Source organism: Cryptomeria japonica, chromosome 5, assembly GCF_030272615.1.
Source record: "Cryptomeria japonica chromosome 5, Sugi_1.0, whole genome shotgun sequence".
Taxonomy (NCBI): Eukaryota; Viridiplantae; Streptophyta; class Pinopsida; order Cupressales; family Cupressaceae; genus Cryptomeria; species Cryptomeria japonica.
In genome coordinates this window covers 832,702,770-832,774,858 of record NC_081409.1, presented here as the reverse complement: position 1 = coordinate 832,774,858, position 72,089 = coordinate 832,702,770, and the positions used below count along the sequence as shown (strand labels likewise).

At 35.5% G+C, this 72,089-nt stretch overlaps 1 protein-coding gene across 4 annotated transcripts; it reads right to left on the bottom strand.

The window, feature by feature from the left end:
* Window positions 1-18,809: 18,809 nt before the first annotated feature.
* On the bottom strand, window positions 18,810-42,113 carry LOC131075512 (uncharacterized). 4 transcript variants are annotated; one of them, XR_009113214.2, is made up of 6 exons: window positions 41,534-42,113; window positions 35,520-35,752; window positions 35,267-35,410; window positions 34,774-35,174; window positions 34,258-34,665; window positions 33,460-34,152 (listed from the first exon to the last, which is right to left on the bottom strand). XR_009113214.2 is itself a non-coding variant. In XM_059221779.1 (5 exons), exons 4-5 carry the CDS (start codon window positions 34,265-34,267, stop codon window positions 33,602-33,604), a joined length of 561 nt encoding a protein of 186 aa, XP_059077762.1. In that variant the 5' UTR covers window positions 34,268-34,665; window positions 34,774-35,410; window positions 35,520-35,752; window positions 41,534-42,113; the 3' UTR covers window positions 33,460-33,601. The 4 variants fall into 4 exon arrangements, 2 of the variants coding, with proteins under 2 accessions (XP_057868348.2, XP_059077762.1); XR_009113215.2 differs by having other exon boundaries at window positions 34,774-35,170; XM_059221779.1 differs by having other exon boundaries at window positions 34,774-35,410.
* Between the last annotated feature and the right edge of the window lie 29,976 nt (window positions 42,114-72,089).

Here is a 72,089-nt window from a genome sequence, read left to right as displayed (position 1 = left end):
AGATCTTCCTCAATCACCTCAACCTTCAGTTAAGCAATTTAGTGATTACGATCTTATTGAGAAACTTCATGTTACTCCTGCTAAGATTTCACTTTGGGATTTGCTTTAGACTACTCCGGTTTATCAAGGTATGCTAGAGGAATCTCTTTAGAAGATCTCATTGCCTTCTTCTGCTAGGCCTTCGGATTTAAATGCATTGATGGATCATATTCATGCAGATTCGCTGAATATTACACTCTATCCACATGAGCTCCCACCTCTAGAAGTAAGAAATCAAGCAAATCCATTAATGATAATTATTTATGTTAACGGTGTCGGCATTAGATAATACTAGTAAAACCACTTTGGGAACTGTTATTTTTTCTTATAAAGGTTGGACCAGTTATTATTCCAACCCTGGTGCATGTTCTCCTAGGTAGGCCTTTATCATATAATATTCTCTTGGGTAGACCTTGGATTCATGCTTTAGGAGCGGTTAGTTCTACCCTTTATGGTTCTATTAAGTTTGTTGCTAACAATCAGTTAGTTACAATCAAGGTTGATCCTGAAGCTATGCACTTATGTCAAACTGCAGCAGTTGGTCATGTCTCGGTTACACCTACCTTTCAACCCATTGTTCATTCTTATCATGTCTCTATCTCTTACCCGTAGTGGTGACTATCTATCTCTCGCCTACTGTGGTGACTATCCTTTTATTGTTTTTTATGTTTTCCTAGGTGGGGGCCAAACCATTTGATCTATCACTTTTTCTTGCCTTTGTAGGGGCCAATCTACTACTTACCAAATCTATCTTTGATTGCCCAATCGCATGGTTATATAGTGTGTCGCTACTCATGCTAGAAAAATCTATCTATCCCATCACCCTATCGTATGGCTATCTAGCATAACACACCTTGCTATCCATACTAGTGTATCTCATATGATGGCGGTCGCTTATCATGTATCTTTTCGTAACAATAGGCTTTCCTCCAAAGACAGGCTTGTTTCTATTACGTTGTCTTGTCTATCTTTTATCTCTATCCTTTATCCTATCATCTGACATATTAGTCTGCAGCTAGCATGTTTGTGATGTATTAAGTAACAATATCCATTTCAAAACTCAGCTTCATTTCACTGGGGGCAACCTCGTCTGATCAACAAAAATCCACCTCCCTATCGTGACTATCTTATTTATCTTATATTTTGGTAGTGGCCTTACTTCATAGCGAGGTTGGTGCTACCTATCTTTGATCATCTGGCATAACACAATTTTCTAGATCTATCTTTTTTATTATCATCATGACCGCGAGTGATGCATCAAGCTAGTATCTAGTTCATGTATTATCTCTTCGACATCGATTGCTTCTCTGACTTTTGGGTGCATTCTTCCTTGAGGCAATTGATCATTGCATTCTTTTCTTCATTTTAAAATTCCTCTATTTGTTGTTTCTTGCTATTTGGGGGATGATGCATGTGTAGCATCGTAAATTGTACGCACTTGTTAGGGTGGTACAATTTCACACCTAGTTTAGCACCCGCCTTGGCGCATTTTGCATTTTGCATTGCATTTCCCCTTTAGCACTTAATTAATGAAATTAATTAGGTCTAAGGTTCTATTTCATCATCTTCCACATCATAAAGTTGGGCCCTTTCATTAAAGCATGCCCTTTTCATTTTATTCCTCCCATACATCATTCAACCAAAAACCCTAATTAGGTCCTATTTTGAACTTGGGGGCTTGATTTCGGGGGTCAAAACATCTTGAAGTCACCTGTAACTTCAGGATTCTCTCTAAAATCATCATATCCAACGGCCCTGAAAATTTGGTGAAAAGTTGTCGGGACCGTGGCACCCGGAGTGCACACGGTCCCGGACATTTTTCCCAAAATTTTGGGAGCACAATCCAATCATAAAATAAAGCTTAACCCCAAGAAATTGGTGGGAGATTCAATCTCTGGGTCAGCCAAAAGTCGAAATTATGACCTAGGGTTTCATATATAAGAGCTCTCTTTCTTCATTTGAAGGGATCCGAATTTTTGATTTCAGGACCTTATATACAGCGAAAGAGTAGATCTTTGAGGACTTCAACAACACTCAACATCCATCCATCAAGCATTCATCAATTTCATTCATCCATTTAGGGCTTTGAAGGCATTGAAGAGCAATAAGGGATCACCGACTGAAGATTGGCTTGTACCCCTCCCTTGGGGTTGGGTATGATTTCATGTTGTTTTCATGTCTTTGCATAAGCTTCAATATATCATTTATTCATGCTTTAGATCACTTTGCATCTTGATTTGGAGCATTTAAATTATCATTTACAAGCAATTAGGGTTTACTTTCTAGGTTGCTCTAGTTTGCTTATTTGCATTTTAGGATCTTGCACACACACAAGGTCTGCACACACAATACTTTTACAATACAACTTGGCTATTCGTGGAGGTGGAAATCACCGAAGCGGGGGTTTGACTAAGGCAAAACCCTTCCTGCCAGGACAGGGGCGCTGGGTGCCCTGGTCCCTGGGACAGAGGCACTGGGCGCCCTGGTCCTCCTAACAAACAGCAATTTTCAACATTTCCGATAGCTTTCCGGAGTGCAAAACAGTAGTTTCAGGAGCAGTTTCCGGAACAGTATCAGGACAGTGGCGCCCCCGTCTCGAACATTTTCATTCCGATTTTGACTCCGGGTACTTATCTGCATTCTTGTCTTGTCCTTGTGTTTTTAGCTTTTCATTGTTTAATCTCAATTCTGCAATCTTGTTGTTAGTTCATACTTACACTTTGGGGTTAGGAATTGAACTTGCATCATTTTATCTTTCAATTACAACAAAGGAATAGAAATCCTAATAGGTAACCCGTGGCTCTCTCTTTCACAAAAAGAAGTAGCCAATTGTGTGATACCTCTAGGCTCTTTCGTATTCCATAATGTGTGTCAAAAGGTAGGATTAGGGCATGTTAACCTAGTCTCGCTTTTTCCCCTACACAGCATGGTATTCAGACAAACTTTTACTTCAAGGTCCCTTTTACTTTGTTGACTCAAGATTGTAGTTTCTTTGTTTTGTGCTTTCACATGTGTCCTAATCTTGTTGTCTTGGGATTCCTTTATTCTCTAACCCTATTCTCTCGTGTAGGTTTTTCTATCTAATGCATCTATTTTGTAGCTCTTCAGCTTGGGGGCATGCTTCCTTGGCCTAGAGATTTATTTGCTTCCTCTACAGTAACCTTTTGGTATCATGATGTTATTTCTTGTTCAGTAGATTTCCTTTAGCATGCATATTCATGTTCATTCATAAGCCTGCTAAAGTGGGCAAAATGTAGTGTCAAAAATCGCATACCTTTTTGTAATTTGACCTAGATCTTTTGTAACCACTTTGGTGTCCATTCCCCTGGCACCTAAGAGGAAAAGATTTGAAATTAGGCATTCATGTTAGGTTCACCAAAATGTAGAGGAGGAAACTTGTCTCCAACAAGATGATAAATCTTAGAGGACAAATCAATCTGCTGCTACCTCTTTGAACAGACGCTAAGATGTTATAGGGGATAACAAGAACTAAAACAAAGACTATGTGAGAGTAAACAACAAATTTATAATGCTAGAACAATGAAATACAACAAGTGAGCTTTGTAGGACATAACAGAATTAAAAGAGGAATGTACCTCTAGATCTGAGAGCTCTCAGGTTCGGCACTTCAACGAGGGGGGGGGGGACTGTCAGTGCGGCGTGCATTCATCTATACGGACCACGAACAGAAAATCTGAGAAAAACTTTTGCGCGCACTACTCGATGCACAAGACATGTTCACCACCTACACACAGTAGGACTGGAAAAATGTTGGGAGTTGTAAAGGGGTCTGCCTCAGTCAGACCCCTGCTTAGGTGTTTCCACAAACAAATAGATAGATAGATTGGAAAAAGATAAATAAACTTGGAAACTTGGTAAATTGGAAAGAAATGCAAATAGAAACTATACTCCGCTTAATAGAAGCAAACCCCTATTGCATGTAATAAAAATATTGGTAAATTTAGAAATATGAATGCACCTAGATAATAGATACAATCAAAAATGCAAAGGACATATTGCATGTAAAGATAATAGATAAAGAGAAGAGAAGTCATGAAGCCAAACCCCTCTTGTCGGTGATACGAGTGTGACAAAGCCCAGCTTAGTGTTTGTTGGTAAGAGCCACCACAAGATAGTTGTAGTTTGACGTTGGTAGAAGTATGTCTAAGAGCATAGAGAGAGCAACATGATAGCGAGAGCACAATGAGAGAGCCAAGAGCCAAGAACCCAAGATTGGGAACCCTCCAAAATGAGCTACAAAGGAGTTTTAAACTCGGAAGAGATGCGGGGAGACGTTATGGCAAAACATCAGCCAAAAGACATGCGTCAACTTGTAATAGACTTTCTGCCAGATCCGAGATTCCGCCAGTTTTTCGAGATGTTAGCGCAATGTAGGGACATCTACGCATCGCGCTATCGTCCGACTAAAGATATGCCCAAAGGGGTTTTCAAGGCATTTTGAGGCACTTTGTCTTTTGAAACCATAATGCCAAAATAACACAATTTTGATCATGGATTCGTCATTAATGCACTAGGCGCCATGTGTAAGTGCCATAAATGCACTGGACGCAATTTAGGACACTACATTATGTAGTGTTTGAACTTTTCACGTGTGATATGGCTTAAGAGGGGATCTTATATTTCTTAAATGTTATATTGTTTAGTTAAATATGAAATTTGAATATTGCAATTTCATATGTGATCTATTCCAATTATACAGTAGTCAGACATGTGTTTAAAATGATTCAAACAAATTTAAATATCTTATGGGGATGTACAATTACCTGATGTATGTAAATTAAATGCATGTGTATGATATTTAAATTAGGATGTATGTAAATTATGTATGCAAATTAAGTGCATGTGCATGATATTTAAATTATGATGTATGTAAACTAGTATAGATATCTTAAATACATCTATCTAAAGAAATGTCAATAGATTTCAATTGAATCTATTTTATTTACCTTAAAATTATTTTTATTTTGAATTATATTTACTACTTACAAAAATATTTAAATTATATATTGTATACATTATTTATTATTTCTGTGATACAATTCTTTTATTCGATAATTTACATCTACTTTTTTATACTTTGATTTTTATTAGTTTTCAAAAAAATCTTTAAAAATAAAAAATTAATGAAATATAATATTTTAAAAGAATATTGTAATTATGAACATGGTGTTGATGAGTGTATATTTTATTTTATATGGTATTTATTTTAAAAATATTAAGTTTGTAATTAATATTAATAATTTGGCATGTAAATGGTTGTCAAATTTAAACTAAACGATAAAAGTTAACATTAACACACACACCATTTCACTCCACCCCTTGCTGCCATTGTAGAATATCTATCAACATTAATTAAATTAGGACATGTATTTGTAAATTTAAAATGTCTTAAGGGGATGTACAATTAGGATGTATGCAAATTAAATGCATGTGTATGATATTTAAATTAGGATGTATGTAAATTAAATTAAGACGTGTCTAAATTTTAAAATATCTTAAGGGGAGGTACAATTAGAATGTATGTAAATTAAATGCATGTGTGTATGATATCTAAATTAGGATGTACGTAATTAAATTATGATGTATGCAAATTAAATGCATGTGTATGATATATAAATTAGGAGGTATGTAAATTAAATTATGACGTGTATGTGTAAATTTTAAAATGCTTTAAGGGGATGTACAATTAGGATGTATGTAAATTAAATTAGGATGTATATAAATTAAATTGGGATGTATGCAAATTAATCAATTGAGTTTATAAAATAATGAATTGTATTTGTAATTGTTTGCAATTGAAGTAACAAGGGGATGTACAAATAAGGCATAGAGAGCTAGAAACATTTGGGGATATAATTGAATGGCTGAAACATAGATATAATTAAAATCTATATAAACATAGATATATAAATTTACATGTAATATATTTAAACATGAACCTAATCTCTAAGAGATATTTAAACATCTCATTTGTATAATTAAACAACTTTAGACATATATAAATAACTAACATAATTTTAAAACATGTCTATCTTTTGTTGGATATCATTGGCATATGATGAACCAGTATGTTGATATGATGATAATGTATGTTGTCATTGATGTCAATAAAGTTGGTGAACCGGTATGAAGAAGTATGAGGAGATGCAATGAACTGGTGTCAGGGTTTCACTTAGTGTGACTACCGGTTGGTGGTCTCAGATCTATGGTTATCGGTTTGGCAATCTAGCTTGTGTGATGAACCGATGATACTCTGTGATGAGTTAGCTAAGAGATGTGATCGAGGTGCCACGTCAGCTTTGTGCACGTGAAGGATTGAGGCATGAGAAGATCGATCGCATTTGAAGTCTACCTCGGGAATGATCATTCTTCTTGGCGGTATGCAAAGAGAGCGTGATGGGTTACGGATTCCCATGAGCAGTGATGAATGAACGATGCAGGTTGTCTTGTGATCTATTTGAAATTGTAATGCTCTATGCAATATGTTTGGACGGTCAGGATTCAACCACCTGTGTTGCAAACCTAAGATACTTAGGGTTTAGGGTTTATGTTACCGACCTATCTGTTGTCTATTTGAAAAGTTGTTGGCAAATGTTTTGTGTGTATATCTGTGTGAAGAGATACTTGATACTTGTCATACCAGTAAGAGGTAAACTGCAAAGTGTGATTGCAGAGTAGAGGATATGAAAAGGATCTGCCTTGGCATGTAGTGTTGTTATCAGATCGTAGTTTTTCTTGTTGTCTTCTAATCATTTCAACAAATGGAAAATCCCTTTACCAGGTAGCTTTAACAGGCTTATTGTAAAACCTATAACCAGGTGACTCAAGATCATTGAGTTCTTTAAATCCTCTAGCGAGGTAACCTTTAACAGGGTATATAGCCATCCCTTAACCAGGTGATCTCTAACATGATCGATTCCTAACAGAACCTTATTGTAGAGTCTTTAACCGGACTAGGCTCCTAACAAGGTGAGCTTCAAAAGAGTTCAAAACAAGCTTGTGAGTATTCATTCCCACCATGGTTTTTCCCATTTGGGTTCCACGTGAAAAATTTGTGTTATGTGTTATGCATTTTTCATGTGATGTTTATGAAGTAGTTGGTTGAAAGATTATGAATGTAGAGTTAATAGGTTATGGTATTACTAGCATACCACATGCATATGTTTATGGGTAAAGTTGATGTTGCATATTGATCGTATTTGAAGTAGTCAGACTTATCAGTTTATGGTGTCTGGTGTCTTACTGTGTTTAACTAGTATTGCCATGGTTAAGTTCAATAATGGTGATAACCAGTTGGTATTGCTTTAGCTAGATAAGTTGTGGAGAGTTTTTACCTGTATTGATTCATCCCCCCCCCCCCTCTCAGTACTGGTTGGGGTATTTGTTGTTCATCATTATTCATCAATTGGTATCAAAGTGCCTCCAAGTCCTCGATGATATAAGCTTAACCACTTGAGGTAAAAGATCCTACTGTAATGATGAAGAGGGAAGGTCCTAAGTTCAATAGAGATAAATTCAAGATATGGAAGGGCAGAATGAAGATTTACATCAAGACTATGGGTGCTCAACACTGGAGCTATGTTGAGAATGCATTCGTTACTCCCACTGGCACTTTGACTAATGATCAAAAGAGAGAAATCTAGGAAAATGGGCAAGTTATGGAAGCTCTTATCAGCAACCTGTCAGATATTGAGTTTATTGATGTTCAAGACAAGGACACTCCTAAGGAAGTATGGGAAGCACTGGAAACCATTTATAGTGGTGATGAGCATGTAAAGCAAGCTAAGGAAGAAAGCCTTAGAGGAAAATTTGAAGACATGAGGATGGTTGAAGGTGAGACCATTCAGCAGTATGGTATTAGGATTAAGATAGTAGTTGGAGATATCAAAAGCACTGGTGGAACTATTAAAGATGCCACTATTGTTAGTAAAGTTCTTAGATCATTGTTACCAGTCTATGCAATCAGAGTTGTTGTTATCCAGGAACTAAGGTCTATTGATAAAACCAAGGTATCCTTAGATTCTATCATTGCAAAGTTAACTGCATATGAGTTGAATAGCTATGATGGTAGTGTTCAGAAGACTGAGTCAACCTTTAAAGCATCTACTGTACCATCCAGAAAAGGAAAAGAAACTAGTACCAGTTATGAATCCAGACAATGCAGAGATATGGATGATGAAGATATTCTAATGGAGTTTGAAGCTCTTCTTGCTAAAAGACTTCTGAAGGGAACTAGAAAATATAGAGGTAAAACTTCCTTTGAAATGTTTTTCCTGCAACAAGATAGGACATATAGCTATTAACTGTCCTAACAATGACAATAAGGATAAACTGGAGAGGTTCAGAAAATATAAAACTGGCTATAGAAGAAATTGTCTAGTTGATGTGGATGAAGGTGTTACTGATGAAGAATCAGAGGATGAAGAAAATGAAGACAGTGTTTGTAGCAGTAAAGGAAGAAGTGTCTAACAAGAAATCTCTTGTCTCTTGCATTAACAACTCTAATGAGTGGATAATTGATAGTGGTTGTTCTCATCATATGACTAGCGACCGGAGAAAGTTTCTGTCTTTGGAGGAATATGATGGAGGTGTTATCAGATTTGGCAACGATGCACCATGCTTGGTGAAAGGTAAAGGATCCATCTCACTGAATGGAAAGAGCAGTGCAGATTATGTCTACTAGGTAGAAGGTCTTAAGCATAATCTGTTGAGTGTTGCTCAGCTGAATGACAAAGGATTAATTCTGGAATTCAAAGGTGGAGTCTGCAGTATAATTGGGAAGAGTGGTGAACTTATTACCACTGGTAAGCAGACCAGAGGTAACCTATTTCAGTTGAATGCCAAGATAAGTCGGTGTCTAATGGCTAAGTTTGATGACAATTGGATATGGCATAGGAGACTTTGTCATATGAACTTTGACAATATTGTTAAAGCTAGTAAGAACAAGGAAGTAAGAGGATTGTCGTTGCTGGACAAACTTGAGAATTCTTTGTGCAGAGAATGTCAATTTGGGAAGATGTCTTCCTCAACATTTAAAGGTAAGTCTTTTTCAGCAGAAAAATTACTTGATCTTGTGCATACTGATTTGTGTGGTCCTATGAAAACTAGAAGTATTCAGGAAGATAGGTATTTTATGATTCTTACTGATGACTGCTCAAGAATGATGTGGGTCACATTCTTGAAAGACAAGTCTAAAGCATTTGGAAAGTTCAAAGCTTTCAGAGCATTAGTAGAGAAGGAAAGTGGTAAAAAGATAAAATGCCTAAGAACTGATCAAGGAGGAGAATTCACTTCTAATGAATTCAATATATTGTGAAGATAACGGTATCAAGAGATAGTTGTCTACCCCAAGGACACCACAACAAAATGGCATAACAGAAAGAAATAACAGGACTGTAGTTGAAGCGGCTAGAACAATGTTGATCCAAGGAAAGGTTGCTCACACTTTTTGGAGAGAAATGGTGAGCACTGCAGTCTATACTATGAACCAGGTACTAATCAAGAAAGGTAAAGATAAAACCCCTTATGAGTATTGGACAGGGAAAACTCCCACTATGAGTTACTTTAAAGTGTTTGGTAGTAAGTGCTATATCAAGAGAGGTAAGCATTTGAGCAAATTTGATGCAAAATGTGATGAAGGAATATTTCTGGGATATTCCACTAAGAGCAAAGCTTTCAAGTGCTACAACAGTAGAACACGGAAGATTGTTGAAAGGATCAATGTTAGGGTTGATGAATCTCGTGAGGAACCTGAGGAAACATGCAACGAAGAAGTGGAAGATGAACCGAGTATAGCCTTCTGGGAACCGGTTAAGAAAGAAACTTGTAAAGATCTTAGTGTTCCTGTATTAGTAGAATCTGCAAAAGAAGAAGTTAGTGAAGAAGAAAAGCTAGCAGATCAGGCTAGAATCAGTCCTAGATATGTGAAGCTACATCATGATCCAAAGCAAATCATAGGAGATAAAGATGCAGGTATACTCACTAGAAGAAAAGTGAAGGAGAACTCTTGCATGATTTCTGAATTTGAACCCAAGACTTCAAGAGAAGCTCTTACAGATGAAGACTAGATTAAAGCAATGGAAGAGGAGCTAGATCAGATAGAAAAGAATGCAACATGGTCTTTGGTGCCCAGACCGGAACATAAAAATGTCATAAGTACCAAATGGGTCTTCGGGAATAAGGTGAGTGAAGAAGGCACAATTGTAAGGAACAAGGCTAGGCTTGTATGCAAAGGATATGCTCAGGAGGAAGAAGAAGACTATGGAGAAACTTTTGCTCTTGTGGCTAGATTAGAAGGTGTTCGAATGCTACTTGCATTTGCAGCATTTAAGGGATTTAAGGTTTATCAAATGAATGTGAAGCCTGCTTTTCTAAATGGAATCCTAGAAGAAGAAGTTTATATAGAGCAATCGGATGGGTTTGCCTTATCAAAAAATAGCGACATGGTGTGTAGATTACACGAAGCCTTGTATGGACTGAAACAGGCACCTAGGGCATGGTATGAAAGACTACACTCTAATCTTGTGAAGATTGGATTTCAGAGGACAAGTAAAGATAGCAACATCTACTTGAAATTAGAAGGTGATTAGATTATGATCTGTGAAGTGTTTGTGGATGACATAATTTTTGGAGGAGATGATAAAATGAGTCATGCGTTTGCAGATGAAATGAAGAAAGAGTTTGAGATGTCTTTGATAGGAGAAATAAAATTCTTCATTGGTTTACAGATTTAGCAAATGAAAGAGGGTATCTTTATTACCCAGTCCAAGTATGTCAAAGAGGTATTGAAGACTTTTGGCATGGAGGAAAGCAAACCGGTTGGTACACCGATGGTAACTGGCTGTAAACTGACTAAAGAAGATAATTCAGCACTAGTAAATGAAAAGGAGTATCGGTCAATGACCAAAAAACTGCACTATGTGGTACACAGCAAACCAAATATTGCTCATGCAGTGGGCATAGTAGCTCGTTTTCAGAAATATCCAAGTGGTGCAGGAGCACCTGAGCACCTGAATGCTCAAATCCTAGCAGGTATAGCATTTTTGTTGTAAATTAAGCATGTGTGTTTATTTTATGCTTCTAATAGGTTTAATAGGTTTGTTTTGTGGTGTAATAAGGTTTGGAACTCATTGTTGTTTAAGAGTTTCCAAGATTTTTGTTTTCTTGCTCAGTGGGCCAAAAATTGTCAATTTTGGGTCCAAATGAGCATTTTTGAATTTTTGATGTTGTAAAGCCTTGAAAGGCATTGGAGCATGTTTATTTAGTGTTTCTAATGATTTTGAGTCATTGGTTTGAGTGCCAAGTCACCGGGAGTCAAAATGCAACTTTTTGAGCAACAAAAGTTGTCAAAAAAGTTGTCAAAAAGTGCAAAAAAGTGACTTTTGGTGGTTTTGGTTAGTTCCAGCCTGTACCTGTCCGTACAAAGGCTTCAATAAGTTGGCACATGTATAAAAACCATGTTCCCATCATTGTGTGTACAGTTCATGTTGGAAAAATAAGAGAAATACTTGTTTGTGCTTGTATTTTGTGAGTTTTCACTAGTTTTCTGCACTTTTGAGAGTACAGTCCGTACCATGGCTCCATGAGTCCGTACTTCTCTTGTTTTTGATTGATCTGATCTCCTTTGATGTTTTAGTAGTGATTGGAACAAGTTTTATTTGAAGTGTTCTTGAGAAAAGCATTGTTTTGTGGTTCCAATGGAAGATCATTCATGGTCCAACTAATTGCTTCAAAGTCTATTCATCCATGGCTTTGAGGAAATCTGTTGGACCCTCTGTACATACTGTATTATACATTTATTTTCCTTCTCTAACTATGCACAGGTGTTTGTAAACCCATGGCAAGTATGTGGAGTGAGCAACTTGGCTTGGGTATCCTTAGATTTGTTTGAATGGTACTTTGTTGTTCATAGCACTGTACTTGATATGTTGAAGAAGAATTAAGTTGGCAAGAGTCTTAATTGTATTTGACCATCCTTGTCTCTCTCATGACTTGGTTGGTTGCAAGAAGCAAGGTGTAAACAGATTGTAAGACAGTGTGTCACTGTTTTTTTGTTAAAACCTCATTGCCAACCTTCCTAGAAGACAATATGGAATGATGGATTCTTTTTTTTCATGCATCATGGAATGTATTTGTAAATGTTTTCAATGTTAAGAAGGCAAGATACACACTTTGGTTGTAAAGGACCTAAATAAGGATCCTAGAAAGGTGTATTTTCTGTCATAGTCTCATAATGTTGTCATGCCTTATGGCATCTTTTAAGTGTCCAAATTTACAAGATCTTTGAAGAGGATAAATGCATTATTCTATCATACCTTTAACACCTTCTTGCAGGCCAGGGACAGAGTAAAGAAGTGCATCAAAACAAAGAAAGGAAGATAAAACCGTTTTAATAGTGTCAAAATGCAGTGAGGCGGTGAATGAGTAACAGTCATCAAAATTCCCTTCTTATCTGCTTTGCAGGGTGTTCCAACTTGTATCAAGGAATTGTTGCATCCCTAATTGACATACTTTAATTTTATTTGGTTTATCAATGGTCACAATGTATGTAAAATCTTAAAACCATTGTTGTCCCAGTCCTCTAGACTGTTTTTCTGTGTAAGGGCAGCAGTATGGCATTTGTTTGATATAATGACAATATTAGAAGATGAGGTTTGAATCCTTAGAAGTGTTTGGAATATGTTGTGGCAAGGTTTGAGGCATTTAAGCTGGCCTAGTATCATGAAGAAGACTTGTAAATTGCAAACCCTCACTAAAACCTTCAAAAACCCTTGAAAAATGCATATTTTGTGGGACAGTCCTCAAACAGTCCGTACAGTACTTGCCATAGCAAAAATCCTTGAGGTTTCATCATCACATGACCACATCTCCAAGGGTTTTTCATGAAGTTTAACAGGTTGAACAGGGTGAACAAATTTCACTATAAACTAGGGCTAATTCTAGTAGCCTTTTTGGAGCAAATTTGACAATTTCATGAAATCGGTAAGGAAGGAGGAGTAAGTGGTGGTTTCAAATCATCAAAACTGATAAGTTGAGACCTAAGACACCCTACTACAAGCTCCTCAGCATTGCATTAAGTCATTTGATCAAAATGACCATTTGAACCTAGAAGTTGCCTTGAGTAAACCAACGTTCTTTGCATCCAACTTGGAAATTTTCATTCTTGAAAGGTGAAGGACAGTCATCATACTTTGCAGACCTGTCCAGATGCTCAGTCAATACAGTAATATGATTGAGATTCTTAAAAGGTGCAAACAAGGTTAGGAAGACCATGGTTCTCTAACAGTTGCCCATTCCTGGAAGAGAGGAGATTCAGCCAGTTGGACAACCAAGCTTGTTCATTTTTGGTGACACACAAGAGGACCTCATTTCAGACTTGAATGCCTTAGCATGGAAGGTAAGGAGGAGTGATGTCCAATGCAATAGGGTGCAAGTAGTGTTGGATAGAGAGGAGGAGATAGGAGAAAGGTTTAGAAGAGTCCCATTTGTGCCTAGGGATTGATTTTGGAAAACACATTGAGAACAAAAGCCCACCAACCTCAAAAGAAGACCAACTTCTTTCTACCTCCTCATCACCAAGAGAATCCCACTTGGTAGCTGTGAAGAGGATTCTTAGATATCTGAAAGGAACAGTTGATTATGGATTGTGGTATCCATATAATGATGACTATAATCTCAAAGTATATACCGATGTCGATTGGGTAGGTAATATGGACGACCAGAAGAGCACAACCAGTGGAGTGTTCTTTCTCAGTGGAAGATTAGTATCGTGGACAAGTAAGAAGTAGAGTTGTATTTCCCAATCTACAGCTGAAGCAGAATATGTGGCAGTATTTATGAACTGCACTCAAGCAATTTGGATGAAGCATGTATTGGAAGGTTTCAACGTACCTGTATCTGAACTGGTGAACATATTTTGTGATAACACAAGTGCAATAAACATTTCCAAGAGTCTGGTATTGCATGCTAGAACTAAGCACATTGAGCTTAAATATCATTTCTTGAGAGAGAAAGTTCAGAATAAGGAGGTTGTATTACAACATGTTTCCAGTAAGGAGCAGCTAGCAGATATATTCACTAAGCCCTTACCGAAGACTACATTTACCTATTTGAGAGGTGAATTAGGGGTTCTGCCCCTTCATGAAGTCAATTAAAGTTGTGTTCTCTGCATCAGGCAAGTACTACAGTGACAAATCGTTCAGGATTGATGTGTTGAAGGATGCTACTCCTTAGGGGGAGCAGCATAGTAGATTTTGGAAGCTTATGCCTCCACTTTGGCATTGTTGTCAAAGGGGGAGAAGATACCTGACGTATGGGGGAGAAGATATATGATGTATGAGGAGAAGTTATCTGATGATGCAAATACATTGGTCTATGATATTTTCAGTTGCAATGCTACAATGAGTATTGCCATCAATACCAAAAGGGGAGATTGTTGGATATCATTGGCATATGATGAACCGGTATGTTGACATGATGATAATGTATCTTGTCATTGATGTCAATAAAGTTGGTGAAATGGTATGAAGAAGTATGAGGACATGCAGTGAACCAGTGTCAGGGTTTCACTTAGTGTGACTACTGGTTGGTAGTCTCAGCTCTATGGTTATCGGTTTGGCGATCCAGCTTGTGTGATGAACCGATGATACGTTGTCATGAGTTAGCTAAGAGATGTGATCAAGGTGCCATGCCAGCTTTGTGCATGTGAAGGATTGAGGCATGAGAAGATCAACCGCGTTTGAAGTCTACCTTGGGAATTATCATTCTTCTTGGTGGTATGCGAAGAGAGCGTGATGGGTCACTGATTCCCATGAGCGGTGATGAATGAATGATGCAGATTGTCTTGTGATCTATTTGAAATTGTAATGCTCTGTGCAATATGTTTGGACGGTCAGGATTCGACCACCTGTGTTGTAAACCTAAGATACTTAGGGTTTAGGGTTTATGTTACCGACCTATCTGTTGTCTATAAGGTCAATGATGTTTGTTATTGAAAAGTTGTTGGCAAATATTGTGTGTGTGTATTCGTGTGAAGAGATACTTGATACTTGCCAAACCAGTAAGAGGTAAACTGCAGGGTGTGATTGCAGAGTAGAGGATATAAAAAGGATATGCCTTGGCATGTAGTGTTTTTATCAGATCGTAGTTTTCCTGTTGTCTTCTAATCATTTCAACAGATGGAAAATCCCTTTACCAGGTAGCTTTAACAGGCTTATTGTAAAACCTGTAACCAGGTGACTCAAGATCATTGAGTTCTTTAAATTCTCTAGCGAGGTAACCTTTAACAGGGTATATAGCCATCCCTTAACTGGGTGATCTCTAACAGGATCGGTTCCTAACATAACCTTATTGTAAAGTCTTTAACCGGACTAGGCTCCTAACAGGGTGAGCTTCAAAAGAGTTCAAAACAAGCTTATGGGTATTCATTCCCACCGTGGTTTTTCCCATTTGGGTTTTCACGTGAAAAATATGTGTGTTATGTGTTATGCATTTTTCATGTGATGTTTATGAAGTAGTTGGTTGAAAGATTATGAATGCAGAGTTAATAGGTTATGGTATTACTAGCATACCACATGCATATGTTTATGGGTAAAGTTGATGTTGCATATTGATCGTATTTGAAGTAGTCAGACTTATCAGTTTATGGTGTCTGGTATCTTACTATGTTTAACCGGTATTGCCATGGTTAAGTTCAGTAATGGTGATAACCAGTTGGTATTGCTTTAGCTAGATAAGTTGTGGAAAGTTTTTACCTGTACTGATTCACCCCCGCCCCCCTCTCAGTACCAGTTGGGGTATCTGTTGTTCATCATTATTCATCATCTTTAAATGATTATCTATAAATGTATGTACATATATTTAAACATCTAACATATATATAAACATGTCTAATTTGTACGCATACAAGTATAAACATCTAATCTATATATAAACATGATATTGAAAGTAAACATCTGATCTATATATAAGTTCATGATATCAAATAAACTTCTAATCTACATGATCGCTCTCTATACATAAACAGATCTAGATATACATATATATATATATATAAACATCATCAAACCCCCTTACCAAACAACTTCCTTTAACCCCCTTACTGAACCACTCAATGTGCATCCGGCTCGGGTCCGCCTACCTAATCTTCTTCTTCGTTTTTGGGAGCACTCATGTTATGAGGCCATTGGTAACTCTATTGTTTGATTCTTGAACGTTGATGATGCCACGTCCTCTATGGGTCATTCTACCTTTGCCTGCATTTTAATCGAAATTGAAATTTCCAAGCCTCTCCCTCGAGATGTAGTTCTTATGGTTGGGGGCAAGCCTTGGAATCAATCATTGGACTATGAGAGCCTTCCCTTTCCTTGTCGAAGGTGCTTCTCTATGGGTCACTTGACTTCAGATTGTTCTCTCTCTCGACACAAAGGCTCTGATACTTGGTGGAACGACGCTATTGCTAGTCATTTGGTGGTCAATGTTGTTGATATTGATGACTCCTTTCAGGCGGATGATGACTCCTCCCAAGATGAGGTTGTGTCTCTTACTGTTGTTCAAGCTCTTGTTGAACCCCTCGATGCTACTGACTTGGCCTCCTTTGGCCCTATGACTACTGCTCTTGTTCTACATCATGGATCCACTCCTGTCGTATCTGCTCTTGCTGATGTTTTGTTGCAGTAGCATGTTGTCATTCTGTTATAGCGCAACCTGTTATCGATGTTGATTGTAACTCTGCAGGGCCCTCCCCATCCAATCCTTCCTATGATGGTCTTAATCATAGCATTGCCTAGACTGTGGTTCATCGTAGGAAGAAGGGAAAATCTTCCCCCCTCCCCCAAATTTGCCTTGGCTCGGATGATTTTCCCCATCTTTGAGTTGGGTTTTGGGATGTTGCAGGTTTGACCTTGGGTCCACTGTGTTCGTACCCCTATTTTTTGTTTCTTTTATTGTCTTTGGGCTATGTTTTTAAGGGTCTACACCCTTGTCTATTGTTTTTATAATGTTAATAGCCTTTGGCTATGTTAAGGGTCAACTCCCTAGTTAACGCTACTTTAATAATAAAAAACATCATCAAATAAACATGTCAATAGTTCTAAATCTCATAAAATGTATGTATGATGTCTTGTCAAACATGCATAAATGTCAAATATAAATTATATCAAATGTATATAAAGGTAAACAAACATGTTTGAGAAAGTCTATATAAAGGTAAACATGTGCAGTCTAGGGGCACATGCTCTAAGTGGTAGATTGACCATCATGTCGACTACGAACTGAGTGACCCTTTGAGTGAGTCCTGGTTCGATGGATATCCAATCGATCCCTATAAAAGTAGAACAAACTAAATATCAATGGATATTATCAAATAGATCATTAATTGTACACAAAAAAAATGTACATACATATATACAAAATCCAAAACCCACCAGTCCACTAGCAGGTGTCGCATTAAAAGAATCCCACCTACACACACTCTGAGTTCAAGCTAGAAGTAACGTGAGGTAACTGTTACATGTGTACATTTTAGAATTAGCTCAATAATTGATAGTTATAGAAATTATAATTCAAATATAAGCACAAATATTTTTATTTATCATTTATTATACATGTGCCTAGGTATCAAGAGCTGCAGTTTGATCATTTGCTACAATCATATATGTCAAAGCAACTACATCTGCATATCTCTCTTTGGAAAACTCAATTAATGAGGAGTGTAAGGGGCATTGATGAAGAGTCTGATTGTAGTAGCATATCCATAAACCCAATATGGCTCAAATCTTGTAGTTGCTTCTCAAATGAATCTAAGCCCTCTGGTGTGATATGAACTTGATCAACCTGTATCTCCTCCTTTGCAGCAACAAAGTGATCTGTAGGTGGGCCATGAGCATATGCAAAGCAATGAGAATGTTGTGAATATCTTGACGTATGAGAAGATTCTCTAGCCTGTGAGTCTCTACACACCTCTGTCTAAGCTTACCCAATGGTATATTTGAAGTCGGGATGAAATGCAATAGTACGCATGTAGGAGGTCCTTGGCTAAATACTAAGACATCTACATATGTTGAGAAACTCCTAAAATAGTTGCTATGTCCTATGGCATGGCAATGGCGACAACAAAATAATGATCATCGGCCTCACCATGACTAGATGATGCACCTATGGATGGTCTCGAATGTGGTTAACTCATCATATATCTGTCTAACCTATCAGAAGAAATGGTGGATGTCACAACTAAAATATCTCCAATGGTGTCAACTGCTTCTCTCTGAGAAGCAATCACTACCCGATCTGTTGTGGGGTCGAGGGTGTCATGTCCCCATCATGGACACTAGACTAAAACAGTAAACCAATGAGATATCCCAGTTAGATGTAATAGACATAGTAATTGAACATACCTAGAATAGTGAAATAATAAATGTTGACAATTCTTCATTAGATAATCTTGTTATGCAACAAACAATTCTAAGAAAGCTCCTTGTATTATCTTTAATGATGATACATGAACAATGCCATTTCAATGACATACTTCTTAACCAATAAAATGGTAGCCTTAATAACAAAATTCTAAGTAGTTAAGAGTCATCAAAATTAGACGTTTGGCAATAACCCCATCATGGACACTAGACTGAAACAATAAACCAATGAGATATCCTAGTTATAGACGCAGTAATTGAACATAGCTAGAATAGTGAAGTAATAGATGCTTACAATTCTTCATTAGATAATCTTGTTATGCAACAAACAATTATAAAAAAGCTCCTTGTTACACCGAAGGCGTATCTTATATGAGATGGACAAGCTCATTTTGTCCACCAACTATCCAGGGTTATAGATAGACAGTGCAAGACGATTCCACTGTCTACAACAGTTGATTAACTTCCTACTACGTCATTTATCTTGTGTAAGCGATGGGACAACAAAACCACTCACTCTACCTTGGAAACTGCATTTGTGGGTCCTCCATTTTCATTCTTCTAAAATCCATTCAAAGTGTGTGGGTATCGAACCCCTAACTTTCTATAGTCTGAGTGAGTGTGTCCCTGATAGCACTTGTAGGATTCCATGATGCAAGGATTTGTTCACCATCATGCCTACCACATTCTACTATAGTCATGCTCTGCAACAATAGAAACATTGTTAGCATCATATTCATGTTGTTTACCATGAGTTTGTCCATTGACTATAAGTTTTTGAACAACAATAAAATCTTGAACTTCAAGCTTCTTTTCTACAATCTCCATTTCTCTGAGAGGTTCTCACAACTTTACCAATCATTTATATAATCGCTTGACATGGTAACTGAAGAAATGATAATATTAGATTAACAACTGGTAGCAAAACACAACATAAATTAAGCATACCCCGGTCCAGTCTAACACTATAACTCCTCATAAACTGAAAGACCTCCACCACAAATGCAACTAAAATTGCAACGCTCTTCCCCCAACATGACATCTACTTCAACATTCAAGTTCTGAAATGCAATTCAACCAAGCAATTTAATCAAGACTCTGAAAACCATAGCAAGACAGACATACAAGTTATGTGTTATTGTGTTGCTCCATGATTGACAAGCATAGAAGGTGCTAGAAAATAAGATACATGAATTTCCCATTAGACCCCTTCGAAGGGAAACTATTCTTTATTTTTTCCCACACAGTGCTCATGATCCTGGTCTGATCCTCTTTGTTTACAAAATAGACCATACCTATCAAACATGCAGCTCTGCACATGGAAATCACCTGACGTGGTAATAGAATGGCAGTAGTTATCTGTCCTAAATCTAGATAATTTATGATATTTTAATAAATTTATGTTGACTCTACCATATATCATTTTGTTTAACAACATTTTAAGAAAAAACATAATTTTTAAAAAATTTGTTTTAATTGTAGATTTTTAAAATTTTGTTTTAATTGTAGATTTTAGTATTAGTTTTAAATTGTAATATAAACTTTTTATCTATTAATCATAAAGAGTAAGATTTTTGTTTTATTTATAAAGTTTTAAAGTATTTTTTTTTTGTTTTTCATTAATTAATCAAGAAAGGTATTTCAAAATGTTGTTATAGTTTATGAAAAAAAATAGTTTTTTTTAAATATTAATTTTAGTTTTAAATTATAATATAAAATTACATTTTATTTATTACTCATAAATAGCAATATTTTTGTTTTATTTATAAAGATTTATTTAGTTTCTTAATTATTTAAAACCATTTTTATTAATTTTTTTCAAATTTTGATTTCATAGTATTAATTAATCAAGAAAGATATTTTGAAATGTAATAAAAAATTACAACCAACTAGGAGCTATTATGCAAATCATAGATGTAAAACAATGCAACATGGCTCATAAAATCCAACATAATCAAACAACAAAATTAAATTCATGACAACATCTAACAAATTTCTACATAGAATAGATGCACTTTGGAATTTACAAACATGCACTATATGCAAAGAATGTTACCTAACATGTTTATCCACTCATCAAATAATAATTCTATTTGTAGAATATGTTTCAATGAGAAGCACATACATCAATTTTCATCATGTGCGTGAGCTAGAATTTATTCATCTCATTTCCTATAAATATATCTCAAAAGATGACACATTAGTGTTGTGTCTCGTATATAGTTTTATAGGGAATTCAACCAAAGACAAACATCGTATGAATTTGAATATTAAAAATAAGATATTGTTGTGTAAAGAAAGCATCTATATTGAGTAATATTTGTAGTAGTAAAGAAATGGCCCACCCTTGAACTAACCTATTAGTTAAAATTTATTAGCTAGTGTTGTGATTGTCATGTTTAATTCTTTTGCTAAAGATTAAGTGACTTAATAAAGTATTCTATATTAATTAATTTTTTGTAATTCAATTTGTTTCATCCCTAAGTTTATAGTTATTTGAAGTCTTCCATACTAACAAATTTAATTTTTAATTAGAAGTGTTTCAATAAAGGTGAGAGGCTAAAACATATTGATTGCATTATAGATGTTAAAGAAAACAACCTCAACTAAATTAGCACCAATTGTCACTTTAAAAAATATATCTATTATTAGAATGGTACAATATTTACCATACAAAGTCTAAAGTTCTATAGGAGTTTTATATAACAAGTCAATGAAAACCATGCTTAAAAAAAATGACCTAATTTTTCACCACCACTTCAACCATAATATTGCCATTTGAATAATTGTTGTCCCTTTGATCAATTAGACATTGTCACGTACTGAGTTATAAATATTTATGATAAAATACAAGAGATATTCTAGGCAAATCTCATGGGTATAGGAAGGATAACGAAGAAGCATAAATACATGAGCATATTCTTTATGTGATTTGCGTTTCTCCCTCTCCCTCTTCCAATACCTCTATATCTACATCTCTTTGTATATCTATCTCTATATCTCTATATTCCCTCTTCCACCTCTCTCTGTCTCTATCTCATTACCTCTACATCTCTCTCTACCCCTACATGCATCCTTCTCTCTATCTCTCTCTACATACCACTTCCCATGTCTCCCTATTTATATATTACTCTCCCATCTCTATCTATCCTATCTCCCCTCTCTCTACATTCCTCCCTCTCCTTCTCTCCATATCCCTCTCCTTCACCATGTCCATCTCCAATTCTATCTCCATCTTGATCCTATCTATATCTCCTCACTCCTCTCTCTCATTCTTCCCTCACTATCTATTTTATAAAGAACTACTCTGCAATAAAACATATAGTGTAATATTATCTGAAAATATATATATAGAAATAGTAATTTAAATGAACAAGTAAATGTGAGACTACAAATCTGATTGAATTATCAATTCAATATTAGGAAGAAGACTATGTTATTACTGATTGAATTCAGGTTAAGATGGTTTTGTCTCCTAATCAATGTAGTTTAAGTCATAAGTATGTTGAGATAAATTAATTATGGTTAAAACCAGCCTAAACCTAGTAGGGGACATTACATAGGGATGGTAATATTGCAAAAAATCTATAACCAACAAACCGTTTGTGTGCTAATGCATGTTTGTTAGCCCTACAATATAGATTTCAATCAGCCACTCTGCTTTGCGCGTGTCCAAAATAGCCGAGAAGGTCAAGGTAGTTGACCTTTATAACCAAGTGGACCTCAAGTACGCTTGTTGAGCAAAGCATAATGGTATTTTGTCGTTATTAGGATAACGACCATGAACAACTAAGAAACGAGGGTATATTTTCTTAGCCACTTCCTCATCTATGCATCGTGTCACCTAATATCCTCTAACCTTGTTCTTTTCCTGATATTGAGGAAATAGTTGTTGTTTAATTATTTCCTTAGGGACTGCCTTCTAAACATCCTTCAAGGAAACATCACCCGAGATCTCAAACCTCAACTGCCTAAATATGGCATCCACAACATGAGGGGCATAAGATGTATGGTTGCCTAGACTCTCTAAGGGTTTGTAAACTCATCAAAATGGTTTGGCATGTACTCAAGTGTACACACCATTAGTGCAAGGATCATCTATAACGGCTCTCAACTTCTATATTCCTAATCACTATGACAAGAAATGGCATCAATATCAAGAATTGCATCTTGATGTGCAAGTTGTGCATTTGGAGCCTAATCCTCCATCTATCTAGGTACATCACAAAGTTAGAAATTATGTAAGTGTACATGAACACACGAGAAAAGCACGAAAATTTACTATACATTAAATTAAAAAATTAAAAATACTAAACATTATTTATTTAAAAACAATAAATTCAATAGTTACTAAACAAATACGAGCATTTTAAATTTAAGCATTGAATTCAATAATTATTAAACATTAAAAATTTATGTTACGTTAAATTTAAATACTAAGTTACATTAAAATCTAAATACTAAAAATACTTGAGAGAGAGAGAGAGAGGGGGGGGGGGAGGGCGAGGGGGTCCTAAAACTTGAAATAAGGGCAGAGAGAGAGAGAGAGAGAGAGAGAGAGAGAGAGAGAGAGAGAGAGAGAGAGAGAGAGAGAGAGAGAGAGAGAGAGAGAGAGAGAGAGAGAGAGAGAGAGAGAGAGAGAGAGAGAGAGAGAGAGAGAGAGAGAGAGAGAGAGAGACTTGAATTAAGAGGAGAGAGAGAGAGGGGGGGGGTTCTAAAACTTGAATTAAGGGGAAAAAGAGAGAATGTGAGGTCCTAAAACTTGACTTAAGGGGAGGGAGAGAGAAAGTGAGGTCCTAAAACTTGACTTAAGGGGAGAGAAAGAGAGAGGTCCTAAAACTCAACAAACAAACAGACTAAATCAAAACATTAAATACTAAACATTTTTAAAAAGCAGTGTTAACCAAGGCCTTGACCCTTAACATAGTCAAAGACCATTAACAACACATAAACAAGATAGACCCAAAAAAACAAACCATGGGAGCAAGTCCCCAAACAAGAAGGTCAAGCAAGCAAACAAAAGCCTATCAAGCCACAAACAACCCAGACCCCACTCAAGGAGGGGAAGATACACCCAAACCTTAACAAAAAAGGGTTTGGGAGAGGGGGGAGGACTTCCCTTTCCGCCTGCGACAAACCACAATCCAATCAATACTATCATTAGGGCCATCAAGAGAGAGATCAAGCGGGGAGGACCCTGCAGAGTTACATTCACAAGCAACAGAGTGTTGTTGAAGGACCGTCGCAGGTTCCTGCAGAACAACATCAGGCTGCTACAGAGGGACAATATCAAGAGCAAGAGTAGAATGAGGTTGTGAATCCTCAAGGACAGTAGCAACTGCAGCATCAACAATAAGAGGCATTTCATCCCGAGAAGGGAGCTCATCATCAATCGAGTCAAAATCAGAAGCATAGATTGTCAAGTGGTCAATTGTAGCGTCTTCCCACCAAGTAGCATCACCCTTATGTCGCGAAGTGGAGCAATCTAAAGCGAAATGACCCATGGAGAAGCATTTTTGGCAACGAATGGGGATGCCCTCAAAATGACTATTAAAAATGACCAACTGTTGAAAATGACTACCCAACTGTTGTTTTCGACTTTATATATTGTTAGTTAAAAAAATGGTTAGAAGGGATTTTCTCAAAAGGGGGGTTTGAGCAAAACAAAAAATATTTTTAAAAAGGGGGTTGCAGCAAACCCCCGTGATGTCCCATGTACGAGCAAAGTGGGGGGTTCGCTCGAACATGCGTAGTACGAACAAACACCCTCAAATTGTTTTCCCTTCACCCACATTTTTCCTTCCAACGTGAAAGTGGGAACCATTATTGTGAGATGACCCATATAGACACCCCATTACAAAGCAACAACCCATATTGATTTAAGATCAATGGCCAAGACTAAAACATCAAATACTAAATAAGGAAAGCTAGCATGGTTATCCAAAATGGACCAATGAGAAATAAGCAACTATTAATCTAGCTTTCTTCTAGAAGTGGGTGCCCTGTATCCTTTTCTTTGGCAGCAAATTCAATGAACCTGGTCACTATGGAGTTGAGTTCTTCCATTGGGGCACTTGGCAAAATGTAAATCTTGTATTCCATCAAATCCATCTCATCTTGACATGTGGCAAAAGTGGCTATCCAATCTATTTCCAATTTTTGAAAACCATCCTCAATGGACAAGAATAAGGATGTCTTGCCAAAATGTTGCTTTTGGAGTGGATTTGCAAAAGTGAAGAAATTGCTTTGAACTTTGGCCTTCAGGTTCTCTACATCCAAGTCCCTATTGGACTATTTCTTGTTCAAGCACATCAAAAACTATGACAAAGACCTTGTCTTAGACAGCCTTAATTGTTTCCTCTATTATGGCACCATCAATCTTCATCTTCTTCAAGACTTCTCCTCTAGCTACCAAAGCATGATACCATGTGTTGAAGTCATGTGGTGTTTTGGCATCTATTACATTTCCATTAATTAAGTCATGTTCGAGGATTCCTTTCAGCACCTTAAAACATGGAATTGTCTTTACTTGAACAATTTGAAATCTTCCCAAAACTCAGCTATGCTCCAGATTCTATATATGAATGAAGAGATCTGACCATAGACCTGTGACAAATCAATTGCTCCAATAATCGATGTGTACATTGAACGATATACACATGTATATATAGAGTGTACAAGACGATGTTCTATAATTAGAAAAAATCATTAAAGTAAAAGACTAAAGAGCTAAACGCTAAATTAAGAGTACAAGCTAAATTAAGCTTAAAAGCAAATTACATAAAATAAAAATAAAAGTAAATGACCATTAAACAAGGAACTAAATATAGGTGACTAAAATATAATTAAAATATTCTAATACCCTCCCTTAATGGTCAATCTATCAACTAACTACCCTACAGAAGACACTGCAGGCCTTTTGATCACAAACACAAAGAACACTCTGCTGCGTCGGAGGCCCTCCTGGGATCTACAAACTGGTAATGACCAAGAATACCAGAATCCATCCAACGTGATGTTGGGTGACCAAACTAAAACCTGAAACCACGATTTTGAGGAAAAATCGACAAACCCTCCAAAACTGAAGACACAAATCATCATTTTGTGCAAAAAAAACGGTTAAAAACCCAGAAACATCGCATAGCAAGACCCAAAACATCACGTGGTAAGACACCAGAAATCACGCAGTAACACAACAGACATCACGCGGGAAAACACCAAATAACATCATGTGGTAGAATACCAAACATCACGTGGTAAAATATCACTCCTTGATTTTTTGGGACAAATCAAGCAAAACCCTCCCATGATTTTTTGTGGAGAAAAATCAGAAAACTCATCCGATGACAAAATCAAAAAGCATAAAAGGCTTACTCCTTCTCTTCAAAACGCTCTGCTACATGACCCTGCACTTGCTCCTAAGACCCTCCCTGGTTGGACTTATGATCAACCAACCTCTTTCTGTAGAACTTCATGATATGCCTAGGTCCACCACAATAGTGACATGTGAATCTCTACGTGAACCCCGCCTCAAAGTTGCACTGCCCTTTCTACTGAGTGTACTCGCCTTTGCCCTTGTCCTTGGCAGTAAACGCTTGTTCTACACTTACACTATTACTACCAAACTGATGCTTCCATCTACAAAAGTTTGGTGCAAAAATCAAGAAACTCTAGATCAACACTAGTAGAAGAGATATTAAGCATGTCAATGAAATGCTCGTAAGAGTTGGGAAGAGTTTTTAGTGTAATCACTACCATATCCTCTTCCACCATGGTTCGACCGATAGCTTCCAACTGGTCACAAATCACCTTGATCTTCGTAAGATGTGCCTGGATAGATGTATTTTCATCTATCATGATAGAAAACAACATATTCTTCATAAAGAAATCTTGGCTCTTGTCGAACGTTTCAAGAAGATCCTTCAAGAGATCCCAGATCTCTTTAGTTGTTTTACCTGAAGGCACCTGAGGGAGTTAATCATCTGTGACAGATAACTTGATAAGCATGACAACCTCTCGAATTTTCCCATCATGTTTGTGTTGGTCTTCACCTGTTGTTGTAGGACGAGGAGCCTTGCCCAAAACAATCTGATCAAGGCAACAATACTCAAAAATTGAGAGCATCCTCTGCTTCTAGGTATTACAGTTTTGGACATTGAACTTCTAATTGCTCTCCAACAGGATATTGGTCAAAGACGCCATTCTGGAAACTCACACGGAATTTGAGGCATGAATCCCAATGCAAATGTCAAAATTTGCTAAAGACCCAAAAAAAATTCGGAAACCCTAGACCACAGAAAAATAATCAACAAATGAGACTAGCACAATTCTCAAGGTTCAAAAATGTTTACACAAAACTCAAAGCGTGAAATATGAAAGACCCAAAAAATTATGTTGAGAACCCAAAACAATCTGCAAAACAAAAAAAAACGCTGATTTTTTTTTGATAAAAATCTGCACAAAAAAAAGGTTTTAATTTGCTGTAAATCGAGACCAAAAAAACCTGCAAAACAACAAAACCGCATTCAGAAAAGAATTACGATTTTTAGAAAAATGTCCCCCAAAAATCCAAAATATAGAAAAAATTATCGCCAAAAATGAAGCCCAAGCTTGAAAAAAGCGAATAAATCACACAGATGACGACATGGAAACGCAAATCATGCCCAAAAAAATGCGCCAAAGGAAACATGAAAATCATCAAAAAAAAATGTGAAAAGACACAAAATCTCGCTGCCACCACAAACACAGATCTGAAAAATAAATAGTTGTTGTCTGTGTAAAATAGAGTGGAAAATAAATGCGGAAAAAATGCGTCGCGGGAGAGCCACAAAAAAAATGCGATAAACTCGTGCAGAAAGAACAGAGTGTCAGGAAAAAGTCACGCCCAAATCTGCCAATTTCAAAAAAGACCTACAATTTTTAAAAAAAAACTTTCATTCAAATTTTTTTCATAAGAAAAATACTTCAAAATTTCTGGAAATTAAATCTAGGTAAACAGACACAAAAAAAAAAATGTATGGCTCATCACCCGCTCTGATACCATGAAAAATTAATTGCTCCAATAATCGATGTGTACATTGAACGATATACACACATATATATAGAGACTACAAGACGATGTTCTATAATTGGAACAAATCGTTAAAGTAAAAGACTAAAGAGCTAAACGCTAAATTAACCATGCTAAACGCTAAATTAAGCGTACAAGCTAAATTAAACTTAAAAGCTAATTACATAAAAAAAAAAAGTAATGACCATTAAACAAGGAACTAAATATAGATGATTAAAATAAAATTAAATATTCTAATAACCTGTGCCAATTTTTCCATGAATTTGATGATCTTGTTTGCAACTTCTGCAATCCATTCCTTGGCTTCTCAGGCTACCATCTTCATTCCTTCAAAATTCTCAACTGATTCTTACGAAAGAGACAAAGGTGGAGTGATTGTCGCCTCTTCTCTCCCAATATGATTTACCAAATGTTGGATATAATCCCTCAATTGGTCATTCTCTACTTTGAGTTTGTTCTTCTTTTCTTCCTCTTTCCTCAGTTTTTCCATGATGGCCTTGATTGAATCATCTAGCTCTTGGACTTCTTGTTACTTTATAGGACCCATGTACACAATTTTTAGCTCGTATTCTTCAAGATTGATGTCCTCTTTTGTTTTATTAGCCTTTCGAATGCCCACATACATTGAACAAGATCCTATGCTATCCTTATGGATTAAGGAATATTTCTTTGCCTTTTTCTTTTCCACAAGTCGGTTCAATCTAGCTAAGAATTTTGTTAAATCATCCATTGGTTGGACTTCTACAATAGCTTTCCTTGTCATTCTTGCTAGTAACCAATTTGGTTCCATTGGTTGTTCAATGCCAACATCTTCTTCATTTACCTAATTTCCTTCACTTCCTTAAATTCCCCTAAATGGGAATCATTCCCTCCTGAAAATCTCCTTCCAAAATATCAACTTCAATTTTCTCCAACTCCTCATCCATTATTGTCACTGGATTATCGGGGCCATCAAGAACAATTTGTTGCTAAACTAGTTCTTCACAAATTGGAAGAGTAATTTCCATCTCAATTTGTATATCTGCAACATGAGCTTTGTCCCTATTTGTGGATGAGCTAACTTCTTCAGCCAAAAAAGTGTTGGTAGAGGAATATGCATTTTTTGTTCTCTGCTTCTTGTGAACAATCTTCTCATTTGAAGTCCTCTTTCTTCTTGGCCTTAGTGAGCTCTCTGTTGTATCTTTCCTTCTCCTAGAATTTCCAATTTCCGGTTTCTCAACATCATGAGTCACTTCGTCCTCATCGAAAGAACAAGAATCCATGCTTCCCATTAAATCATAGGTTAAGGCAGTATTCTTCTCTTTCAATTTGTGAGTTTGCTAATCCACCCATCACTTAGTGAATTTCATCACTGGCCTCATTAATGCATCCAAATCTAACACCTCGGGTAAAGACCGATATGTTGCAAGAAGAGGTTTATCTTTTTCTTCTTCATAACATGGTTGGGTGAAATTTACATCATCCTTTAGTTGATCCAGTATGGGGAAAAGGTCAATTGTTCTAATCATGCTTATTGATATCCTCGACCACATTCTCCTGCTTATCTCATACTCATCAACCACATTGGGTCTCTAAATCCTCAAGATCAACTCTGTCTATACTTCATTTTGTTATCATCCCAATGTGATGATGGGGATCAAAGTTGGACCCTGGTCGATAAAAGGAGAATGGGTATCATTGCATTTCCACATCTGCTTTATCAACTACCTGTGTTGATGGACATGATTCTAACATATTTCCAATGAAAAGGGGAAAAGAAATTTCAGCCTTCTTCTTGCCTCTTTGGATTTTCTCATGTGTTGAGATGTCTGATGACCTCTAGTAGTACCATTTTATTTGTAAGATGTCTTGGAAGTTTGTATGGGCATCCTGTAAATCATTTGACTCTCAGGTAAGTGAATATGGAGAATTGAATGTACCATGATCCAATAATGCTTGTAACATCGTTGGCCTCTTGTGTCAATTGTCAATGAGTGTCTCCTTGAAGTATCCTAGTGAGTTACATTAGGAATGCATCATTGACTCTTTGGAAATGGAATATCTCTTGTACATGCAATTGCAGATAGCAATCATATGCTTTGAATTGACCATCCTTGTTTCCCACAACACTTTTGCAAATCAATCTCTTATATCAGTAACATCTTGCCAGCATGTACATGATGTAAGAACTCATTTAAAAAGCCTTTGAATGCTCCATGTTTCTTAGTTGCTCATCTATGCTATCACAAATCATTTTTGCCCAATATATCATCTTGACACCAAAAGTGACCTCTTCAATGAAGTAAAACATTCAAGGCTTGAATGAGGAGGCTTGAGGACTTCCTATGATCCTATTTAGCAGTAGTATGAGATCTCCATACACCGCCGTGAAATCTAACATGAGAAGTTTCTTAGGCATGTTAGTATAATGAGCCCTTGGCTTTTGCAGCCAGTGCTTGTTGATTATTTCAGCATAGGAGCCAAGTTGTGCTTCAAAAATTCTTAAGGCCTCCTCCTTGGTCTTATATATGGTAGAATGGTAATTTGGAACGTCGAATGCCTCTTTGATAGCCATCTCTCTAAGGTAGGCCAACACTCTGCCATCAAGTACCACAACTTGTCTCTCTTGGATGTTGTAATGTTTGGCACATTCTACTATTAGTTTGTTGCACTGCATAGCTAGAGGAAATCTAGCTGCTTGAACAATTCCATTTCTCATCATCTTGCGTGCTAATGGTGAAGAAGAGCAATCATTAAGCAATACATTATTTTCTTGAAGTCATTGAAGTTCGGGTGGCCAAGGTTGGTATCTCCAACCTTCTTCCACTTTGTCACGATGTTGGACTCGAGTTGTGGTCCTTTGTTGTTGAACTTCATCAATGTCTTTTTGGAAATCACTCAAACTAACATCTACCACTTGAAAATCATGAAAAAATCATAAGTTAGAAAAAGCACAAGAGGGTTTGATGTTTGCTTGAAGGAAATTTCGAAAGACGATTCTAATTTAACTTATGAAATTCTTGAAATCAAACTAGTGAAATTTTGGAAATTGTGAAATAAAGTATGATTATGAAATTGTAACTAAAAATCAGACTTACTGAAATTTTGAAAATTAAAATAGAACTCTGATTATGAAATTTTCCACCTCCAAAACTGTAAAAAGCACAAAAAGCGATATTGATCTTGAGTGAAATTCGAAGAATTTGAGATGAAAAGTTCTTGTGCAAGTCTTAAAAAATAGAAACTCAAACTAAAAGGACATCTTGAAGTATGAAAGAACTTGAAATTCTGAAAAACCTACCTTCAATCTTTTGTAAACCTAAAAATTTTGACAAAATTCCTTAAATTGCTTTAAGGAATTGTTTCCAACTTCATCTCCCAATGTAGAAATTAACCTGAATCCCCCTAAGGATTACCTTCCACCTGCAATTTACTTAGAATTTTGAAGTTTGAAAGAGATTCTTTCATGAGCTTCAACTTCAAACTTGAGCAACAATTTGTGAGTTGAATGAATGCCAATGCTCATGTTTATAGAGAAGTTGAACTCTTGCTATGCTTTGTTTTTTTTTGTTGTGTTTTATTTGGAAATGAATCCAATCTTGCTTTGAGCACCAAGTTGAACCTTCCCTTTCTTTTTGCATTTAATGACCTCAATGGCAATCTCTTGCTTTCTTCTAGAAAATTCTTCTTATGGCGAACTTCATCTTGATTTTTAACTTCAACACTTGGCCAAATATCCCCTTATGGCAAACTTCATCTTGATTTTAACTTTTTGCTTAAATCCGCCAATACTTACCTGAAGTTTCCCTTATCCTCTTTGGCGAACTTGCTTCTTATTTGAGGAATTTTCCTATCCATCATACTTAGCCAAATTTTCTCATCCTCGCCTTGGGTGGACTTTGTACGAGGTTGAGGAATTTCCATAATGCAAAGAGTGCAGACTTCACACCAACTCGTAAGGATTTCCTCATATTGGAGCAAACTTCATGGTGAAACAAGGATTCTTTTACGTTTCCTAGGCGGACTTGGTATGCATTCAAGGAATTTCCTCATTAGGAAGGCAGACTTTGCATGAGAACAAGGATTTTTCACCATCATTCTGAGGTGGACTTGGGCTAGGATTAAGAATTTTCTCTTACCTTGGAGAGAACTTCATCACAACTAAAGGATTTTCCTAAGCATTCCTAGGGCGATCTTCACAATCAATAAAGGAATTTCCTACCATGCTAGTGGTGGACTTGGTGCTAATACAAAGATTTTCCATCATGAAAGAGAAAACTTCATGTTTGGACAAGTAATTTCTTCCTTTGAAGGGCGAACTTCATTGTTGGCTAAGGAATTTCTTCCTTTAGAACAGATTTCAAGGCATTCTCCCATACTTAGCCATTTCCATTAAAATTCCTAACTACGAACTTTCTTGGCCTAATAAAATTCCTAACAATGAAACAATGAACTTTCCTACCCTAATAAAATTCCTTTCGACTCAAAAACTACCCATGACCCCGAAAAAAGCAAAAAGCAACTTTCTATAAAAAAAAAGCAAGCTCCTAGATTGGCCCCAAAACACTAAAAATAAAACTTTTCAACAAAGCCAAAAAAAAAAAAAAGTTTTCCTAAAAATAGGAATATCAAAAAACTATGTTTTTACTCCTTCACCTGTCTGAGCACATCTATAACATCATAATACTCGTTTGCCCATTCTTTCTCCTTATTGATTTTGATGACTCCTCCAATTTGTGAAAACCTTGGCTCACTTGTGAGCAAGAGACTGGAGACAAAACCCTAAGACACCAAAATACTACTCAAAAAAAGAAAAAACAAGGGAATCCTCAAAACTGAAGATAAAAGTCTAGCACAATAAATTAGAGTGCCCATTAGAATGCCCCGAAACTATTATAAGTGCGATATGCATTTATGAAGCCTTACCATATCCTATTTATTGCCCTCCTTGGTTTCAATACAAAGGTCTGCTAGTTTGAAATCAATGTTAACCACTGTGTGACTCCACGAAAAGTGATTATCGCATTAGTCCAACATTGCTCGCTGCATTGAAATTCATGGAGCACAGTACAGGAGCCCTTTCGAAATTGGAACAACAAGACTCTGTGCATATGTACTAATGTCATGTGTGTACTTCGTGGGTAGGTGGGAGGATGTAGCTGAAATAAAAAATCAATGTAAGCTAGGGAAGGTGATGAACATGGTGCATGGCTTTACAGTGGAAAACAAAATCACATCCTCAAACCGAGAAGATTTATGCAATTTTGGAAGAGTTAAACCTACAAATGAATGTGGTTAAGGATGTGCCAAGCATGAACTTTGGAGCAATTATGACACTTAACATAGTGAGAAGCTGGCAAGTGCTTTTGAATTCATCAATGCATTTCATGATACATATATTCTAATCATCAAGAGCATTAGTGTGTTTGCAGACTGCCACCTCGCCTGATATATCTAAATTAGTTGGTAGAAAACATTTTCAGTGACTAATTGCTACCATCAAATGGTGTACTCGTGAAGAGATTATTAGTGATACTTAGCCAAAATAAACTAGTGAAAGTGAGGATTTATATGAAAATTACTTTGTCTGCATAATCAAAATTACTTTGTCTAGGTAATCAGTCTTAAGATTTTAGAAATTTTGTTGTCAACTTGTAACACTTAATGAAAGAGGAAATACTTGTTTGAGAAGACAAAACATTCCAATCAAGATTTTTTATGTGTTGGAATCAAAGAAACGGGACTCGGACTCAGCAAGGCCGAATTGGACTCGGACTCGGGACTCCGAGTTAGACTCGACTTCAAACTCGGCTAAACTCAAGAAAGTTAAAAACTCGAGAAATTTGATTACATACACAAGTATACATCAATCAAACTCAGCTCATTTGATTACATAAACAAGAATACATCAATCACATAAGCATAAACACAAATTGTAGCTGAAGGAAATAACAAACACAAATATATAAATATTGTCAAATTTATACAATATTACAAAACTCATGGAATAAAAAAACTATGTCATCATATGATCATCATCAAATGTTCCACACAAATACCAAAGGTACATACAACTACAAGCCTATGGCTCGGAGGAGCGTGCACCCTCTCGCCTCGGCCCCTTGCGAAGGCGTTTAAGGTAGATCCTGGATGATTCGGCAACCATAGTCGCTCCCCGTGACACCATGCCATGCTCACCAACATCAAGAACATCTGTGTCACTATCAGTATCTCTTGTCTTTGCTCGTGCTCTTTGCTCCTCCTCTGCCATGGCTACAACCTCAACCTCCATATCTACCTGGTCAATCCAATCAGTGTCATCATCATTAAAGACAATCACAAGATCTATCTCACTCTCATTGGCCCACTCTGCTTTAGCATCAACCTCATCTAGAATGATAGGAGAGATGTCAACTAATGCATTCTTTCTCATTCTCAGGCGGAGGTTGTAGTGAACAAAGACGAGATCATTCATCTTCTCCACAGATAATCTATTGCACCTCTTGGAGTGTATGTGCTCAAACATACTCTCATTGCGCTCACAACCAAATGCGTTGCATGGTTGGCTCAAGATGCGAATGGTCAATTTCTGAATATTTGGTGTCATTGGGCCAAAAAAGCTCCACCAATGATCTGAGTTTGAAATGAGAAAAATAAATAAAATCGGTCTCACTCATGAAATCATTTAACAATATACAATAAAAAATAAAAAAATTAAGCCTTACAATTTATTTTTACCTGTCATCATAGTTGTCCTATCGTCTTTGGCAACAAGACAAGAGAAGGTCTCCCCTTGTGCATCTGAGAACAACTATAGCTCTTGAATAAGCTCTATCTGAGTAGTACCGGTAGGTACCATCCTCTCCATGATCGAGTATAGCCCATTAAGGACCTCTACATCAGACTTGAAAGAAGGGATTAAATGGAATGTCGGATTCAGATAATAGGCTACTGCATGGATGGGCCTATGAAGCTGATGATGCCATCTCCTATCATCATTTCCCAAATGGGACCATACTTTCTCTCATCTCCTCCATAGACGGATTTGATGCCCTCTTTCGCCCTATCCATGCCCTCATATATGTAACACATTGTGGGTTTTTCTCCATCCGCAACTCGCAACAAAACCACCAAGGGTTTAACAAACTGCAAAATTGAAAATATTGTGTAATTTAAAAAAATGAGCAAATAAAAGAATATATATAACAAATTATTAAACAAGAAGTCAAATTGTAGAATTTATAAAAAAATTACCTTCACTATCTTATCGCAAGGGACCCAAAAGTCTCATTCATCAAAAATGCAATCTGTCATATCTTTCTTTGCAGGGGTGGCAGCATAGGATGAGGAAGACCACTCCTCACCAACAATCATACGTCTCAAGGCTGACTTAGAGCTAAGCATGGACTGCAATCTGATGAAGTTTGTGGTAAATCTTGTGATTCCTAGACAAGCCAACTCCTTCTGCTCTGTGTATTGTCTCATAAGAGCCAATGCCCATGAATGATTATTTACAAATTTGCACACATTTCTCGCCCTTTCTACACATCTCTTGACCCGTGGGAGTTTTCCAATATCCTCCAACATGAGGTCAATGAAATGGGCAGCACATGGAGTCCAAACTATAGATGGGTGTCTCTCCATCAATAGTCTACCTTCAGCAACATAATTTGTAGCATTGTAATTAATGGAGGTACAAAATAGTAATTAATTTGCAAACAAAATTAGTTTGCAATCAAAAGTTTACCCGCATCAACATAATTTGTTGCATTATCGGTTACCACTTGTACCACGTTCTCCTCATCAATCACCTCCTCTATCTGCTCACATAGGTAAGTGGCATTCTTGCAATGGGTGGAAACATCAATGGACTTGATGAAAACGATGCCCCCTGAAATTTTTTTTAAAAAAACTAGATCAATGATCAATCAATAAACCATTAAATAAAAAATAAAAAATAAAAAAGTAAAGACTAAATGAAACTAAAATTAATCAATCACCTGCATAAGAAACAAGAAAATTAAGGAGAGTTCTATTTCTCCTATCCGTCCAACCATCAGTCATGATGGTGCAACCTTTAGTGCTCCATATATGGTGTTGTTCATCTAATTCTTTCTTCACATCATTCACCAATTGAGACAAAATGGGTCCCCTCAAATCACACTCAGTAGGGGCTTTGAACCCTGTCTCGCATATGGTAAGGGCATCAACCATTTCTTGCCAATAAGGAGACCTGTCACAAATAAATTCAATGAGATAAGTTAAATATGTTTTATGTACTATATAGTATGTACGAGAAAAAATAAAACGAAAAAAATCAAAGTATAAAAATTAAAACAATCAAACATAAAAGTTATAAAACTTTCACTTGGCTATAAAGAATGGAACGTTGTTGTAGACCCAAAACCTGCCAACTATCATTTTAGCGGCATCATAGACCTCCTTGTTCCAACCCATGCCCTTAAGTGACTGTTGGGACCCAGGGGTAGTGTGAGGCACAAAGAAGGTATCCAACCTAGATTTACGAATCTTAAGTCCAATGCTAACACTCCCACAACAACTACTAGTGCTAGAAGCATGAGAAGTGGCGGTGGCACTACCACTTACAGAAGTAAAAGCGGAAGCACCAACACTAGTAGTAACAAACTGAGTGGGACGATATGGAGGTAAGGAAGAAAGGCCTCCAACACAACCTAACTATGTCCCTCTTCCTGAAGTTGCCTCTCTCCCAATGGCCGCTCAATCCTCCTTTTGTTTCTTTTTCCTTTCAATTTCCTCAACCATTACATAACAATCACGTACGACCTCAGGGAGTGTTTTTAGGCATGGTTCGGCATCATGTCTACGCACACTATAAATATGGTATTTTAGTCTATATATTCCTCCATAGAATATTGTTTTGCAAAATGTACATTTTGTTTGCCCCTTTCCTTGCCTTGGAAAATCCTCATGATATTTCAAAGCAGGGTCTTTTCTAATGGAGGGTCTAGAAGCTGAAGTAGACATCGTAGGATAGTTTTGTGAAACTTGAAATTGAGGCAAATAATAAAGTGAAATTTGCTGCAATAAAACATAATAAATTTACAGACATACAAAAGATTTTGGAAGAAAATATAAAACTTTCAAAATAAATGAATAGAAAATGAAATTTTTGCATACAAAAAACAAAAAAATCTTTAAAAAAACAATCTTACAACAAGCTTGAAATAAGCTACAAACTCAATGCACCCTTGTTTTTCTTTACAACCCACTTTTCTCCTCCTGTTTTTTCAAATGAATGAAATGAAGTTCACTTTTAGGGTTGAGGATAAATAACATAAAAAAAAAAGTTTAAAAATCTTTTAAAAATGCTTTTTTTTTTGGCCTTTTTGGGTCTTGCCGTCGACCGAGTCCCAAGCACGAGACCCGCAGACTTTGGCGAGTTTATGCCAAACTCGCCAACTCGGCGACTCTGGCGAGTTCGCCAAACTCGGGGGGCATGTATCGTACTTGGACTCACCGAGTTTGACGAGTCCTTGGTGATTTTCTGATCTCTGGTTGGAATAGGTTGAAGAATGCTTGTTTAAGATGATAACATAGATGTAGTCCTCGAATAATAAATAAGTTGGGAAGCGAAAGATGATCTAAACACATATAACTGTAGATCAAAAAGTAACTTCTATGCTGAATGATGCTCATCTTTTTACTTGTAAATGCTACTAGGTAGGCAAACATCATAAGTTGTTGTGCTTGACAAACACTCATTCACATGTTTTCTTTGGATTTCTTAAGGTTTAAGAAGATGATGTGGGCACTTGCCATTTGAAGAAATTTTTATATATGTTCATTGAATGTGAAATATTTTTTAGCATTCTGACCAGGCTGATCACTGTGAAGGCCATCTCAGCCTGCTCTGCTTTTGTTGATTGAGAAGGGTATATCAGGACTCTATTGTAACTGATATATCCTTCCTCATGAATTCATTTTTCCAGGTCATTTGCATATTTTTCTTGTGACACAGATTTATCATGTATAGAACGTCAATTCACCGAGTAAGAAGATTTCATCCATCTTACTTTTCTTCGCCTTTCTTCCTCAGCTTGCTGTCTTGCAACATTTCTATTCATTGCAAATGCATCAATCTTCAACAATTCAAGCTTGTTCTAAATGAGTGAGTGATTGTGTGACATTCATAAGACCAGTGGAACCCAAGTTAACTGTTCAGAAACAAACAAAAGTTCTATCTAACAAATCATAACCCGTCTCTGTAAAAGTTTTTAATGATATCCATAAGACCAGTGAGAATCTATGGAACCCAAGTTAAACTGTTCAGAAACAAACAAAAGCGCTATCCAACAAATCATAACTCCTATTTCTGTAATGACATCCATAAAACCAGTGAATCTATGGAACCCAAGTTAAACTTTTCAGAAACAAACAAAAGTCTATCCAAAAATCATAACCCCTATTTCTTTGTTGATACTTTGTCGAGAATTTAGTTCCACCTTAATATCTACATATGACATGCATTACTATTACTTATGATAATAAAAAGATATCGAAAAGCTGTTTCAATAATTTTCATGTATTTAGCAACATTGGCCTTCTTATTGAAAACCGATATAATAACCGTAGTTTCAGAAGCTTTAGCCTTTAGGTCAACATGATTTCTTATAAACTATTAGATCCATTGATACAACTCACCAATACTTACAAATATATGGAGAATTTTCCATTCTTCGCCTATATACACCTCTTTTTGTTCTTTACGATCAGATGTGAAGCCTCTAAGATTGGGCCATACAATATTGCACGAAATCAATTTCTTTATGGTCTGTGACAACAGTCCTTGATTATCTTTACTCCTATAAGGCCCTATATCAAGTTCTTTACAGATATACTTTCCCATCCAGAAGAGCTTTGGGCTCATGATAGTCATTTATATGAATATCACTGATTGTGTTGGCACCATTCACATTTAAAAAAAAATTAGGCGTTTATGGTTGGCTTGGCTTCACTAAACATTCTCACTTACAATTATAAACTCTAACAGCAACCTTTAAACTGGAAAAAATAAAAATCGACAGGAACGTTAAAGCAAAATAATTATAAAGAGCAGAATATCTAAAATACCAAATATGGTCAATCTGACGAATTTCAAGCAAAGGCTCAAAATCAAAAAAATAAATGGTTTCCCCTAAATATTACAAATACAATACCAGCAACCTATGAATCCAAATTTTTATATCTCCATATGATGGAGATACTAAAATCCTTTCAACTTTGCGGTGCTTATTGTATTCTGCAGTTTCAGACATCAACATTAGTCCTCTTCAGATGATTCAGATGTGCAAAACTTCCCATCTCTTAAATCTCCAGACACGTATCCAAATTTATAAGATTTGCCATATCAAAGTCCCGATAAGATTTGCCATATCAAAGTCCCGTGATACAGATTTCTATTTTTGACAATTTCTATTTTTTACAAGACCTTAACTGAAGACAATTCAATGCTGTTAACACTGTTAAAACCACTTCAGTTATATTTTCTATGTGCTCAAGGTGGGTGAGGTGATTCAAGACTGGGACAATGCTCTTTACGAATTGAGATCTTATTTGCAAGATTCATATCATCTTTGTGGTCTCAATTATGCTGCAGGCTCAAAACAATTTCCTCCACCATTGTCAATTAACATGAAATTATTTTTAAGATTGGTGAATTTTTTCACTCTTATTAATTGATAATCCAATGCATACTTCTTTTAGTATTGTATTTTCAAACACTTTAATATTTGTTTTTTTTTGTTTCTTGCAATGACATCTCATGAAGCACTAGCTTTCAACTGGAACTAAGCTCAAAATCCACAGTGAAATTCCTTATTTTAAGAAATTTACAATAATAAAGCATTCTTACTCAAAGTAATATACCAAAATGCATAATCTAACATCCTTCATATTAAGGGAGAAAAATAATATTTTCTCCAAACATCCATTCAAATTCTTAAACACTGCGAATTTTGCAGACTCTATGAAGGGATGCTATTGTGTTGACAGCCATTCAAGTCAAACTCCTTGAACGACGGCAAGACATTTGATGTCTCTGCACAATCATTTGAGTTTCTTATAAAAGGTGTAATTTAAGTACCAATTGAAAAATTTAAGTACCAATTGAATTTCTTATAAAAGGTGTAATTTAAGTACCAATTGAAAAATTTAAGTACCAATTGAATTAAAAGCCTGAATCTACAGGACATTAGTACTGAAGCGGTTCAAATTTATGCCGCAGTTAGAAAAAAATTGCATCAAGCTACAGAAGGCTTCCAACAAATTGTAAAATGTTGAAAATCATCAAAGAGAGCAGAAATGTAGAGAACGAGACGTATCAAAGATTTTATAAAATTAGGCGTGCCATAACCAACAAGGTTGGAATAAATTTATTTTAATTATTATTCCATTTCTTTTCACACATCTTGAAGACGTTTATGAAGTTTGAAGCAAAATCAAAACTCACAATTCATGAAATCTTCAACAAGCGCTTGCTCAGCAGACCATCCCGATTCCTCTCCAGTTCCATTTCGTTACAGTCAGGTTCTTCAGCTCTCTGAGAAAATATCTTTTGGTTCACCAACCAAGTCAACAAGACGCAAATTTTTTAGGGCCTGAAGTGCATATTCAACACTTTCATCTGAATTTCCATCAGTACAGCTACTCACTTTAGTTCTCTGTAAAAAACTGCAATGCTCATGAAGATCTGTTTTTGCTTTTGGCTTAGTCATAATCTTGAGTCCCTGATTTAACATGCCATGTCAATGCAAATTATTTTTGCTTACTCTGCAGCTCAATAACAAACTTATCTTTTAATGGCTTGAAGAGCATGCTCAGCGATTCATTTTGATCTCGGCCATATCCTTAGTCATGATGTTCTGGTATTTGATGTAAAAATATTTGTTTTTGCTGGCCATCTAGTTTATCTTTTCATTTCAAATGATTTTTCTACATTTCATCTAAATCCCTCCCATATGCTTACAGTGAGATACTGCTGTTTTCTGAAAAAACAAGCAATGTCTATTTTTCCCCTTCTCTAATGCCTCATAGCTTATTTTAAGGGTATTTCCAATTGATCCAAATCCCCACACTTTTTTATAAAGTTTTTAATCAAACCTTTGTATCCACTATTTTGTGATTGGTGAAATGCATGCCAACAAAAATGTTTTTTGGCATGATCAAAATAAATGCAATAGAGAGATAACTCTGCCACATTATAAAACCCTTTCATTATGGGTTGTGACAATTACCAAACTATCGGAATGCACTTTTGATAGCATATTTTAGGAGCTTACTTTGCAAAGAAGGTAATTCATCTTTGGGAGATGTTCTACATGAATCAAACAGAAAGCATGAAATACTGAATTCTGAATGTTTGTGTTTGAACAACTCTTTGACCAGAGTTGTCTTAACAGAGCTCCATTCCAAAGATGCCAACCATATTAACTTTAATATCTTTTCATAATCCGTAAGCACTTTCAACATCTCTCAAAGATCACCAAGCACCACCCGATATATTTAAAGATACAAAGATTTTTTCTTTTCTATGTATTTAATTCTGTGGGCTTTGCTGCTTACCAGGACCACTGAAAATTAAAAGCCAAAACAAAAGTTCAATCAGAAAGACATTAAAAACCAAATTTGAAAAGGACTAAACCCTAACAGCACTGGAACCATAGTTATAAGATAATATATCCAAATACATATATAAACATTTCAAAGCCAAAACAAGAATTCAATCACAAAGGCATTAAAAATAAAATTTGGAAGAAAAACTAAACCCTAACAGCACTAGAGCAATAGATATAAGGTGATCCATCCAAATACAAACATAAAGCCTAAGCCTAACTTTGGCTTAAAGGAAAAGCAGAACCACGGATCTAAGATAATCTATCTAAAACACGCACAAACCCTTACTCTATCCCTTACTTTACTCTTAAAGAAAAAAAACACATATCTTTGACAATCTATACAACACATTAAAACTTACCGATCTTATGCTTGCTGGGTTCGTAGCCTGAGGTGAAGTAAGAGCTTCTTTCCACTCCTCAAGCTTGCCGGGACACCTGCACTTCTTTGAATGCACTAGTTTTGAGGCACAAGTGGGATCGGATAGCATCACGTCATAAAATGCAGAAATACTCGTAACCTTAGCATTCCAAATAGAAGCTAACCCTTCTAAACGCCAAGGAGGGTTTACATATCTATTTGTGAAGATGGCAATTTGATCTGAAAATAAAAACAAATCTCCCAAATCCATCTCTTCTGATTCGAGATGGGCTGTGACCCCCAAATTCGTAAAATGAATGTTAAGATGGAAAGTCGGATCTTCCCTCTCTACCCAAAATATTCAACAGAAGCAACAATGTTTGTAACTGTGGAAAATCAAAAAGAAGCTAGAGATTTCGATGGTTTCTTTCTTGGCAGGGAGGATTTACTTATAAATAGATACAAATGCGTGCAGAACAAGCTGTGCTCCACTTCAATCTAAATGACGGGAAACAGCAAGGAAAATGGTCACAAATATGATGCCTGCAACACACTGGGCCCTATCCCATGTCCTTTTACAAACCAAAATGATTTTTTTATTAAAACTTTGCTTAATTTGCTTTTTAATGTTCTGATTTTCATGTTTGTTTTTTAGGGTTTTGGACACAAAACAAACAGAGTCACCACCGATATATAAAATATAAGTTATTTTAAAATTATTTTATATATTATATATAGACATATAATTTTTATTTATTTAAAAATTATTTAATTTTAATATTTAAGAATAGTAAGATAACATTGAATTTAATAAAAAATATTTTTTTAATAAAAATTATAAATAAAATATGAAGACAAATAAATCATAATTTCAATAAATTAATTTTTAAAAATAACTTTTTTATTGAAATCAAATGTTTAAATATTTCATTTTATTTTATTATCCTTAAAATTCTCTTCAAAATTTTTATTGGGTTTCATATTTTTGAAAAAATTTAAGAATAAAATCAATTTAATTATCAAAAGTTAATATCTAATCTTAATTTGCACGTATGGATATTAAATTACTAAAATACTTCTAATTGATAGTGGGAGAATTAATGAATTTATTCTAAATATTTTACTCATAATTAGAGTTCTTGTTCTTTTTAAAAATAAAAAATGAAATATCATACTATAGTAACAAAAATCATAATGATTTCTTTTCACCTATATCTACTAGATTACATTTCAAATATTGATGTTGTTTCCATGGAATAATTCTTATTATTTCTTTTTTAATTTGTGTTTAATAGTCTCTATGGTTGTTTATCATGAAATTAATTTTTTTAAGATTATATACTTATTTGTTTTCAATTTTATCTATCTAATTTTGAGATTATATACTTGTTTTGTAAGTTCTTAGAATTTAGTTGTATACTTTGAAACTTTTTTAATTAATAAATCATAGTCTTGGAATCATTTTTTTAGATTTTTTGTGATTTCAAGTTAAGATAAAATTAAAAAGTTTATTTTATGAATAGGTATATTAAATTTTATTAAATATTAATTAAAGTACATATATTCACAAAAAAAGATTGACTACATATAAGATCACACTCCAAAGTCTTAGACAAACAATGCCCCAAAAATATATAATAATATAAAAAATTGTTTTAAGTAGTGAGAGCAACTTCAGTTGATAATAGACTAATTATCAACTATTTACACTTCGTATGATAATGGACTACTAATCAACTTCATTTTTAGAACTATCAAATATGAGCAAGCTCAACTAGTTAATACCTTCAATCAACTTACCTGCTTTAAGGATTGTGTTTTCTTAATTTTTTTTAATTTTTTAACACCTTCTTGCCTCTTTTTATGCTTGTTACAATGAAAACTCTTCATGTATCCCAATATTAGCAATTTCTCATCCAAAGGAGAAAGCTCCGCTATGTAAACCACAAGGACATCATTCATCCCCTAAGGAACTAACTCTTGATCAACTTTTTAGCCATTATTTTACCAACTACCTTCTCTTTTTTAAGGTCTAGAAGAACTACTATTAACATCAATGAAATGTAAGTATTTAACTTATATTGGTGACTAGTTAGCACAAATTATTCTCCCAAAACCCATTGTGTTACATGGACAAATAGACCATTGTGAGTTTTAAGAAATTTCTTCAAAATCATTTGTGAAATTCCACAAAAATGTTAATTTTCTTTAGCTACCCACGAGAGATATTCATTGAAAATCTTAAAGTTAATTGTGATGTAATTGCTATAAAAATGAGCTTCACAATAAAAGGGTGGGGACATCATTATGTTTACCTTTATTTAATTTCTTTAATATACCATGCTTATTAGGAATTAAAGTTTGGCATGAACGAATACTTATTGTAGGCATCTAAAAATGGTTAACGCTTGTGGTGTCATATTTTAACATGTCCATGTGACCTTATTTCAAGGTTTTCGCATTTATTAGCATTTCTTCTATGCCACGCACTTGATCTTTATTATTTATCGACATCTTGTCATTCTTTTGCACTTCTTTCCTCTACAATTGTGTTCTTTTGCATTTGCAATTAGGTGTTGTCAATATCATTTTTGAATTGCAATCTTCGATCATGATAATCTTATCATGTCAATTGGACATCGTCAATCCTAATTTGTGTTGAATTAGGGTTTTGTCCTAGGTTTCAATCAATTTTCAACCATTTTTAATCAATTTCGATCATTTTGGATCCTCTTTCAATTGTCAATTATCAGTCAACCTTGTCAATTTGTGATCGATTCATCATCGATCTTTGTCAATCTCAATATCAAGTCAACCTTCATCAAATCGACCTTTTATCAATCTTTGATTTATTCGTCATCGATCTCAATCAATCATCAATTTCTCATCAATTTTGGATTGATTAGTCATTGATCCTTTATCATTTGTCATTTATCAATTTGGTTCTTTTATCAATTTTTGATCAATTTGTCATTGATCTTTGTCAATCAAGATCGGGTCTTTATCAATTATCAAATCTTTATCAATTAATCATGATTGATCGTATATCAATTGTTTCAATCTTGTCATTACCTAATTGACATCCTTTCATTTCTAATTTTTATTTTAGGGTTTTATGATTTAATCATTTAATCCTATTAACTTTTCCTTCTAGGTTAAATAAATGTATTTATTTATCCTAGGTCTCTCTTGCCACAATTAAATATTTTATTTAATTGGCTAATCGTGTCCCATTTGTGAGTTAATTAATAAATATGAATTTATTAATTAATCACCTAGAATTTTCCTATTTTCCCTTTTTCCTGATTTCCCTAATTTCCCTTTTTCCACCTATTTTATTAATTTTCATATTTCAAAATCCCACTAATTTCTCCCCTTTTAATGCTCAATCATGTCATAATTTATGAAGCTATTTTCATGGCCAATTTGAAGCTATTTTCTCGCAAATTTTGTCATAAATCATGAAGCAAAATTTGTGGCCAATTTATCATAACTTGGAGGCTTAAATCTCTCTCAATTTGTCATTGATTTTGCATAGAATTTATCATATCTTGTCAATCAATTTGTCATAATTTGTCATTCAATCATACCAATTTGTGAATCACTTGCCCTTTTTTGAATTTGGAGACTTTTTGCCTATAAATTGGTCTCTTTTCTCATCACAAACTAACCACTCTTTGAATACCCTTACGTTGTTGTTTTCATCTCACAATCTTGCTTCCAACTTGCTTTTTGCTTGCAATTGCACTTGTAGGTGAAATCCACAAAAATGACATTTGAAGGTGAAAGAAGGACAATAAAATCACATGGAGTAGGTTCAGTGTTATAGTTTGCATTTGGTTTATTTTGAATCTTGTCTTCATGTTTTCATTGATTGGATTGGGAGTATTTTTCATAGCTTGTTAGCTTTCGTGGTTGGCTAATGTTAGGCTTTGAATCCTTTATTCGAATTCCTAGTTACACTTATGAATATTGATGGAAAGATTATATCCATAGTTTTTCCAACTCTATTAAGCATGATGTCTATAATTAATGTTTCATATTGTCATCTCAATTTTTTTTAAATTCAAGATTTTATTTTAGTTTTGGTCATGAATAAGTTTTAGAGTTTATCATAATTTTTTCAACCATGTCAGTTGTACAATTAACACATATATCTGCTTCATCATTAATTTAACTTAAGTATATGTTGAATGGAATATCTATCTAATGAATTTAGGAGTGGTCAAATTTGTTGGAGGAGATTATTAAGTTTTCAATTTAATGTCTTTTTTTTTTCAATTGTATTGACAAATTATCATATAATCTCCTTCAATTCTACCTTTTTGCAGCAGAAAATATTGCATTTATAAACATAGGATAAGGGTTTGGACCTTTGCTTCATTGGCGGTTCCTTCTATAACTCTCTAGAAGTTGCTCCAATTGATATTCCTTCTTCATTTCTTATATGCAACTAACTCTTGAAGCTCCCAAATTTCCTTTGGATGCTTCATCAAAAATTAACTTATACCAACCCTTAGGGGATTTCTATCAAATTTCTTTACTAAACTTTGAAGCATAACTCTTCCATCCCCATTAATAGGGGCAAGTTTTAATGTAATTTTTAATATATAATCTTTTTATCAAGAGTAAAATGTCATCACCTAAATAAGAGGGTTCCCTTTGACAACTCCCTTTCATCTATATCTAAAGTAAACAAATAACATAAGCAATCAAAATCTATCTTCAAAATGTAAAAACTTATTGGGGTGACTATTGAAGCATTGTGTTGTCACTGATTTCAAAGGTGCGATGTCAAAATCGGCAGATTGGTGAGTATCTACTTTTTTGTGTGTTTATGCTTGAGGCATTGCTAGAAACATGTAAAAATTACTCTGAAGGAAATCCAAAGCTGTGCAAAGGGGGTGGACTAATCAGAGGTGAGAAAAAACAAAAACCCATATTTTTTATATTTTTCTATGTTTTAGTATTTTGCATTTTCAAAAGCCTTCGGAGCGAAATTTGGGGTCGAAACTATCGTTGGTCATTTAACTCAATAACCAAAGGCATTGCGTTAAGGGACTGAAATTAGATCTTTTGAAGACCTTTCCAACAGTGTAAGTGGTTTCAGATTTCGAGCACTGAGTGAAAAGTTATGATCCCACCAAGTTGGGACACATACTTGTTGCTACTAGTGGAGAAGAGGCACGAGCATGCCACATGTCAACATGGAACGCCTTTTGGAAAGTCCATGGCTTCTTACTCTCTTAGGGGCACGCCACGTGTCGACAAAGAGAAAGGTCGAGCATGTTTTGGGCTCAAAGATGGTATAAAAGTGCAAAAGGTCGCGAGAGATGCCACATGGAGAAACCAGAGGGCACAAATGATGGAAAATAAAAATCTTGCATGATCAAGAGGTTGCAATAGAAAAAGGGGGCTTTACAGGTGGCATCCATGCCACGCGCATGGAAGGAAAATAATGATGCAAAGATCATTATGATCTGGACAACTGCAACAACCTCCATGATGATGGTGGAAACGTGGTGGATATTCAAAAAATTGTTCAATCTTAATCATCATTTCATATCAAAAGGGGTTTTCCTTATATAATCCTGAGGGCGCATTATAAATGGGGTTCCCAATTTGTTTACTAGTTTTGAGAAGAATAACACTTAGAAAATAGCTACAAATTCAATTCAGACCTTAGCATTGTAATTCAGTCAATTGATAGAAAGAAAAACATATCAGGTTATGCCCAGTTTGCCTCTAGTGTATGCTTATTTTTGTTTTATGGATAAACTTACAACTTTGTGTCATATCAAATGAATGCAACTATTAATTGTTATGGTTTCAGGCTTTTTTAATTTCATCACAAATGCATAGATTGTTGAATCATGTTTTTACTCTTTCAATCATCTTTAATAATTTGTGATTTGGGGTTATATTATGTCGTTTGGTAAGAAAAATTCATAGGGAATAATTTTTTTAGCAAGATAATAGGAACTCCCCTTGCGAGCCTTAGCAAGTGCTTCTCACAGAAAGATTTGAATATCTTACCCTATGTATGTGTCACTTTGTGCATTCCATTCTTTTTCCAACAATGAAGAGTCTGTGATGCTCTGTGCTCAATCTTTTAGGGTCATATGTTCCTGGTTTTTTTAAAGAGGATTTAAAGTGTTGTACAAGCTTTGGTGCTTTGCCTTAGATTATTTTTGCTTACGTTTTTTTCCTCTTTCCCTTTCCAAACCCTCTGAAATCCAAAGAGCTAACTTCTAAAATCTTGGAGGTTGTTTCATAGGTCACATCTCGTCCCACACCTATGAACTTCCTAAACTGCCCTGGAAAATTGGTGAAAGCTGAAATTCGGGGTCAACAGTTAGAACTAAATGTAATTGCTTTTGATATGGCATGATTGAGCATTTGAGTTTTGAATTGATAAGATATATTGGTTAGTTCTCTCAATGTTATCATTATACTTTAGTTTGAGGTTTTTCTAATTGTATACCTTCTATTATGTTGTATGGAAGTATCTACAATATGCTTTTGAGATTTGTTGCTCAAGAAGAAAACATGCATTCAGTTGCATTATCATGAAGTTTGGTCTGGATCATGCCACAATTGAGAGTTGTGGCCTACATTTTGAAAGTCAAGTAAGAATACTTATGTCACACCATATTCTAAAGTTTTAGTGGCTAAGCTTTAATAGACAAAAAGTTAGAAGTGACAAAGTGGTTTTTATGGTGGTAAGTCAAGTGGGTTGATGTTTTAGTGTGATGCATCAGAGGATTATAAATTTTCCTAGTTGGAAGTATTGTGTAGATGAACTTTGGGGCCAATAGAGCATGTGTTTGGTGATGCATAGTGTGTCCCTTCTTTTGGAGTAACATGTGGGCTTTTGGACCAAGCCTATTACATATTTGGTGTAAGGTTTATTCTCGTGGCCAACTTGCATATGTAATATTCTTATTCTAAGATGACATGCAAATGAAAGTATCATTGTAATTCATATATATAGTTGCTCTAAGTTCATTCATAATGTGTTGTTTGATGTGCATATCCAGAAGGTATTGTTGATGTGTGAGTATGTGGGCACTAATATTGTGTGAGTAGCATCACAATCATTGTGTGGTTACATTTGGAGATCAATTGGACTATAAGAAGAAGTACAGAAGTTAATTTGGTTAGAAGGAAGTTGTGTATTCATCCTTGGAGGTCCACATTTAATGGCCTAAGCCACCTTTTTCATGTCAAATAATCCCTCAATTAAAGATACTTCTTATATTCATTGAGTCCCAAAACATCCAATGATTGGTTGTAAGAACTCACCAAGCCTTTGAGAACCTTGAATATTTACATTTTTTATCCAACTACATGAATCTTGTTAGTTTAAAGGTGTCATCTACCTTGTGAATCCCATGGCATGGTTCCAACTATAGACACCTAAAAGTTGCACAATGAATTAAGTGAATTTTATTCATTTAATTATTCCTAATTCTTCCTATTAATTAAATTAAAATTTAATTAATATCCCTATTCTTATAATTAGCCTATTAATCAAATTAAAGAGTTGATTAAATTCATTTCCTCTAGCCTAACCTATTAATTAAACTAAGGTTTGGTTAAGTACCCCTAACCATTTAATTGAATAAATCTTATTTATTTAATTAAAATCCCCGTTTCCCCTTTTTGATTAAATTCAAATTTAATTAAAATCCCCTTAGCATTTAAATAAATCAAAATTTATTTAAAAATCCCCCCACTTGCAAAATCTTACAAATGCAAGTTGCATCCCCTTTTTGGCTAAATTAAATCATTTTAATTTACCAAAATTACCTATTTTCCCTCACCCACTTGCAAAATCCTACATCCCCTTAATCACAATGAATCAAGTGAATTTTATTCCTTTAATTATTCCTAATTCTTCTAATTAATTAAATTAATATCCCTATTCTTCTAATTAGCCTATTCATCAAATTAAATATTTGGTTAAATCCAATTTCTCTAGCTTAACCTATTAATTAAACTAAGGTTTGATTAAGTACCCTTAGCCATTTAGTTAAATAAATCTTATTTATTTAATTAAAATCTCCTTTTCCCCTTTTTGATTAAATTCACATTTAATTAAAATCCCCTTTGCATTTAAATAAATCAAAATTTATTTAAAAATCCCCCCACTTGCAAAATCCTACAAATGAAAGTTGCATCCCCTTTTTGGCTAAATTAAATCATTTTAATTTACCAAAATTACCTATTTTCCCTCACCCACTTGCAAAATTCTTCATCCCCTTAATCATTCTTCTAGAAGCCTTCTAATCCTATCCTAATCATGTCTAATCTCCTAATCATGTCCTTTCCCTAAATTTGACGAGGTCACTTCTCAAATTTGGAAGAAAGTCTTCTAAATGCATTAAAGGTTTTATTTCTTCAACAAGTTAACTTGTTGAGTTCCCCAAATTTAGAAGGACTCTTACAAATTTGTCCCCCAAAGTCCTATTAACCATTAATGGTTAATTCAACCTCCCTTCATGGTTAGAGACTTTCTCTCTAACTTAACCCTCATCTAACCCAAAGGTCTCATCAAGCACTCATGGCTTTGACCCTAGTTATCCTATTAACCCTTGTGCAAGACTTTACCCTTTGTATAAAGGCTTTATCCATTGGTTATCCACTAACCCAACCATAACCTTACCTCCTAAGGTAACCACCATGTCTCCTTAGGCATTTAATGCCTCTTACATCTCCTCTCGAGCCCTCTCAAGGTGACATTTGTCAACTAGAGATTGGTTTGAATCCCTCACATGGATTGATAACTTTCAATCCTAGCCCTTATTGAGATTACTCAATCTCAACCATCCATTCCTCTATTTTGCCTATAAATAGAGCCCACCCCTTCTTCAATTCATCAAGTCTTGTGTGCATCAAAATTATAGTCGCATTGCAAGTTAAAAGCTCTCTTTGTCATCTTCAAGCATCAAGCATGCCTCTCATAGCATTTTAGCTTTATTTTAGCATGTTTTAGGATACATCTAGCTTAATTGCATATTTTTTCATAGCTTAATTAACTTATCTAATATCATTTAATCTTCAATTTGGAATCAATCTAGTTTCATCACCTTGAGCATTTAGTTTTGCATCTTGCATCCTAGCTCTCATCCATCATCTTAGCATTCACTAGGATCTTAGTTTCATCCATTTTGATCCTAGAATCATTTAAATCTCGTTCTCTAGGTTTTCATCCAAGAGATCAAGTGATCTTCCAAGTGAGGGCCACCTTGAATCTTGAGGATCTTTAGAGATAGAGGAGCATGGAACGATTTTAAAGAGTTTAGATTCACTAACTTGTTTTGTTGATTTCTAACCTCTAATGCAATGTTTCATGTGTGTGTTTGAGTTGTTTTCCTTGCAATGCAGGTTGATCCCACATTTCCAGCACACACCAACATCCTTGGAAAAGTGTCTTAAGACACTTAGGATTTATTGGGAAAACAATTTATAATATTTAATTCTCATCATTATTTGTAATGTATTCATAAGGGGTGATGGGTTCCACTAGCAGTGGTAAAAGCGGATTATGAACACAATTATTCAATGTGGTTTTCCCCATTTATGAACATCTAGAATAAGATATTTAATGGCTTAAGGAAGTAGAAAAAGAGTGACGGGTGGGCTTCTCCAAGTGGGAGAATGGAAGAGGCAACAAGTTTCTCTTGGTATCCGGTCATTTATTACATTTAATATAATGTTCATCTTGCAAATATGGGTGCCTAAGTTGGAGGGAAAGTATTGGAAGATAAATTGGTGTCTTTTAGAGTTCCATGGAGGCATTCTAAGGGTTTTGGTCATGCAGAATGAAGAGGCTCCTTTGGGAACCTTTAATGGTGCTTTTGGAGCTCTTTATATTCTATAATTTAGCATTTGGGTGTAGATTTTATATAGAATAATTGAATGTAGATTTATCTATAGGAACAAAGGACGAATGGGAGGCATAAGGAGTTCGTTCACATGTACATGGGTGTTTCTATAGTAGAGGAAAAAAGGAGAATGAAAGTGATTGTATTGTAAACACTTTTATTGTTGATAATGCAAGCTTGTCCTCTCTTCTTGGAGGTAAAATTTTCATGCAAAGATTTCTCCACACAAATCCTATGTTATGTTGTTGATTTATGCATTATTGCTACTATCTTATGTTGGTGTTTATATTTATTTAATGTTGTTACAAATCCACATAAGATTGGTTGATTAAGCATGATAAACAGACTATTTTTGGCATCATAAAGAAGGAGCCAATCTTGATTTTCCATAATTAAGGCAACTTAATTTTCAAATTTGCATATGTGTTTTCAGATTTCCATGTTGTAGTCATCCAAGCCTTGTATCTTATCCTTTGATTAGTTTATTGGATAGAGATTGATCTTCATAATCTTTGGTATTGAACTTGTAATTTTCCAACAAATATAGTTTCAATGCTACAAATAATACCAAGGGAAGAAAACCCATAGCATTTGAGTCCTTTGAGAGGGAGAGTACTCACACATTCAAAAGAAATATTTTTAAGAATTGCTTCTATGCCTTTCATGTTCTTATTCCAAATGTAATATTGTCCCATGGCCTTAGTAAGTTCCTTGTCACTAATGAGGGTATAGATATCACACACAAACATGGAAGAGATGTCATGTTGATATTGTGTCAAATAAATATTTTGATCAGATTCATGCCAAGCACTCCTAAAATAACAGCCATGGTATCACTGCCTTAGAAAAATTTTACGTTTTTTAGATATAGCGTCATTGATCTCCACAAGGCTATTATGTTTGGTAGTTGTGCTTTTTGTTGTTATATCTCTAGCTATGTTTGATAGTATGATATTATGTTTTTGAGTTCAGGTACTAGAAATAGTTCATATTAATATTGCCCCACTAAGATAATATTGTAATAATATAATAAAGAAACACCCTACATTTAAGTAGTGTGCATGGGAACACTATAAAATTCACATAATGTGGTAGCTTTCGACTATTGTGTGTTACTATTGATAAATTTCCATGGCTTGATATTTTTTTGCAATTTAAGTATTTATTCTTTCGATGGTCTATAATTTAATGACCACCATGACAATCAAGCATCAATATTAGAAGGAAAGGGATCCTTTAAGAAGAGACCAACTCATTGATAAGAGATTTCTTTAAACCTTCATTTGTAATGAAATAGTTTTCTTGGGATTTTTCAAGTTAGTTTTGGGTGACACTAGTTTGGATAATCATGTCACCTACATTATTAGGCTTGTATAAGGGAGGATTCATACTGACTGGTAGTAGCAATTCCCAATGTGTCTTATAGTGTATAGATTGTATTCTTTCTATTTCATACATATTTCAAGGATAGGGAGGTGTTTTAGTTTAAGGGAGAGGTGGTGGTAAACATGGAAGAAAACTAAATTAGTGATGATATTAAAAATATTCATTCAATTCCTTTATGATTTATACATATGGATAATGAATAATTGAAGTTAGTTTATTTTAAGTTTCTATTTCATCATGATTTTTGTCCAGATGGAGTGCAGGTGTTGACAAATTTCATGGTGATTTAGATAAGTGTCACCTAGAGATCTCTAACAACTTCACAATTCCAATATTTTGGACAAATAAGATCCACGAAGATTAGCATAGGAAGAATTTATTTCATGAAATAGGTTTGCATCACTTGATCCCATAATTAGTAGTTTCCCGAGGGATGTAAAGTAGAGCACTAATGCAATAGAGCTTGATTACCTAGTGCATCATAATTTGGTAGAGAATTCAAGATTTGGCATTAGGAAGTTTGTTGTTTCCCTTTCTATTTATGATTTTTTTTTGTTTTGTTTTTTGTATTAATTGTAGAGTAAAATATTAGTACATAATATCCATGATAGGCGACATAGTCACTGTTTAAGACTAATCCTACATACAGGACCAAAAGACATAAGCTAGATATTAGTTCAAACTATACAAAACTATATCAGACTAATACAAGCTACATGACATCTTTCAGGAAAAAATACAAAGACTCAAAGTAAACAACATCTATAATGCTCAATGGTCCACCCAAGCTGTCCACCCTAGGGGACCTTCCATCCATATTACAGTCTTGTTGTTGTACACTGGAATTGCTCCACGGGTTGCAAGTTGGTTCCGATACTCTCTTTCCAAATTTCTCTCTTCATTAATTTCATGCATGAACATTGCCAACGCATCCACAAAGGGGGTCATCTCCACGTTAAATCTTCTCTAGGAATATACATGAGAGATTTCTGACGTGAAGACTCTAGTTGTTCCATCCTCAAGGAATCTCTCAAAATTCTTCTTGGCTATCCTCATAACAATGGTCACTTGCACATTAACATGGTGAAGAATGAGTCTCCTCATAGACTTGATAAGCATCCTAACCTTACCCTGATATTTATCTTCATTCCTCAATTTTTAGATATACCATAGAATTTCACAAGGTAACACGAGCCAAAATAAGTTACAGTCTTTCTTTAAACCATGAATATAATCAGTAACAACATCTAGATGATTAACATTGTTATTAAAATAAATGCCAAATAGAAACCAAATTTCCTTCGCAATAATGCAATCAAAGAAGATATGATTGTTAGTTTTAGCCACCCTGTAAATACTACGAATATCAATCACATGTTGATTATTTTTTAAAAGAAGCCTATTCAAGATAAGCAACCACTTAAAGCACTTCTTTTTAGGAGCAATGTCACTGCTCCACAATCTGCCAAAGATCTTCTACCAATCATTGTTAGAAAAATCAATATTCCATATAGAATTAATATGAGTTTAATAAGATCGATATTGCAACAAAGAGCATTATAGACCATCTTAGCCTTGGTCCTCATAAGTGGAGTGTCATTCATTCAGGTGTAAGTGAGAAATTTGTCTATGTCCTTTGTGCAAGATTTAGGGAGTTGGAGAAGGCTACAACAATGATAACTTTAAGAAACCCCCTTTCAAAAAATTGTATAAACTCTTGGCGTATATTTAGTTTTAAAAAATAATAATATTTTTATTGGCGAATCTTTCCTTCTTTTAAAGAAAAATATAAATTTTATTGGTCCGAATTTTTTTATATCAATTTTTTTTGGTAGCAAATATTGGCGAATCTTGGAAAGAATAAGAGTATGCATTAATTACTAATGCAAATCCTTTCATTTAAAAAAAATAGTTTTTAATAGACAAGTAGAAGGTTGAAGGTGGAAATCATTAATGAGTTTAAGGGGTAGACTCTACTCTATTTAGTTTCTAACATTAAATTAAAATAATTTGATAGCCCTCTTTGTATTTTGTGAGATAAAATGTACCAACAATTTTTAGTACTCATGGGGCCAAAAATTGCTTTTAGACCATTGGTTTTCATTGAGGTCAACAATTCAAAAGCAATTTCAACCCCCACAAGCATTACAGCTTGTAGATACAATTTACCTCATGGAATACAATGAAGCTCATTAGATTATATTTTAAATCAATGGTGGCAATTAAAGATTGTTGATATAACCCTAAAGTAACTGATAATTATGATATATTATCAACAAATTAATAAAGATTTCTACAATAAATTTTAAAATGTTGGTGAATCCAATCCAATCATGTGTCGAATATTGTGGTGAATCTTTGAGTTAAAAAAATTAATAAAATAAATTGTTTGGTGATTTAAATAATACTAAAATAAATAAATAAATGTAAAAATGTGGTAATTTGGGTCATCTTAAAATTTGAACTTATTAGCCAAATTTTGATTCCCAAATTTCAAAAAAGGGTTAATTGGTGAATATTCGCCACTAAAAAAATCATTAGGCTACAGGCCTCCCTTAATATATAGTAAGTCCTCCAATTACATGCAGAAAGCTGAAATTTCTAAGACAACTCAGTCCAGAAGATTAGATGATCATTAGTAACTGCATCCTTAAAGCAACATATGCCTTTAAAATCTCAACTCTTAGTGGAGCATCCTTATATGAAAGTGAGGGGTCTACCTTTGTGAAATAAATTCAACCAAATAGACCTCTCCCCACACACATTACTATTATTATTGTTGATCCTAATATTAGAGATCCAACACCTAACATGTTCCCAGGCCTTCCAAATTGCCTTGAACACATTAGAAGTGGATGTGGAAACAAGGAAGTTTCCAACAATTAGATCATTAAATAGGAGTCAAGCCTTGGCTTGCTTTGGGACAACCAACCTAATATTGTTTATGATAAAGACCTTCCAGGGCTCATCTCCTTCTAGAGAGTGAAAAATCCATTTAGCAGCTAGAGTAATTCCTTGGAGCTTCAAATCCTCCAACCCCAGACCTCTTATCCTCTTGTCTAAGCAACACCAACTCCACTTAACAGAAAATATTTTTTTGTTCCCTCTCCCATCCGACCATAGAAAATTCCTAATGGCTTTCTGAATTTCATTAATTTGATAATTGTTGAACATCCAAACTTAAGAATAGTACAAACCATAGAAAGAGAGGATATTTTAGCAAGCCTGTATTCTACTAGCAAGTGACAGATATTGCTTGTCCCATTTCCTGATCTTGGAGTCCAATTTGCCCTTGATCTGGAGCCACATCTCCTTCAGACAAGGAAAAACAAAAAAGGGAATTCCCATGTATCAAACTTGTTTGAAGGGCCCTCCCCATTAGTAGTCATACTTACACAACCGATTTGGAGGGTCATCAAACCATCCCAAGAGTGTAGACTTAGAAGAGGATATTCAGACTTCAGAGGCTTTTCAAAATAGATTGATCTTAAACATAAGAGACTCTATATTGTCCTCATTTAATTCAATAAATAAGGTCATATCATCTACAAAATGTATATTAATTAGATCAATCTTATTTGGAAGAGAAATACCTCAGATATTAGGGGAAAGAGATGAACCTCTTAATAGATAGTAATTTTCTTATGAGGAAATAACAAATAGAGCGGGTGCCTAGGGGCAACCCTATCTAATAGACCTTTCCAAATTGACAGTTTAAGTCTAAGACCCATTGATCTCCAACTGGGCTGAAGCATCCTTGAGTAGAACCCTAACCATTTGACATAATTCTTTGGGGAACTCGAATGCTTCTAGCATCATATTGAGAAAATGCCAATCCACACGATCATATGCATTCTCAAAATCAAGAAGAAACATGGCCACATTTTGATTTGTAGATCTTTCCCAACTCATGGCTTGCCATCTTGTTATAAGATTCTCAAGGATATATCTGCCTTTAATGAAGCCAGTCTGAGTAGAACTAATGAAGTAGGCAAAATTCCCACGTCTGAGGGCCATAATCTTGGCAAGAATTTGGTAGGAGACATTTAATAGATTAATTGGTATCCAATTCCTTATTAAGGATGTATCACCCTCCTTGGGGAGAAGTTTAATAACCCTTATGTTTAAATCAGGGCCAAGAGAGCCCCCGGTAACTACTTCCTCATAAAATTATAAGAGATCTTTACTAACGAATTCATTGTTGGCCTTATAAAAGTCAATAGGTAGACCATTTGGGCCTGGGGCCTTATCATTATTCAAGGTGCTTATAGATTTTCTAACCTCCTTAAGGAAAATGTGCTTCTTGAGGGAGGTTAACTCTTCAACAAAGATTTTATTTGGAATCATCCATTTACATCTTTTCTTGGCTAAGACATAGGAACTTGAACTGTCTTCAGAAGAAAAAAAGTTTATAATAATAATGTAGAAAAGGTAGACATAATTTATTTATCATCTACAAGGTCCTTTCCATCAACCCAAACTCTATCGATCCTTTCCTTAAATTCCTTCTGCTTCAACATGTTGAAGGAAAATTTAGAGCCTTTATCCCCTTGTTGCAGCCAATTTAACCTAGCCCGGATCTTAGCTCCCTGAACCTTATTCTATTGAATATTCCTCAAAAGGTTCATAGCGTGTGCCATAGATTGAGAACATCTTAAGTTGGATGATTCCTTTGCACCTAAGCCTCCAACTCCTATAAATTATCAACCAGATCTCTTTCAAGCTTCCTACCATCTTTGGCTTGAATCTTTTTCCCCACTATTTGCAACAACAACTTCCAACTATCCATGTTTTGATTCCATTTATCAATGATAAAATCGGTATGGGTGTTCCACTTATTGAACTGTCTAATCATATATATGGCAGTTAAAACATCTTGATACTCTAGTAGTTTGTAGTTTAAAATAAATTTCTACTCTCTAACTGTCTTAATGATGGCATTGTTTCTCAAGTAGATTTGAGAAACCACTGGGTGGTGGTTAGATAATGTAAATGGACACACTTTAACAAAGACTCCCATATCATCTTGCAATAAGGAAAAGACATCCTTATTAGAATAGAATCTATCAAGCCTACAATATATCCTCTTGAAGCCTTGTTGAAAGTTACACCAAGTTAACCATATACCCCATACCCTTTTTTCAAACCTTCTAGGGGTTCAAAGAGTCTCAACTTGTTTTTCATCCCAACCCAATGCAATTCCTCCCCATGCTTCCATTTCATATTAATGTAATGTCCCCTTCTAGTAATGAGCCCGTTAACAGTAATAATCTAACTCAATATGATTGTAATATCAAATAATTCATTTAATTTAGGAGACATTGTTGTCTAGACTTAACATAGTGAATTCTAAACCAAATAACACCATAGTATTCAATTAAATATTCTACATTTAATCTATAATATTAGGGAACTTAAAGACTTGGAATTGATATCTTACCTTCTTAGTGGAAGTAGATGGCCTAATCTATGAGAACCTACAATCACGAGGATGCATACAAACCTACAAGAATATTTGATTCTAATCAACATATAATATCTTATTTAATATACAAATAGAGGGCAAGTATGAGAAATCTAAAAGGAAAGCTAAGGTTCATTATCTACCAAGACCAAGGGATGATTGCTTCTAACCTTCTTCCTAGACTTAGGGGCCATGTTTGATATCCTTCCATACCTTATACTCTTAAACACTCAGACTCTTTCCAACTTGGTAAGACTGGCATGAAGAAGGTAATCAGTTCCTTGACTTCATGGGTCCTATCACCACATGAAAGCCCCTCGTCACCATTGGGCACCTTCTCCATTCTCTCACCGAGATGGAATTTATAATGGTTACTCTAAACTATTAACTGAATATGCAGCAACAATCTCAAATGTAATTACACAAAACATATTCTCAATATTAAATCAGATATATTCAATAGTAAAATATATAACTTCAAAACTACTATATTTTAGTATAATTCCTACTATACAAATACTATTTTATAATACTTTAGTGATGTTCCTAATGTAATATTTAATATCATGGCTTAATAAGGTTGACGTGTTATTCACTAAATTTGGGATGTAATCCCTTACATGTCTGTGCAAAGCAAAAGACAATTCCAACTTGTCTTGTTGAGTCTGTTTCCTTGTTGGCAATAATCTTGTCTTTTTCTATCTTCCTATCCTTTTCTACCCCCTTTGATTCCCACACAAAATTTCTCTTATTGTGAGAGAAAAGGCATGAACATGGGGAGAGGCGTGACTTATTCTTGAGTCACATATCTCCAACTTAGACGATATCTCTAGTTACTTTATGCAAAATCATGGCACTATCAATTTGTTTGATGTTAAATACATAGTCAATATGTTTGAATGGTCATTTAATTAACAACACACTCTTTCTTATTATATACATATTGAACGATACATATTAGATATATTACAAAATATTAAATATTAATCTTTTAATAAATCATTGATCTATATTAAATATTCAATATTAATAATTAATAAATCATTTAAGCCATATATTACAAAATATTGCAATATCTGATTGACTTGAACATATGCGTATTACACAAATATAATCATAGAGGAATGATTAATGTTGGAACATGATAGTCCACCCTTCCTAAATTTGCTTGTCCTCGAGCAATTTGAGTTGGGGATGGTTAAAAATTTCTTCTCCTTCCCATGTGACATCTTCTTCAAGCAATATTTTCCATTTTACCAAGAATTTTGAGATAGCCTTGTTCCTCAACCTTCTTTCCCTCATATTTAAGATAGTTTTAAGTTCTAAGATCAATTTACCCTTGTCATCAAGGGGTGGTAAGTATGCACAAGGAGCAACTTGTTTTCCCAATACCCTTTTCAATCTAGACACATGAAAAATGTTATGGATCTTGTTGTTTTGTGGTAGTTCAAGCTCGTATGCCACCTCTCCTATTCTTCGTAAAAATTTGTAGGGACTATAAAACTAAGGTTTAATATTTTATACTCCACTTACCTTAATGGAGGCTTGCTTATAGGGATGGAGTCTTAAGAAAACTAGGTCTCCAACCTCAAAGGTTCTTTCCACCTGATTTAGATCGACATAAATCTTTTGTTGATTTTGAGCATGGTGTAGATTGTCTTTGAGAACATTTGTGATATCCATACTTTGTTGTATAAAGTCCTTCGATCCAAGTACTTGATTATCTTGGATGATTATATTCCCAAAAGAAGTAGCATCATTCCCATAAAGGGCTTTAAATGGACTCATACTTATGGACATGTGATGGGTGGTATTATAACAATACTCCCCCAAATGCATTCATTTTGTTGAATGTAACATAGTTCCTCAAATATCCTTTCAACCACTTGTTAACTATTTTCATTTTCCCATCAATCTGGGGATGATAGCTAGTGCTTGGAGCGAGATATGTCCCTACTAGTCAAAACAATTCTTGCCAAAATTGACTAAGTCCAAGCAGTTATCCTGATCACTGATAATGTTCTTAGGTAGACCATGCAATCAAAAGACTTCCTTGAAGAATACCTCTGCCACTTAGGAGGCTCTATATTTAGTGGATATTGCAAAGAAATGGGCATATTTGGTTAGTTTATCTACTACAACATAGATGCAATTCTTGCCTTGAACTTTGGGTAATTCGATGATAAAATATTTTGAAATACTTTCCCACTTTTGGTTGGGAATAGGTAGGGGTTGTAGGAGACTTGTTGGATGATTTTACCCAGTCTTGTTCTCTTGACAAGTTTTATACACTCTTGTACATATTTTAAAATATCCTTTTTGAGGCCTTTCCATGAGTACCTCTCCCTTATTTGTTTGTAAGTCTTGTAATAACCCTGATGACTTGCTAAGGGATTATCATGATGCTCCTTCATTATCTTTTCCTTAATTTTTTAATTGGGTACAATGAAGATTCTATCCTTATAGAAAATGACCTCCTCAATTACCTTATATTCCTCATTGGGAGCCCTCCCCTCCAATATCTTATGGTCTAAGGGATCCTTTGCATATTCAGTAATTATGTCATATTTCCAATCCTCAGTGAGGCTAGATATGTTGTTCAAGAATGACCTCTTGGACAAGGTATTCGCTACTACATTGTTTGTTCCCTTGACATATTCTATATCAAAATCATAAGCCTAAATTTTTCTACCCCATTTCTATTTGCGATCATTGAGATCTTTTTTATTCAAGAAGAACCTTAAACTGTTATCCCCAGTTTTGACATTGAACTTCTCGTAGACTAAGTATAGTCTAAACTTGGCCAAGGCATGCATAATGGCCAGCATTTCCTTATCATATATAGAGTAATGTTTTTTAGCTTTTGTTAATTTGTGGCTATCAAATGCTATTGGGTGTTTCTTTTGCATGAGGTTGGCGCTAATGCCTTCACCCGAGACATCACACTGTAATTCAAAGGGTTGTGAGAAATAAGGAATGGCTAACACTAGACAAGGAAACATTGCCTCTTTTTAATTTTTCAAAGGCTTCTTCTGTCAATTAATCCCACATAAAAGCACCCTTCTTGGTAAGATCAGTAAGGGGAGAACCTATCTTGGAGAATCCCTTTACAAATCTCCTATAATAACTGCATAACCCCATGAAGCCCCTTAATTGGGTCAAATTTTTAGGCCTTGGCCATTCTCTGGTGGTCTTTATTTTTTCATTGTCCACACTAACTCCTTCTGCAATAATTTTGTGGCCCAAGTAGAGAATTTATTTCTAGGTCAAATTCATACGTTGAAGCCTTTGCAAACAGGGATTTTTCTTCTAGGGTACTCAAGAATTCTTCAATATGTTGGAGATGTTCTTCCCACATCTTACTATAGATGAGGATATCATCAAAGAATATGAGCCAAAATTTCCTTAATTTCTTTTTGAAAATGTGATTCATGCATGATTGAAATGTGGTCGAGTCATTTATAAGGCCGAAAGACAAGACTAGAAATCCGAAATGCCTATAGTGACATCTAAAAGTGGTTTTGGGTACATCTTCTTCCCTCACTCAAATTTGATGATAACCGGAATGTAAGTCAAATTTTGATAAAAACTTAGCACCATGAAATTCATCCATCAATTCGTCAATCCTTGGTATGGGATAACAATTTTTAATCATTTTCTTATTTAGAGCCCTATAGACAATGCACATCCTCATGGCTCCATCTTTCTTTTTCACCAAAACATTCAAAGATGCGAAAGGACTAGTGTTGGGCCAAATGTACCCCATTTCCAATAATTCCTTGATAGTTTTCTCAATTTCCTCTTTAAACTTGTGGGGGTGTCTATAGGGAGTAGTAATCACTAGTTGTGCTCCTGCTTCTAGCTCAATAGTATGTTCAAACCCTCTTTTGGGTGGAAGTCCTAGTGGAGTCTTCAAAAAAATTCTTATGCTTCTTTAAGATAGGTTTTATTTCAATATGTATTGATTGATTTTGTGAAGAAGATCTATCTAAAAGAATGCATTGTGCAACCCATTTAGCTTGGCTATTTCTGAATATTCTTTCTATCCTTTTCCATGAAACCATTTTGGGGATCTATTTGGTAATCCTTTTAGGTTAAGCTCTTGATCCTTGTACTTGAAACAAATTTCTAAGTTTGGTAAATCCATGGTGAAACGTCCCAAGGAGTGTATCCAAGGTATCCCTAGAATTATATCATGTTCTAGATTTACAATGTAGAAATTTCTTTTAGTGGTATGATCCCCCAAGGTAATTTCCATTTGAGGGATGAATTGAGTACATTGCTCCCTAGATCCATTTGTTAATTCTACATTTAAGCATGTAAAGTCTTGGGCCTCTAATTTCCTTTTTGACATTAATTCTTTATTGATGAAGTTGTGAGAAGCCCCACTATCTACCAAGGTGATTATATTTTTCCCCTTTAGTGTGCCTCTTATCTAGAAAGGGCGATGCTCATTAACTTGGGAGATAGTAGCAAGAGTCACGTTCTCTTCTTCATCCCATTACAATCCTTTTCTAGGATTTCCTTCTTTGTTAGTGACCTCCATGTTGTATACTTTTTCTCCCTTGCAAAGGTGTCTAGGACCCCATGGTCCTTTGCATTTAAAACATAACTATGTCCCTTTTCTGACTTCTCATGGCAGAAATAACATGTGCTCCTCTTATCCCCTTTTTTTAATTTTCCATCTCTTATGGGTCTTTGTTGTAAAACTTTTGGGTTTCTCATTTGAGGAATTCATTTCAAATTTCATGGCCTTTTGGATGGCCACCTCAAGGTTTTGGGGGTCCATAACACTTACTATATTATGGATTGATTCCTTTAATCCATCCATAAAAAGGTAGGTAAGTCTTTCTTATGAAATCTCTGGTACCATGAAATCTAATTTCTAAAAGTTTGAGGCAAATTCCTCCACCAATCCCTATTGTTTCAATTGAGTTAGTTCCTCGAAGTTCCATTGGGGATGCTTTTGGTCAAATCTCTTGATGAGTCTCTATGTGAACTCATTGTAAGTGGAGATGTGTTGATGATCTTGGGTGATAAGACCGTGATGCCACCATTTGTGGGTTGGCCCTGTCAAATGTAGGACTCCAAACTTGATTGCATTCTCTTCTATCAAGGGGCTTAGAGATAAGTATGTATCTAATTTTTGCACCCAAGAGTGTGCAAATTTTTTCCCAATTCCATCAAATTTAGGTAGTGTGATTTTGTTGATTTTGTCCATAAGATCTTTATCTGATTGTTTTATCTTTTTCATGCAAGGGTTGGCCATCATTTTGGCATCACAATAGTCTTTGAAAGACATATGCCTTCTCAATTTAGGGTCCAATCGAGAATAGGCTTCCAAGACTTCATCCACATTATTATGACAGGGTGCATTTTCCTCATCTCTCTCTTCCCCTTGAATTTCATTGGGTAGGAAGTAAGACCTGGTTGGCCTGGAACTACTGGTTTGGTTGTTGTTTTCTGAATGATTTGAATGAACTTCCCTCCCATTAATTTGATTGGGCCTAGGCTGATTATTACTCATGTTTTGGAATGTTTGCATTAATAACTTATTTGTTTTTTGATTTTGTTTTGAGATGGCTTGGGTAGTTCAAGTTGTTTGCTCCATAGAAACCCTTATTTCATTGCTTAGTTGTTCACTCATTTTGTTTCCTCCCCTTGAAATTAATTAGATTTTAACAGGGTGGAAAAATTATGCTTTGATACCAATTGTAATGTCCCCTATGAGCCCATTAACAATATTAATCTAACTCAATATGATTGTAATATCAAACAATTCATTTAATTTAGGAGACATTGTTGTCTAAACTTAACACAGTGAATTCTGAACCAAATAATGTCATAATTTAATTGAATATTCTACATTTAATTTATAATATTAGGGAACTCAAAGCGGAATTCAGATCTTACTAGAAGTAGATGGCATGATCTATGAGAACCTACAATCACAAGGATGCATACAAACCTACAAGCATATTTGATTCTGATCAGCATATAATATCTTTTTTAATATACAAATAAAGGGCAATTGTAATAAATTTGAAAGGAAAGCTAGGGTCCGTTGTCTACCAAGACCAAGGGATGGTTGCCTCTAACCCCCTTGCTAGACTTGGTGGCTATTTTTTCTATCTTTCCATACCTTATACTCTTAAACACTTAGACTCTTTCCAACCTGGTAAGACTGGCATAGAGAAGGTAACTGGTTCCTCAACTTCATGAGTCCTATGACCACATGAAAGCCCCTCGTCACCACTGGATACCCTCTCCATCCTCTCACCAAGATAGAATTTTGTAATATCCCTTGGCTAATCTAACCCTATTTCGCTTATTTGAACCCCAAGGAATATTGTCAAACACTTGGCATACAATGTTTGAAGCCACTGTAGTGAATTCTTTATTTGTCTTCTTTGGGTTTGTAGGTTGCAAATGAAGTTATGGAAAGCTTCTAACAATGCAAAGTTGTTATAGAAATGATATACTAGCTATTTTAGACCTTTACACACACATGTAATGACTGAAATTAACTAGTACAGCTAGTTGATATTAAGACAAACACTTGTCATGCATCCCAATGTATACCTACAACCATTAGGCATTTAAGCAAACAATTGGCATGAAAGCTAAGTGGTTGATCAATGTTGAATGTTACCATGAATGTGGAATATGCAACTTATATCTCCATTAAACATATGCAACCTCCAAGTATTTCATGATATAATCATAATAGAAAATGATGCAATGAAGTAATGATTTTCTAATACAATGACCATAGATAGAAAACCTGGAATTTCAATGGTTGCCTTGATATATTGGTTTGATTCTCCTCATACGCAAATCCCTTGTCAAATATATATAGTTGTTCACCTTTCTAAATCCCCTTCCATAGAATTCAAACTATTGTAGCGCATCGTTCACGGCACTGTAGTGCACTGTTCATGCACACTGTTCACGGCACTGTAGTGCACTGTAGTCTCTTTCAATTTGCAAACAAACTCTGAAATAAACCCTCCAATCAGCTCAATATTGACTTCTGACTGAAGCCAACTCTCACAAGCATAATTAGATGATATTGCACACCCTCTATATGATGTTACAATGAAGAAGCCACGCTCTCCAATGCCGACAAGCCTTGAATCCTGCAGAAACCCTTGGTATTCTACACTTCAATGCTCCAGAGAAACTTCAATCAAAAACTCCAATCACATAATGAAGTTCGATTCCTTTTGCACACTTATATTTCCTCAAGAAGTTCGAACTTCTTCAAAAAGCTCTTAATTAACATTAAAATGTTATAATATTTCATTGGCATCAATAATGTAATTAAACCTTGGGTTATGTGCTCATAAATTATTAATAAACTTGGCCCCCTTCTCATGATAAATAGACCCTCATTTAAGTGCTTTATAATATAAAGTCATTTTATAACTTAATAATATAATCTCCAAATAATTAATGTTTAATTGAGCCAATTAAACATTAATATCTCCATGAATACTTTGTATTTTCAAACGTCGTTTGAACTGGGAGCTAACATGAGGAGACTGCATATGACCATACCCCATTTACTAAAAATAGCAGGGGTCCATCTCTAACATCCCAAGACTTACTAAAAATAGGAAGTAGAGCAAATGATGTCCGAATGATGCCAAACGAAGACCAAACTGAAGCACTTTGAACACTCGAGATGATACCAATCCTCAAAAGACCCTCTATCCAACACATTAGCCTACGAGGGTTAGGATAATAGGCTAATCTCACAAAATCCAAGTCTGCTAAAATGGGGACATTACAGTCCGCCCCTCCTGAAATTGCTTGTCCCCAAGCAATATCGACTACAAAGAAACTCCTCCACCTGGATCCCAAATGAAGACCTATGTAATGTCCCTGGTATTACCAACCAACTCTTGTAATGCCCACACCAAGGGCACAACTAACAAGACCTGCCAACCTAAATCAACCTCAACAGCAGGTGTCACAAGAACATGAACATCAAGTGGAAGCAACTCTGAAAACTGACAATGTTTGCTTCCCAAAACTGCGCAAGATAAGTTGCCAAACATATCATCTAACACATGCGCAACTAAACTATGCATCTGAGACAAATCATGTAAATGAGAACCTGAAATGAGACTATCAATGATGCACACCATGTACATGCAATGAAACCTACTAGGGAACATTAACCGGAACACGGACGCACACAAAGGATCCCTCAACATACTCACTAGTGTCCCACATAGTATACCTGGATTCCAAATCCAAGGTAGAAATCTGCCATGTAAACCTCCCTCAAACTTTCACTGCTCAACACTGATCGCCACTTCACCATGCGAGAGTGGTGAAGCCAACCCATGAGACTTATCCAAACTGCAACACTAACTCTGTCATCACCTGGATCCCAGTGCAATCTATACACACATCCATTTGTACTGTGAAGATAGGAGTACCTGGAAACATCTGCTATGCAACATCTCTCCACAACCTCTGCTAAACCCTCATGGATGTGATATCCAACTAAACCATCATGCCCATTGTCACCATAGTCTCTCTGAAGCCATGTATCCAAAGATAGCCTATGTGTCATAGGAGTAACAATCTCCACCGGATACACATCAACATGATGGGATACTGAACACTGCTTGAGCAAGTAGCCACCAACAATCAACTGAGTCGGGTACTTGCAACTGCTAGTTCCATCTACTGAAAATGGTAACTCTCCATCCCACAATGGATGGTATAATCCTGAAGCCAATCCACATCAATGCATCATCAAGTCCTCCACGTGTGGATCAAAAGAAAAGTGATGAGCACTCCTCACTGTGTAGTTGCAATAAAATGTTCCAACCTCGGTCAAGGAATCATCTCTAACAATACTAGAATCATGAGATGGCTCCAATCTCTGACCCCGAACAGTTGATTGGGTAGGGGCTCTGGTAACCCTCTCTGCAAACCCAATCACAAATCTCTATTAGGAAGCATTGTAGTCAGAGTATCAATAATTACTCCCACACCACGCCTGATGGCGAGAGAACCTCAGATGAGAGTATCCTTGGTGGCTCCAAACGGACCTGCTTGAAACTCAGGACTCTCAAGAAGGTACTCAATAAATGAATCTGTGTAGTAAAAACAATATAAGGCTGAGTCAACCTTATCCTCTAAGACCTGCAACTGATCACTTTGACTCTGAGAAACAACAAGCTGGCGTCCAAAATCAGCTGCATGGGATGAAGTAACAGATTTGCTTCCAGGAGAGGGAAACAAATCTACATGAGAGCCATACTCCCAACCAGATGACACTATGCGAGTTCCATGTGAAGTGGATGGAGTAACGTCACGTACTAACACACAACTCTCTGGAGAGTCCACCATTGCCACACAAGAGCTATCAACAATCTGACCTGTATCATTTGTAATAGCACTAACCTCGGGAGAACCTAATGCAACAAGTGGTTCTCTGCTACTCTCAACCCAAATACTCATCCCAGCTAAGTCACTTGTACCTGCATCAGTGATGGATGTAACCACATCCTCAACATACCCATCACTACAACCCATGGGTGTAAACTCGTCACCAAGTGATGCTATAGGAAACTCAACTATATCCACAGATGGTGAAGACTGTGCTAAACTCAACGCCACGGTAAGTTCCTCAACCTGTGACTGTGACTCACGAAGGGCTGACAGAGCGCTCTCCAACGAGTCCATAGTCACCTCAAGCTCATGGGTAAGCTCATCAACCTACTCCTCCTTTCCCTTTAGTGCATCGTAGCAAGTGCAATCCCACTCGAGAAGATAATCCCTATCAACAAGTAACTGCAAGTAATTCTATTTCATTATCCCAATAGCTGCTCAGAGTGCATGGAACTCTGCTAGGGAAAGGCTACTATCACCGTGCTCATATGTCTCAAGAGTACTCCAACCAAAGGTCGCTAACATTTGTCGAGCAACATCAAAATGCTCCAAAGCTGTAGCAATCATATCATCATTAACCTTCAACTGCCCAGCCAGATGATGATACCCCTGTGACTCATTCTTTCCACCCAAATCTGCACTATGGTATGAAACTGAATCAACATCACTCACCTCGTGATCAACAACATCATGTGTGCAATCAATTGTGCACACATCAATATCTAAGGTACTGCTACTATGTACCCCGTAGGATGGCTCAACTGGAAAGGTAGAAGTTGTTGTTATGACAATATCTTCACACACTTCCACTTCCAATGTAACTACATGGCCATCCAACTCATGATTCTGGGATCCTATGCCAAAGCATGAATCTTCAAACTTGTTTTCTAAGGTCTGATCTGAAAAATCAAACTCTAAATGACATGAATCCACATCACACATTACCCCATTAGTACCCAAATCTTGAGTACCTTCATGCAGCAACTTAATAGAAGCATCTTGCACATGTGTAGTCACTGCTCTCTCATGCTGATCCAAAATTTCATCACTGTTGTCATGTAGATCAGAACTCTTATGAGCCAAAATTCCCATGCAATCCTCATTCTTGAAACTTGTATCACGAGTGCCAATACTCAAGGTCACTCCCACAACACTTTCTGAACTTTCCATGACTTTCAAATCATCATTACGCTCAAGTGCAAGGCTATTGTCATGAAAATCAGACTTGTTATCATGACTGATAACAACTTCTTGAGTGCCAATAATCACCACATTCTCTTCAAGTTTCACCTTTTTATCCTTAAAAATAGATGTCATATACCGAGCAATTCTATCAAGTTTTGCAAGGTGTGAAATCAATTCATCCAGCTTCTTCTGGTTTTGTTTTGACTTTTCCAATGAGGAATACACTTGCTTCATATTCTGGTCCCACTGATTCTGGGTACTTGAAGTAACCATGATTAACTAGCTGAATCAATCTACCCAATAGGTTGGCAGGAAACCGCTCTGATACCACTGTAATATCCCTTGGCTAATCTGACCCTGTTTCGCTTATTGAAACCCCAAGGAATATTGTCAAACACTTGGCATACGATGTTTGAAGCCGCTGTAGTGAATTCTTATTTGTCTTCTTTGGGTTTGTAGGCTGCAAATGAAGTTATGGAAAGCTTCTAACGATGCAAAGTTGTTATAGAAATGATATGCTAGCTGTTTTAGAGCTTACACACACATGAAATGACTGAAATTAACTAGTACAACTAGTAGACATTAAGACAAACACTTGTCATGCATCTCGATGTATACCTACAACCATTAGGCATTTAAGCAAACAATTGGCATGAAAGCTAAGTGGTTGATCAATGTTGAATGTTACCATGAATGTGGAATATGCAACTTATATCTCCATTAAACATATGCAACCTCCAAGTATTTCATGATATAATCATAATAGAAAATGGTGCAATGAAGTAATGATTTTCTAATACAATGACCATAGATAGAAAACCAGGAATTTCAATGGCTGCCTTGATATATTGGTTTGATTCTCCTCATATGCAAATCCCTTGTCAAATACATATAGTTGTTCACCTTTCTAAATCCCCTTCTATAGAACTCGAACTACTGTAGCGCACTGTTCACGACACTATAGCGCACTATTCATGTGCACTGTTCACGGCACTGTAGCGCACTGTAGTCTCTTTCAATTTGCAAACAAACTCTGAAATAAACCCTCCAATCAGCTCAATATTGACTTCTGAATGAAGCCAACTCTCACAAGCATAATCAGATGATATTGCACACCCTCTATATGTTGTTACAATGAAGAAGCCACGCTCTCCAATGCCGACAAGCCTTGAATCCTGCAGAAACCCTTGGTATTCTACACTTCAATGCTCCAGAGAAACTTCAATCAAAACTCCAATCACATAATGAAGTTCGATTCCTTTTGCACACTTATATTTCCTCAAGAAGTTCGAACTTCTTCAAAAAGCTCTTAATTAACATTAAAATGTTATAATATTTCATTGGCATCAATAATGTAATTAAACCTTGGGTTATGTGCTCATAAATTATTAATAAACTTGGCCCCCTTCTCATGATAAATAGACCCTCATTTAAGTGCTTTATAATATAAAGTCATTTTATAACTTAATAATATAATCTCCAAATAATTAATGTTTAATTGAGCCAATTAAACATTAATATCTCCATGAATACTTTGTATTTTCAAACATCGTTTGAACTGGGAGCTAACATGAGGAGACTGCATATGACCATACCCCCTTTACTAAAAATAGCAGGGGTCCATCTCTAACATCCCAAGACTTACTAAAAATAGGAAGTAGAGCAAATGATGTCCGAATGATGCCAAACGAAGACCAAACTGAAGCACTCTGAACATTGGAGATGATACCAATCCTCAAAAGACCCTCTATCCAACACATTAGCCTACGAGGGTCAGGATAATAGGCTAATCTCACAAAATCCAAGTCTGCTAAAATGGTGACCATGATTAACTAGTTGAATCAATCTACCCAACAGGTTGGCAGGAAACCGCTCTGATACCACTGTAATATCCCTTGGCTAATCTGACCCTGTTTTGCTTATTTGAACCCCAAGGAATATTGTCAAACACTTGGCATACAATGTTTGAAGCCGCTGTAGTGAATTCTTTATTTGTCTTCTTTGGGTTTGTAGGCTGCAAATGAAGTTATGGAAAGCTTCTAACAATGCAAAGTTGTTATAGAAATGATATACTAGCTGTTTTAGACCTTTACACACACATGTAATGACTGAAATTAACTAGTATAGCTAGTTGACATTAAGACAAACACTTGTCATGCATCCCAATGTATACCTACAACCATTAAGCATTTAAGCAAACAATTGGCATGAAAGCTAAGTGGTTGATCAATGTTGAATGTTACCATGAATGTGGAATATGCAACTTATATCTCCATTAAACATATCCAACCTCCAAGTATTTCATGATATAATCATAATAGAAAATGATGCAATGAAGTAATGATTTTCTAATACAATGACCATAGATAGAAAACTTGGAATTTCAATGGTTGCCTTGATATATTGGTTTGATTCTCCTCATACGCAAAGCCCTTGTCAAATATATATAGATGTTCACCTTTCTAAATCCCCTTCTATAGAATTCAAACTACTGTAGCGCACTGTTCACGACACTATAGCACACTGTTCATGCGCACTATTCACGGCACTGTAGCACACTGTTCATGTGCACTGTTCACGACATTGTAGCGCATTGTAGTCTCTTTCAATTTGCAAACAAACTCTGAAATAAACCCTCCAATCAGCTCAATATTGACTTCTGAATGAAGCCAACTCTCACAAGCATAATCAGATGATATTGCACACCCTCTATATGTTGTTACAATGAAGAAGTCACGGTCTCCAATGCCGACAAGCCTTGAATCCTGCAGAAACCCTTGGTATTCTACACTTCAATGCTCCAAAGAAACTTCAATCAAAAACTTCAATCAGAGCTAGTTAATCATGGTCAAAATCCAAGTTTGCCAACCTGGTAAGACTGGCATGGAGAAGGTAACTGGTTCCTCGACTTCATGAGTCCTATGACCACATGAAAGCCCCTCGTCGCCACTGGATACCCTCTCCATCCTCTCACCAAGATAGAATTTATAATGGTTCCTCTAAACTATTAACTGAATATGCAACATGAATCTCAAATGTAGTTACACAAAACATATTCTCAATATTAATTCAAACATATTCAATAGTAAAATATATAATTTCAGAACTGCTATATTTTAGTATAATTCCTACTGTACAATTCTTATTTTTATAATACTTCAGTGATGTTCCTAATGTAATGTTTAATATCATGGCTTAATAAGGTTGTTGTGTTCTTG